The 54,532-nt window shown below is 42.9% G+C and overlaps 1 protein-coding gene across 1 annotated transcript; it reads left to right on the forward strand.

Moving 5' to 3' along the window:
- Positions 1 to 3,809: 3,809 nt before the first annotated feature.
- On the forward strand, positions 3,810 to 54,060 carry FAM13C (family with sequence similarity 13 member C; the record flags this gene model as incomplete). The annotated part of the gene is made up of 16 exons (XM_084265156.1): positions 3,810 to 3,871; positions 7,602 to 7,658; positions 9,420 to 9,618; positions 15,566 to 15,687; positions 23,887 to 23,950; positions 31,370 to 31,520; positions 36,804 to 37,014; positions 38,420 to 38,558; positions 39,714 to 39,795; positions 42,226 to 42,437; positions 46,240 to 46,323; positions 48,916 to 49,011; positions 50,059 to 50,258; positions 51,677 to 51,778; positions 52,560 to 52,654; positions 53,957 to 54,060. The coding sequence occupies 16 exons, from the start codon at positions 3,810 to 3,812 to the stop codon at positions 54,058 to 54,060; spliced, it is 1,980 nt and encodes a 659-aa protein (XP_084121282.1).
- Between the last annotated feature and the right edge of the window lie 472 nt (positions 54,061 to 54,532).

A 54,532-nucleotide genomic window follows, 5' to 3' on the forward strand; every position in this document is an offset into this window, starting at 1 on the left:
GCTGGGCACACAGGGGATCGTTCCTCCGAATGTGTGTGCCGTTTAATGCCAAAATTCCCATATTTATACAGATTAACTATACATATTCATTATAATGTCTAAGAAAAGGCAGGGTTATGCAATTTATTTCCAGGAAGTCATTTACATTCACTGCTCCCAGATAGAACATGCTCAGTGACACTCAAGGGGTCTTCCAGTGGTCTTCGGGGATGAAGGCTGAATGTCTTCCTCTCTCTCAGTGCATGCTCTTTATGGTTTTCTCCATAGTTTCACATTCCTGAGCTCAAAAACACATTCATGCATAAAGTAGTTAAGATCCCCTTTTGGCTGAAAGCAAGAAATACTCTGTCTCTTAATTGGTCGTTGACCTCATTATTTATGACTCCCCTATCTTCACTTTCTCTATCTTCAAGACTGTTCCACTGTTATGGCTAAATTTTAGCCACACTCATGAAACAGCTCAGACGGTTTACAGCCATATTCTACTAAAATCCAAAAACATGAAAATTCTTATATTAAAATATATTAATTGTCTATTAAGCTACATCTACATCAATCTAATCAGCATTATTACCTTCCGTTGAATCAGCCAGCCGTCTGACTGGCCACCTTGCAGAACATCTGCATTGCTGACCAGCCGCCCACCTCACCCGCCGCTTTGCAGCGTGGCCAATTTGCTGACCGTCCACCTTGAAGACTGGTTGTATGCCTGACTGTCTGTCAGCCTCACCCTCTGCCCACCCAACCTGCTGCATTGATGACTGGCCGCCTGCCTGACTGGCTGTCAGCCTCACCCTCCGCCTGCCTCACCCTCTGCCCACCCAACCTGCTGCATTGATGACTGGCCGCCTGCCTGACTGGCTGTCAGCCTCACCCTCCGCCTGCCTCACCCTCTGCCCACCCAACCTGCTGCATTGAAGACTGGCCGCCTGACTGGCCGCCTTGCAGACCCGCTGCCTTTGCTGACCCGACACCGACTTTGATGACCTGATGCCTTGCAGACTGGCTGCCCGCCTGACCTGCTGCCCGCCTGACCCACTGCCTTTGCCAACCGTCCAACTTTCTGAACTGCTGCCTTGGTGACCTTTCCTGACCGGCCGCCTGCCTGACCCACCGCTTTTGATGACCCGCCGCCCTGCCTGACTGGGCTGCCCCACCTGACCAGCCGCCCTCCTGACCTGCCATCTCTGCAGACCAGCCGGCCGCCTTCATGACCTGCCACCTTGCGGACTGGCCGCCTGCTGGACCGGCCACCTTGCAGAGACTCAAACTGAGTGTAGGTGCAGACAGAGTTATCATCATCCAATCCAGGGCAATCCCATAAGACATGAATATGGTGAGTTGGATAAAGCTTTTCACAACTTCACAGGCTTTCAGGGTTATATTTTCTGAAGATATTTCAGTGAGCAATCAAACGACACGTGCTTCCTTACTTCTAAGTCTTCTAATCAGTGGGTCCATGAATCCCATACACATAATACAGCCAAGTTTGCATTGGGGGAGGTAAAAAAAAAGCCCATAGCTCAAAAACCTTTACTTTCATGTATGTATTACCATTATTCTGTTTTACAGGAATTTGGTTTGTACTGAATGATTCCACAACCTTGTGAGAACAGACTATCCCGTAACACTGGTCAAGTACCACCTTTAGAACAAATGGAAGTTTGTGAGTGACCTGACATGAGTGTAACATGCTTGCCTGGAAGAGATCTAGCAGCAGCTATATAGTACTGAAGTTCAAAGAAACAATGGAAAAGTGATGACGTTTGAAACGTTGTCTCAGTCCAAAGTATCCCTGGTTTACAAACTGATCTTCAATCATATTCTTATACTACCAATAGCAACAAAGCCCTGCCGTATGTTTGCAGAGGACCTGAGCTAGCAGACCTTGACTTTGGCAAGTAGAAGTGGAGCGGTTCCGTTTACAAAAGCAATCTCTGTTCACTCCCCTTCTTGTGTTGGTGAGTGTAGGGGAGAGGTAATAAATATCCAGGCAGTCTATAGGCTTTACTCTAACCACGCTGTGGTGCTTATCCATGTAATTTTGTGATAAAAAGTTGTGATTCCTTCAGTATACACTTGAAATTTTTTTCACTGTGAGAGTGATGGAGCACTGGGACAGGCTGCCCAGAGAGATTGTGGAGTCTCCTTCTCTGGAGACATCCAAACCTGTCCGGACATGTTCCTGTGTGATTTAGCCTGAGTGGTCCTGGTCTGGCAGTGGGGTTGCACTCGATGATCTCTGGAGGTCCCTTCCAACCCCTACAATTCTGTGAGCCTGTGAAATGCTTGCTGTAAACCTAGCCTAACCATTAAAAACTTAAGAGCATTATGAAATAAATTTATTAAAAGTATTATCTGATATATATTTTTTAAGGGTTCTCTACTTTTTGAGCATGTAACTCAAGTTTTTGGTTGTCACAACAGCTAGAAGGATACCTTCTGTTCAGGTGCTCTACTGCAAATAGGAAAACAAAAAGGAAATTTGTATTTGTATGGTCAGACCTAAGAAACTGCAAACAGGAGGAGAAAAAAATTGGAATTTTAGGTCTAAAATTCTGTGAATCTGTGACTTTAGGGCAAGGCATAAAAGCTGTTAAGTTGAGCTTTTCTGGTCACTCTTCTTTCACAAAACCTGCTGCTCTGCAGGACAGAAATCCCTGTAGACTGGCTGTGATATTCTGAGCCCCAGGTAATCTGTGCCACCGTATAAACTGACATACGTATACAAATACAGGAAAGGAAAGAGCGGACCAGTGTGTGCAAGCGGCTGGGAAGGCTGGGAAGAGGCAAGGGTAAGGCACTGCAGATGAGAGAAGGGACGTTGTTATGGCTGTGGCTCCAGGCTGCTGCTGAGGAGAACGTGTCACATCACACACAGCTGCTGTTGGGAGGAGGTGGACGTGATGTACTGCTCTGCTTGGTACTGTCGTCTACGAGGTGCCATTGTCACAAACAGGAGTGCTCACAGGATGCTGCTGTCTGTGTCACACACAAACAAACAATCCCAGCTCTGGTATGTAGCAGGGAGATTTTTATTTTTGGTGTGGGTTATTTTTTTTTTTTTAATTTCTGCTGCAATTATATTTCAGGATGACCCTTCAGTGGATTTAGAGGTGTTGTTCCAGAGTGAATTCCACTCCTGCCTCCAAACTGGCAGTGTATGGTATCCTGAGTTGACCCTTACTGAATGCTTACATTAGGTCTGAAACATTTTGTTGCAGGAACGTAGCAGCCTATTCCTTTAATAGGAGTGGTTTCATCTACTGCTTGCTGTTAGTTTAATAGCCTTTCACTACTTGAACTGTCCTTGCTGTCAATTTTTTTTTTTTCCATAGCTTCCCCTGGGGTTTGGCCATGAGCTGAGCTTGTAAGAGAAGGCTAAACAAGAAGAGAAAAAAACCCTCCGGAGACCTTAGCCCAGCAACCCTATTTAAGTAATAAAAACAACTGTCTGTGATGAGCCAAATACATAGATATTTAAAGGACAGGATGCCAAATACTTGTTGGTAAATCTAAGCCTTTCTTAGCAGCACTGTTACAGTTACAAACGACTGTGATCCCTTGCTGAGACTCACAGACTACCTGCATCCCTGCCTTAATTCCGAGTGCTGCTGGCTGGGCTTTGTGAGCGTCGTAGCACTAATCCCTGTGGTTCCTTTGATTATGAGCATGTGCAGAGCAGCTGAAGGTAGAGTCGTGCGCGCAGAGCTGGCGCACGGAGGTTTGCCTGGCAATGCCATGTTTGTGCAGGCTCTCCTACAACTGAGAAGGATGCAGGGAGCCTGCCTGCCTTGCTGAATTGTCTGATGTTCTCTTGTTTCTGTTTCAGCATTCAGGACAATTCCTTCAACACGACAGCTTTAGCAGAGTAAGTGAACACTTTAAAGATGTCCTTATTTGAGTTTAGCTATTATAGAGGATAATTCTAAGTGAGAAGTCCCGAGCTCTCTGCCATGTATTTTGATTCCTTTTCCTGTAATCTGTTCTCGACTGTGTGAGAAGGGCTGCATGCAAACACTGCCTTTAAGTGCTCTGCAACTGTTCAGCAGGGAAAGACCTTTCTGGGAGAATATATGTTTGATGTACACATCACACGTGTTTCAATGCATGATTTTCAGTGTAGGATAAATCTTGCATGGAAATACTGCTTGGTTTTGCTAATGGTGCTGGTGATAAACACAAGTATGAGTTTTCTAAGAACACATGGTCCATGTTTCCCGCAAGCATTATTAGAAAAAAGGAATTATTTGCAAATATTTTGAAGAAAACACCTATGGATTATTTAGACATAACATGTACCAAATAGATAATTTCTCAGCAATCAATTCCATAAACTTCTTAGAGAGCCTTTCATATACATCATGCTCATAGGGGATATATGTGTTGATTTTTTGTTGTTTCACCGAGACAACAGAAAGTTAGAAAGGCAAAAGCTTTAGGAACTGTTACAAATAAAATTACCTTTGCTTTATTTCACTCTAAACCACTTAAATTTTGGTGTTCCCCATGTTGTTCTTCTGCATGCTTTTGATTGTTGCAGAGGCTTTTAAGGAAGATTCTTCAGCAGCAGTGTGCCAAGCAGCTTTTCAGGAAGGAAAAGATTTATAGATTTGGTTTATGTTAGGTGAGCTTTACACTGCTGAAATGCTTGTAACTTTAAAATCCCCAGCTGGACAGTGAGCTGTTTGCCTAAGTGTTGCAGGGGCAGGGTACATTCTGAAAGCAGGCCAGGTTTTAATCACCTGAGACACCCCTGAGTTCTGTCAAAACCACCATAGAAAAAGTAACATTTCATAGGTATCCAAATAATTTGCCTCTCATACATTCCTTCATTTTATTTGCTTGCACTGCCTTGCTTTATTTCATGTTTTAATATAGTCACTCTTTTTGTGTGATCGAGACAGATCTAGAAAGCTTTAAAAGAAGCTAATAAATCATTAATTTTTTAAATTATTATTATTTTGCTGTGTCCCTATTAGTTAAGTAGTGAATTGTGGTCTGTAATATTTGGGGATGTTCCCTCCTCTCAGAAGAATAACCAGATTACTGATAGTATATTTTTCATATTTCTTTCTCCATCCCTTTCCTCTGTCCCTAAGTATATCACTTGCTTCCCACAGAGATTCTCCTGGGGTGACCCCTGTGCCTGACTCATCCCTGAGGTTGCTGGGTCTTAAAAGGATGATGGCCTTTCTCCATGGTCCTTCGTGTGACCATGAAGACAAGGGGCAGGATGTGTAAAATCTGAATTGGGGAGTGCCAGCACTGACCATGGGAGAGGGGTGTGGGCAGTGCTGTGCCTGAAGGGTGACTCTCACTCTTTTAAACAGTTGTTGGTTGTGGGGCTTTAATTTTTAATTTTATCATCCCAAACACAGAAGTTGAAAAATGCTTTTGAAAAAAAAAAAAAGCAAGCAGTGAGATCTGAAAAGCACTGTCCAAATGAACAAGCTGGTTTCCAGAGCCAGTTTCCCTAAACCCAGTTTAGATCCTCTCCCCAAAGCCTGTTTTTGAGAACCGCTGAGGATACATAAATCTTACTGATTTCAGCACTAGTTGTTTGTGCTGGCCATATCTGAAAATAGGTTACTTTTATTTAGCAGAAGAAAGAGAGCGCTTGCCATGCAACTTTAGACATCCCCATGTGATGATTTGTGTCTTTACTTGTAGCGAAGGCAAACGTGGGGCTTCCTGGATGGTATAATGGGTGATATGGTCCTTTCAGGAACATTTCTTCACAGAAGGGAAGTGCCTGAGGCTGCTAAGCTTCCAGCAAGCCATGCGTGCAGCCTGGTTGAGGAGTTGCTCATGTGAAATTCTTAAAGGTCAAGTCAGCAAAAGGGAGCAGTTTTCAAGCCATACTGAAATGGCTCCTCTTGAAAGGTGAGAACAGAAGAAAGTTAAAAGGCTAATCCCATTAAACCAGGGTGCTATAAAGAGTCAGAGCAGCAGTCCACGCATACTGGGATCCCATCCCTGCCTTCACTCTGGCCAGGGCCATAAGTAATGGATGTGCTTGCTTTTAAGAGATGTATCCATCAGTCAGTACTTAGATTAGGTACGGAAGGACAAGGATTCACATCACTGGCTTTGTTAAAAGACGTATTTCCTGCCCAACATAAGCTTCAACTGATACAGGTTTATGACTCGAAGCTGTTCTAGGATATTCTTTGATATTTTAGGAATGAGTGAGACGCTGCTCCAATTTTTTGTTTGGCGGGAACTCTCTCTACTATGTGGCCCCAAGTTTTGCCAAAACTTTCCTCCCTCTACTTGTATATATGTACCTATATATAGCTAAAGCTGGACAACAAAATTTTCAGAGAGGAGCACCTCATGTCTATGTGAGAGATGCAGGCAAGTGGCATGAACCTAAGCTGCATTTCTTAAAGCAGCCAAGGTAAAAACACTCTGTGCTTTAGTGATGAATATTTACATTGTATCATGGATTCATTTTTCTAAAGGTCCTACTACAGTCATAGCCTTAAGTAATGGCTTGTGTGAGTGAACTTTTTTGGTTAATATTTATTCTTAGAAAAATTTCCATTAACAATTTCAGTGTGTTGCTTCTGAACTTTCTTACAATCTTTTTATTACATGATGGACATGGGCTTCCCTGGTTCCTTATTGCTTATCTTTCCTACCTACTGCTTTCCAGTTATTCAAATGCATTTTGCCACGCACACTTCTGTTGTTAATAAGCTCTGTCTTGGGTGCTAGACTAGGATCCCTGTTTCTCGGGATCACCTCACAGCCAATTCAGGGAAAGCAATCCCAGGGCACTTCCCCAGGTTAAGGAGTATGCACACATAGACCGGACTGTGCTCAGTCATCTATTGTCCCTCTAGAGAGTCTTCCCAGTAACCAAGATGGTCTTTCAGGACTGAAGGCTGTGAAGTGTGGTGACTGGTGAGAGAAGGGAGTGAGTGACACCATTAGGAGAGCTGCTTTCTTCCACCTCCTCTTCCTGTATCACAAGCAGGACAGAGGATTTGTCCCTTTAGAGGGTCCTCATGCTTTGTCAACTGTGACCCATGGTGCACAGCAAGCCTGATGGCATCTTAGCCTACTCTCATGGCTGTGCTGGGAGCTCTGTCCATGGCACTGTCTCCTCATGGTGTATTTCCTTGCTATGTTTTTCTCCCCCTGAATTTTTCCATCATGTTTTCTATTCAGGTCCCTGGTTTCTTTTGTACTGGGCTTCCTTCTTCATACACCCCAGTCTGTCCTATCCTCACACCTTGCTGGTGTCAGAGACCAAATTAGTGGTCAAAGGGGAAGGCATGGTTGGCATCCAGAGGCAAAGGCAACTCGATTTCTATAGTGAACTTATCCATTTTGTACATCAACTCCTGTCTTCATTACACCCACCACAGGAATATTGTACGACTGGGGGGATCTGCAGCTCTACTAATCTGTTCCAGTTGTGAGCAGCAAATGCTTTCATCTGTATGCTAATGCATTCAGGAAGTGTCAGCACTCAAGTGTCCCTTTAAATGATTTCTGTGTTTATACTTTGAGCTGCACTGTCATGTTATTAAAAGTTAAATTCATGCATCTGACAGAAAATCAGCAATTATTTGGTATCCATTTTCAAGGTGTGACAGTGATTCAGATTTGGTACATGAAGGGCAAGCAGCCAGTTTCAGCCCCAGGTATTCTACCTCAAATTTTCTCTGAAATTCTTTGGCAGCAGCTAAAGCTGTCAGAGTGCTTCTGTTAAACCATTAGAAATAAACTCTTATTCTCAAGGGAACACAGAATTTTGGGGGTATTACCTGCTAAGGTTATTAGTATTTCTGGGAAGTCCATACTCATTTTGTATACTAATATATAAACAATATTAAGGTTAATTACTGTTGTTACTGCGTAAGTAAATATATTATGGTGTGTGTTCTTAACTTCACAGCATATTACTTTCACTCAGATGCAGCTCTGATGCTAATAGTTTGAATTTTACTGTATGGCAGCTGGTTCAGAGTAGTAGTGAGTGGAGTTCTGCAACTGTGAAAGGATGTGCTCAATCATGAGTGTCTCTGTGAACAAAGAATTGCATCAAAATGTAATTTAACTGAAGTATTCTTGAGGCATGTGTCTCTCCTGGCTATGTTAGTGTGTGTTGGTTGCTGAAGAATGCAACTTAACCTTTCAGAAAGATTTTAAATCAGATGATGCCTTAAAATTAGCAACACTTCTGCACATTCTTGAAGTGTCCATAGGATATAAAGCAGCCTTCCCTGTAACTATAACAACTGCCCTGGTGCACGCTTGTGGAAGGCATGGGCAGCAATGGTGTTTAACTCCATAGGCACCCTGCGAGCATCCATCTGGATGCTGATGGGCCACAGATGGAAAGTGAATTTGGCAGCTTAGAATCCTTAGGAGAAAACATTGAATTAGCAAGTTATGCTTTCTAAAAAAACACCTCTAGAAGGGTAGGGGACTTAATTGAGTAGTCCTTGACTCCCCTGGTCACCAGGAGAGAGGTCATCTCTCCACTAACCGTTAGGATTTTACCAGTTGAAGCTAACATCTGAAATTTCACCTGCAAACTAAGCAGCAGCCAGGGATTTCAGAGCAGTAACACTGATTTGCTCATCCTGCCAACTAAGCAGGCAGCCTTACATTCTGCATTGCAGTAGCTTTCTTAATGGTGTCAGAGAGATGCTCCCAGAGGAAGGAATTAGCCTGGTCTAAGGTTGGATTGATTTGGTGGGGAAAAGACTAGCAAGGCCTTCTTAGGAGAGGTGTCACACTGTGGGCTAGGCAGAGATTGAAAGATTGAAAATATCTGTCACAGATCCAGTGAGCATCTGAGAGCAACAATGTCTGTTTAAAACACCAGAAATGCTGTTGCACAGGAGGACCCTTTCTCCAAGTTGGGAGCTCATGATACTTGGCCCTTCCACTCAAACACATCTCTGGCTGTTCAAACCCTACTTTGTGTGCCTGCCCTCCCTCACTTTGTCCAAAAGCCCTCAAAAACAGAGACTGTCATAAAGAAGTTTTGACTATAGGGAGGAGTTATTGTACATGATGACTTTTTTGTGATATTATAATCTAGCATGACTCGTTGAACAGGGCATGGTCTAGATGAAAAAGGCAGCTTCGGATTTTATTTAGGGAATATGAACCCTTGGGTTGAAGCCAAAGAGTGCCTCTAAAACTAGTCATCTTTTAATGGCTCCACAGTTGAATGTTTAATAATGCTACAGTAATTTAGCTTGTGATTTGACAATAAACAGTAGCCTCATATTCCTTTTACTGTCATATGCAGCATTTGGTGTGTAGACTACTCAACTTGGTAAAATTAAAATGCCCTGAATAACTAAGAACTTGTCACTGTTCTTCCTTCATAATGTTTTGACAGGTGTCTGAAGTCCTGCCTGATGCATTTCAATTTTATTTTCTTACAGAGATGATGATAACAAAGAAAATTATCCGGCCAACATTGCTGTCTTAGAGGAAAGGCAGCTGCCTCTGCAAGATACTCAGCTGCACAAGCAGCAGGTTGTCATTGACTACACTGTAAAGCCTGAAATGGGCAACTTAAAGCTAAGAAAACCTAAGCCCATTGCAAAGCTAGAAACTGGAAAAAGCCACGAAGGAAGTCAGGTAAAGAACTAAACTTACCAAGGGTGGGTTTCTGGCACAGTGTGTGAGCAGCCATACCTTTTGAAATGCAAGGGGGGCAGCCTGGTAAGCCATGATGTGACTAAGACCCCACAATAATCTACCCTGATTTTCAGGGACCTGGAGTCCTGGAACTCTCCTGTAACAAAAGACAATTTCTTTCAGGCAGGGAATTGCAGAGAGGTGTTGCAATTGCTGTCAGAAGTGAGTGGAGAGCACGTGCTGAAGATGTGCATGTATCTCTCCAGATTTCCTGTCACTGCTGGCACCAAATATGAAAATCTTGGTAGATGTAGCTCTTTGTTAGACGTGTCCTGTTTTGTTGATTAGACTGAGGATCTCTTGTACTGGTATATTGGCTGCCAGAGGAGATTTTGTACTTTCCCTTAATCCTACTTCCTGTTTGTTTGGGGTTTTTTTAAACTTTAAGTGACAAATCTATCCCAGTGCAGATTCTAGTACTGGTGCCCTTGCCCACTGGCTTCCCCAGGTTGAGCTGAGGGGAGAAAGTCTTTAATGTTTCTAAAGGCTATACAAGAAGATTAGAAATGAAGAAGCTTCCACCACTGCTGTGGAGGTACTACTATGTGGAGTCTACTGTGTAGACTCCAGAGTTATCACCTCCCAACAGCTGCTTTCTCCTCCCATGATTCCCAAGTCATGTTTCACATGCAGTTTAAAGGTTAGAGCTCTGGTCCAGGTTTGACCCCTCAGCTAGAAATATGGTCATAGCCAAGAGACTTGACAGTAGCTTCTTGGCCTCTAGTAGCCACAAGCTGAGAAAGATGTCTGCATTTACACCTCTTCTTTGTTTTATAATGTATTTGCCTATTTTCAGCTTCTTGTCTCTTTCTGCTTGTGGATAGAAATTTGCAGATCACTTTCTGAAGTGCTGTAAACCCTTCACAGACCAGGAAAGAATTTTTTCTTCATTTTTACAAATTCAGAATGGGAATTCATAATTTTGGATGGTACGTCTTACTTTCTAAGTGATGAATATCCTTTGGAGTCCCAGAAGAAAAGGTAAAAGCAAGTAGCATCCCAACGGTGCCATCATGGTCTCTTTCAGAATATCAATGCCAACTCTTGTCCTAATCTTCTTGCTTGTTTTTCCTGGAGTTCCTCCCTGAGATGAAGTAGTAACTGCTGATTTTTTTGGTAACTATATTGTGTTTCTAGGAAACGTTATTTAGGCTGCAGAGAGATGCGGTGTGCATGTTTATCAGCAGATAAGAAAAATTATGGGTAATTTTGCCCTATGAAGAGCAAGTGGAAGCGTATTAGGAAGATGGGTCATAAAGAAGTCATAAACAGGGCAAGATCTGTCTCATAGATCATCTGTTGCTTTCAGCTACTTCTGAGTTTCCTGTCTGGCTGCTCCCTGTGTAGGTTGTGCCTGTATCTCTCACCTGCTGAAAGCTAACACAGCACAGATGTGCTGCTCTCTGGTATTTATGTGGCCTGAAACAGTTCACTGAAAGTGTTGATATTGTTTCATGGGAAACTTTTCTAGTATATAATTAGACTGCCACAAATTACCAGTGCAACTTAGACATGCAGCCTCTGGAAGGAAGAGCAGTGTCAGGAAGATAATTGTCGCATGACCCCAGTGTTGGAATTAGGAGAGATAGAAGGGCCCCTACATGCTCCCTATTGCTCCCAGCTCTGCCATACTGGAGGAGGTAAGGCACATAGCCACTATTCAATCTTGCTTTGATTTGATGGAAGTACTTGAGGGATGAGAGTTAATTTAGAGCTTTGAGTGTAATGTCAAACATCAACATGAAGCAAGCATCCCTCCATAACAGGAACGCTACTCATTCGTACAGGGAAGCATATCCTAGTACTGTGAAACACTTGTCAGTGGATATCCTGTATCTACACTGAGTTCAGTGATGGCTGCTGTAGAGGAAAGAGTTTATCTCAGAACAGTTTGCAGAAGGAAGCTGTTTTGGAGAAAGCATTTCCCAAGCCCATGATTTTGTATAGCTTTCACTCTCCTTAGTGAGGATGTGCACGCTCCCTGACCCCAAGCGCGTGCTTGCTGCATCTTCAGCTACCTCAAGGACTTTGGTTCTTCAAGAACCAAGCATCTAACTCCTGGCTTTGTTAAAGATGACTCTGAAAAAAACAAGGCTCTGCTTGCAGAAGAGCTCTGTAAAGGTTTGTTTCTGTGTGTGGTTTCTTACTGGGATCCTTGATGACCTCCTAAAACCTACTGCAGCTGTGTTAGACGCTCTGGTCATGAGCTGGTAGCAATCACTTCTCTCTGTTTTGAAGCTGAAAGCAAAGCACTGCTGTGTTGTTTCTAGTAGCTGATGTTCACGTGTTACTATTGGGAAAAACGTGCCAGAGTGATGCTTTGAAACACTGTGCAGCTGCATATACCTTCCTTTTGTGAAATACCTTGCACCAAGCTGCTCTGAGAGAAGTGATGCATTTACAAACAGCTGATGCTGAGCTCACAAATACCAGTATCTGAGCATATGCACAACTTAGACAACTGTCCCTTTAAAATCAGAACAGGCTATTGGGAGATAAAGAAGTTTGCTATGTGTTCTGGGTTAAAGTCTGTTTGCATTTGGAACCAATTTTGTGTGCCTTTCTACTGGTGAGAATCCAGGGGATTTCCATTGTAGAAAGGACACAGAAAGAACAAACCTCTGTGCTCAAGGAGAGGAAAGACGGCCAGCTTGGGGATTTGGGGCTTCACAAGGCTCTATAGTCTGCTGAGGTGTGATTCCTGTGCCTCTGATTATTTTGAAGCAAGTGTGGTACTGTGGTCATGTACCCTAGGTCTTGATGAAGGGTCATTAAATTTACAGTGATGATTAATAGGACCAAGTCTAATAAAAGTGCAGTACCAAGTGACTTAACTTGACTGCTTATTCACTGCTAAAGTGCCACTACAGTAAAGATGTACCTTGGATATTGCATGAGGCTATTTCTTTGGGGGCTGGAACTGTGTATGGGGGGGACCTGGCAACCTTTCTAAAGTATGGGAAGAGAGGCTGGCTGCTGGAACGTGATGCTGCTTGCTGCTGTGCTCTAGCTACCTGATTTCATCTTTCTTACAGTTTCATGAGCTTCTTTAGCAATGTTAATCTATAGAAAATCAAATTAATTAGGATTTATTTGACTTCAAGAGGTGAGGAAGCATATGCTCAGAACATACTCTGGGGAGTCAGTGTGAGAACAGATGTTGAGGAATGGAAAATCTGCTTTCCTTCCCTAATCCTTCCTCCTGTCACTCAACTTTGATGCACAGTCATGAATATGGATTATTAAATGAATCATTCTCAAATTCCTTATTGATACCGAGACATAAACTGACACCAAATGTGGTAGCTAATAGGTAAAACCAGTAAAAGTTCATTTTTAAAGTCATATTATGAAGGTAAATGACTAGAAAAATGTCCCCTAAGACAATGGCCCATCTTTTCTTCTTAACATAGGCTGTTTTGATGGTCTGCTTAAGGGATCTTGTCCTAGGGACTGCTACCTCAGGTATCCTATCAACCATCTCATTAACTGGCTGGTCACCTTCTAGTAGAGCCTCATATCTATTACTCAAGGGACCTTAGGGAGGAAGGACAGGCATGGAAGGCACCCTCCTACTTCCCTTGCCACATACTTGCTTCCATTCATCCCTTTCATTTAGTCTGTCCCGCCTGAGGGAGGGTACAGGGTCACTCTAATCCTCGATAATACCTACTGGGTGCTCACACTTCCATTGCTGGGAGGGCAGAGCCTGGCTCCACCAATCCATCTCCACCTCAGCCTCCCTAATGCTCCTGAGTTTATCTAGTTTGCCTTCGAGCACACCCACCTGGCCTTGCAGGCGTGCTGCTCAGCTGAGGAGATCCCTTACCTGTCCGCACAGCCCTGATCAGAGCTGGTTCCTGCTGCCAGCGTGCTGTGGCATTCCCTGCATAGCTACAGGCTTCTGCGGTTGTCTGTGCTGGGTTCCTACCTCCATGCTGGAAGGTGCTGGGGTCCTGACCCTGCACCGGGCAGACACCACCGCTCCACTCCTTACCGGAGACTGCTGACCCTCACCAGCCAAACTCCCCTGCCAGCCGGCTGAGCTGAGCTCCGCTCCCTCCCTCCCTCCCCCCATCCCTTCCTTCCTTCCTCCCTCCCTCCCTCCCTTCCTCCCTTCCTGCCTCCCTTCCTGCCTCTGCCCGGCTGAGCCACGGTGTGGTCTTCCACTTGCTCTCCAGCGCCGTGTGGGTTGGGCAGTGACCTCTCCTGGACCCCTCTTAAGGCCAGGAGAGGAAAGGAGTGGGGGGGGTGGAGTAGGTTTTTCGCCGGGGGTCGAGGGAGCTGCACGGGACGCCCTGTTCTCGGGACCCTCTCTGTACCGCCCTGGTCTCTCCCTCAGCCCTGAACACACCTCAGTGGTCGCTGTCGCTGCTTCGCTCTCTGTAGCGAGGAAGAAACAAGCACACACTGGAAGGGCGGAGTGTACCGTTGGGTGCCTTTGACACGTCAGGAGCGGGTTTCATTGCTCTGAAGAGACTGAGATCCTGTTTTTCCCTAGGGTTACTCTTTGAAATACTGACCCCATAACTTATCCTGTCCCACCACAAAGAAAAACAACCCAACCAACCGAAAAAAAAACCCTCCAACCCCAAATCAAATGAAAGCACAACCAAATCCCACACAAATCCTCGAACATCCAGCCTGCAAGTGAGAAGTTATTATCAGCACTTTATTACCGATTTCCCAGGCTTACTCTTTAAAATCTTAACATTGCTAATGAAGAACAACAATAGCAAGAAAACCCCACCCCAACCCACAGAAAAACCCCACAAAAAGCCACAACCAAAACCCACCCATATCCTCAAACATCAAGCCTGCAAGTGAGCGCTTATTACCAGCACGTATGCTTGTCCTCAGCTCTCCCTGTCATCTGGCAGAAAGCACGTAGAATCGCCGTGTTCTCTGTGCTGAGACTGGAAAGGTGTATTGCAAAAGAGGCTCCTGCTGAAGCAAGTTTACCATTTTAATGCAGGTTTGGTTTTGCACTGACTTTCTTTGACTGATTAACTTAAATAGTTCAACACCAAGAAGGCTTCAACCATAAGATACACTTGATTAACTAGAAATACATTTGTTTTACTCACATAGCACCCAAAGTTTTCTTTTTAGCTGTATTAACTGCTTTTGCAGTCAACTTCTGAAACTAAGCTCATCTAACTGTACATGTTGAGGTTGTTGCAAGAACGCTATACAAGGCCTTCAACTGGTAAAAACAGTGGCTGTTGCCTCTTTACGTATTTTGTTGTATCCTGAAACTCCTTACCGTCATATGATGGCATAAAAAGCTAGTACTTGAGTCCTGACTAGAAATCTCCCCTAATGATGCTACTACAGTCACAAGGAAGTCATCTTCTGAACCCCAGCGTACCCTCCTTCTCTCTATTTCCCCAGTCTACATCCCTCAGATTTACAAATAATACAAATTTCCAGCTTCCATTCCAGAGGTTTTCCTGACAACTCATTTGTAGTCTTCCTATGTGTTTGTTATTAAGGATCTTTGAGGAAGAATATTTTCCTTATGCTGTAATGACGCAGAAATCTTTCTTCCAGCCTTGCTGTTGCAACTTTAGGTTTTAGAGAATACAGTACCTAGCAAAATTTAACCCAGTCCCTACAAAAGATGCTAAGCACAAATGAAGAAAATGCCTGTTCTACCTGGAGACCATCAAACCACACAAGTTTTCTGGGCAAATAAAATACAATGAACTGGTTCAACCCGCTTCTATCTTGAACTTAATGAAAACTTTTGTGGTGACCTTTTAGTCCCCAAGACTGTATGATAATTTTTTAATAACTAGGGGAAAATAACAGTAAGAGAGTAATGGAAAACTCACATAAGCCCACTTGGTACTGACAAGGCATTCTTTTTCTTTCCTTTGTGCAGGAGCTGGAAAGGGCATCGCCCGGCCTCTCAGAGCGGCAGGGGAAAGCGGGCTCCCCAGCTCATGACTATGCACAGAACGTGGCTTTTGGATGCCAGGAAGCAATTGTGAGATTTCAACCAAGGTAAGCCTTGGGATAAGACAGAGCATTTCACTTCTGATTAACTGTAGGAGAAGCTAATTCATTCGCTGCCTTTTGTATAAAATATTCAGACTCCTGGCGCTCTGTTGGCAGCTGTATTCTGTATTTATATGCCTAGAGCTGTTTGGAGAAAGTGAAAGGGATGAAGATAAGAATGCAAATTTCATCATTCTTTAAACTCCTTACATTTCAAGCAGGAAGAACTTCCTCACTTCAGAAACTTCAGTTCCTCTGTGCCAAGTTTCAAAAATATCTTGGCACTCCTTTTCTTCTCCCTCCCCCTCATGCTGACTTACCTCACTCCTCCTCAGAGCTGTATTGCACTGAGAACAGGGAAGAGGAAGTCAGGCACCTGAGCATGGGCATGCTTTTCTGTACAGTTTAGACCCTGTGTGCTGTGGTAACTGTACTTGTCCAAAATTGTGAAGGCTACAGGGTATTCAGGCCAGGTGTTAGCTGAGGCATGATGGCATGTAACTCATGAAGTAATGCAGCTCTGATAACCCCTGGAAATCACAGCATCTCCTCCCATCCTTCATGGTGGTGCAAAAGGCTGGAAACGAGGTTTTAACTCACCCAGCTGACCCAATCTCTGAGTAAGGTTGTGTCCTAAGATAAGATTTAGCTCTTACTGACAGGCTTGGACTGTCACACTCTTTGCATCTGTCAATTCTCAGGGCAGTGCTTTACAAATTTCCTATGCATGGGTGCCGATTTGACCCTGCTTTGTGGTGCACATCAAGTTTGCAGCAGGTGGGCCAAATCTCTGCTCTTTGTTCTCCACCTCAAGGAGCATGGCGGCCTTGTCGTTCTGTGGAGGGATCAAAGCAACAGCTGTATGTCCCAGGGATGCTCAGTGGGTCAGGGCACAGCCAGCAGGCATACAGAGCTAATCGCCTCCAAGGTCTGTTTTCTACTAGGTCAGTAGGGACAGTTGCCATCCAGTGGTGGTTTGGTCCTTATTGGGAATGAACTGGTTGCCTTCACCACAGCTTTTAGTAGGCAACATTGTAAATGATATTAATTTCTCCTCTCAGAGGAAGCTTTAGCAGAATGACCAAGCATTTAATTAGCTTTCACAAAGAACTGCTTTCACCTTCCAATGCTCATATCTGCAATTGAGACACAGCAAAATCCTGCATCTGAGAAAGTGTTTCTAATTAGCCTCTGCCTAGGAAGCTTGCTTTCTAATTTCCTGTCATTCTTTATGCTAGGAAAATACCATGTGGATTTCTTGTAAAGAGGAACGTGGCAAGTTTGGTGTCACAAACCTGGTGCCCGCTTCAATAGTTTGGCCTTTGTAATTTGCCTGGTATGAAACTGTTGTTCACTATGCTATTTCTTCCTGTTTTGAAATCAAGGTAGCTCCTTAGGTAACACCAAGGTAGCTCCTAACACCTCCTGCTACCCGCAATGCTAAATCTGTTAAGTAAAGGTACCTGGATTTACCATGCTATGAGCTGTGAAAGCGTAGCAATCGCATCTCAACTCGTGGCTGAGTTTGATTGTATTACAGCAAAACAGAGGTGACTTTAGTCTCAAATAAGGAACTTCAAACATGGAGTAAGAAAGCATTAACACGTGGTCCCTGACCTCACACACACACTTAATTGGCTTTAACTGTCTTAACTGTTTGTGGAAGAAACATTCCCACCACCCAGCTGAGGCAGGGGGCTTTGAATTGCGTATGCTGAAGTTATCACTTTCAGTTTGAGGGTCACAGCATCTGGTGACTCCTCTTAAAGGGTCACCAGCAGCTTGCCCCATCCCTCCGTCATCAGACAGCTTTGACAGGGCCAGGGCAATTACCTGCCTGTCTCAGCTCCTGCAGGTCACTGGCTGCTGCATCGGGCTCACAGAACCGGCTGGTGCAACAGGCTGTGAACACATAGCTGCCAGGGTATGACGTCCTGCCGTGTTTTCTGCCTTCTCTGCTCTGGGACATGTCAAAGGTTAAGTATTCAGCCTTGGCAGCAGTCAACAATCATAGCAAGATTTTGACAGAACACATCTGCCAGCCCCAGAAAACTCAAGCGTCGCTATCTGCCGCCCTGGTTTTGCTGGGTTACTGCTAAAATTAACAGTGCTTTAGAGTTCTGCATCTGCAGAGGGTCCTGAACTCGCATACCAAAAGCTTTCTGCTTTTTTGGAGAAGAAGAGACAGCCACTCTGCAGCAGGGGTGCACTGGGCAGGCTCCTCTCTCTATCAGATGTGTGTGTATGCAGGAGAAGGATTTGTTTCTGCCGTGTACTGAGAAGCAAGGTTGATTATTCCTAGTGCAGCTTGTTATTACTTTAGCTTTAATTGAGTTTCTGCAGGCTGCTATCACTCTGCCATCACTCTCATTGGAGTTTAAAGGTCTAGATGTCTCTAAACTGCACGGGTTTTAAGAAAATCTGTTGAAGTGAGCATGGGGCAGATAAAACCAGAGTAATTTTAATTTCTCTAAACATGGATTAAAAACTGCTGAGATATGAACAACTTTGCAGCACAGTCCCTGTTAAGCAGAGCCATCTAAATTCAGGGTAACCTAGCAAGCAATGTTCATCAACAGACACGGAGCAGGGAACAACAGGCAGAATGGAATAAAAAATCTACAGATATATGACTTATTTGTATAGTTTGGGTTTTGGGGAGGTGCTTTCATGTTGTGATAACCACTCAAAAAGTGAAGGAAAAATTTTAGTGGGATTCAGGGGAAATGGAAGTACAGACTTGGTGAAGAAGCTGCAGTCAGAGGAATGAGAAAATGCCATCTTGTTTGTGGCTAAACCATGCCTGGTCTGTGAATCAAGGATTTTAATTTCAAGAGGTATTTATCATGCATGATTTATGAACATCAGCATCAACTTAGAATATGAAATTCCATCTGGATGGAAGGAAATATTTACATTTTATTGCAGGAACATGGAATTCTAATACTATAGCTGGTGATTACATTGAATACTGCTTTAGTCATTGTGTGTAGCTGGGTTTGGACAGGAGTGTAATATAACCTGCACCTTCGGGAGATAAAAGCTATATTCAGGCCCCAGGAACAAATGTTACAATGAAGAGAACTGGCTTTTTAAAAACAGAGAATAGAAAAGCTAGTATGGAACAATACATGTGATTATAAAAAGCTGCTCTTAGTGATTGCCCTCTCAAAGGCAATCAGTAAAGCTGATGTGAATTGCTGAGCTGTGTACGCTGCAACTTGAATAGAGGACAGAGTTTTTTTGGTATGCCTGTTACACAGAGAGGAGGCCGAAACGTGGGACTCCTGGGCAGCTGAAAAATCAGTGTATCAGAGAAGGTTGCATTTCGGGAACTACACCTCAGGTTTAAGAGCTGTTCAGGCAGGGCCTCTCATAGTTTCCACACTGTCTGATGAACAGCTCAAAGATGTGTGCAAAGGAGCAAGGAGCCGCAGGAGGACTGATGTTCCCACGCCATACGGTGGACCTGATGGTGAGGTGCGCAGGCTGGCAGGGAGAAAACTTGACCAGATTGACAGATACACAGAATTGTAGGGGTTGGAAGGGACCTCCAGAGATCATGGAGTCCAGCCCCCCTGCCAAAGCAGGTTCCCTAGGAAGTACCGCCGCAGCCCTGGTGAAAATCCATTGCAATCAGTATGTGTCTGTGAATAGGTCCCTGTCAGCAAATCAGGATTTACTGATGGAATGTTGCTTTGTTGGGCAATGACTGAGTAGTTCCTAAGAACAGTTTCTTCAAGAATCTTGATATTACACTCTTGCTGTTTGTGGTTCCAGTGATACTTATCATAAGGCATGGAAAGTCCCTGAGCAGTGGGGAGAGGACACAGGGGCAAAAAAACCCAAAAATGTGCATCTTACTGTAGCCCAAGTACAGGCAGTGCCTGGTGAGTATGAGACATGCCCATAATAAGAAAAGTAAGTGTGGTTATCCACAGACAGCCTTTACGTAACTGCTGTGATTGATGAGACAGGCACTTGCTACACTGGCTTCTTCCAGCATGTCCTAGGAGTAGCCTACGATATATCCTAACAGCCTGGGGCCCTTAATAGCATTGTTTCTTTCACAGCAAGTGGGCACTTTATGTTCAGCTTGTGGCAGTTCTGAATTGCATTATAAACATTCATACGCGTGCTTGTGAAACGTTCACCTGCAGCCCTGTAATAAGGTCATGACTACAGTGTGCCCAGGTGGCCAAGAAGGCCAACAACATCCTGCCTTGCATCTGGCATAGCGTAGTCAGCAGGACCAGAGAGGTGATCATCCCCTTGTACTCAGCTCTGGTGAGGCTGCCCCTCGAATAATGTGTTCAGTTCTGGGCCCCTCACTACGAGGCCCTGGAGTGTGTCCAGAGAAGGGCAATGAAGCTGGTGAAGGGTCTGGAACATAAGTCTTATGAGGAGCAGCTGAGAGAACTGGGACTGTTTAGTCTGGAGAAGAGGAGGCTCAGGGCAGACCTTATTGCTTTCTACAGCTGCCTGAAAGGAGGTTGTCTTGAGCTGGGGCTCAGCCTCTTCCCACAGATAAGTAGCAATAGGACAAGAGGGAATGGCTGCAAGTTGCGCAGGGGGAGGTTCAGGTTAGAAATTAGGAGAAATTTCTTCTCAGAAAGAGCGGTTGGGCATCAGAACAGGTTGTCAAGGGAGGTGGTGGAGTCATCATCCCTTGGGGTGTTCAAGGAAAGGTTGGATGAGGTGCTTAAGGACATGGTTTAGTTAGTAGTATAGGTGGTAGGGGGACAGTTGGACTTCATGATCTTGAAGGTCTTTTCCAACCTTAATGATTCTGGTTTTGTGACTGTGTTTGCCATTTGGGGAGGCCTCAGCTAGGATCTTTTTGTTGTCCTGGCACTGAGGCATGTTGGCTGTGGGCATCTGCCTCACTGTGAACTCCTGTGATGTACCCTCTGGAAAAGCTGAGCCAGTCTTTTGATGTGGTACTGAGACTACCCTTTCTGAGCTGCTACCCTGGTAGGCCACCCTCACAGCGGGAAGGGTACAGCTGATTGCTATGCTGGAGACAGGGAAGGAATATTGGACCAGGATAGACAGAAAGTGAATCTGGAAAACAGATTTCACCCCACAGCATGGTGTGTGGTTTGTTTGCAAGGGCTTATTCTGGTGTCACTCATTTATTAGTTGGCCCAAGGCACTGAGCACATGTGGCACTGTGGTGGATACACACCTAGGTCTCCTGAGGATGGAGTTACTGTAATCCAGGGTTGGTCTGGATTGAGATTTGCAGATTAAAGGATGCAATGCTTCTTTCTGGGTTTAGTCTGGGAAGTAGGAAGTGCATTTGGTTGGGTTATCTTTAAACATTTTTCCTAGTTTTTAATTTATGCAGTTTTATTTGAATTTTATGTGAGTTTAGAAGTGCTGTAATGCATAATTCAATAATTCACATGTTCTGGTCTGTTTTTTAAACAGCTCACTGCTCATGCAAATTGGTCTTTCCCTCAAAGCTTGGTAGGAGCTCTGTTATGATAATCAGTATTTAGAATGTGTTGTTGTTGTTGTTGTTTTTATGTCCATGTTACTGGGTTGCATCTTTGTCATCTGTGCCAATGCAGAACAGGATAATTCCACCAAAGCCAGAGTTGCCAGTCCCTGTAGGGAGGGTGAGAGATCAGGCCTTCTGCATTTTGTGAAGAATGATATAACATACATCTGAGTAGTAGCCACAGAGAGAATTCCATTTTTGTTATTTTAGATGATGTAAATTATACAAAATAAGGGCTGTCTGCAATTACTCAAAATTTCAAATGAGGCTTAAAATAATTTTAATGTACTCAGCACAGATGGAAAATTAGGTCTTCTTCCTGCTGCTTTTGAAGTTAATGGATATTTTGTGATTGACTTTTAATGAGAGTAGGATCCAACCCATAGTTATGAAATTGTAAGCCCTTTGTTGCCTGGTGACAATCAGATAACCTGCGTTTGCCTAGCAGAGCAGTTAGTCTTGGTGAAAATAAGAAAAAAAAGCACATCCCAAAACTTTCTCTGGAGAGTAAGATCAGCTCAACACACTGACATGACTGCTAGCACATGCATGTTTCTTCAAACACACATATGGTTATTCACCTTGATGATTTCAGTATCTCCAGAATCCAAAGAATGCAAAAATACAGTTGTAAATTATGTAGAACTTTGTATTGTGCCTGTAAGAACTGCTGCTGTATTTAGGTATTTTGTTGGTTTATTTTTTTTAAGGTGAGTTTAAATTTGCTGTGTGTTATGCACTCTGAAAAGAGTCATCCAAATAAATGCCATAAGTGTCCAAATCTAACACAGGTCGTTTTCTTCCTCTCCTTCATGTCTACCTCTAGTTCAGTACAATAAATCCCTCTTTTTTCATTCTTCAGCTGTTTTTAACCTTGCAGGTCCTTCCTTACATATTATATGAACCAAAATGTAAGTTTTTCCCTTTTCTGTGTTAAATTAGTCCTTTTGCTCTCCCCATGCTTTTTCTTAGCTTTCTTTATGTCTCTTCTGCTGCCTCAGACTGTCCCCTCCACTGCCTAAAAGTAAGACATTAGTTGTCAGGCAATTTTTTGCCCCTCTAATTCCTTTCGCCTCTCTAATTCCATTCTCCTTCTGTTCTCTTCACATTAAGGAGACATTTGCTATTCATTGTGAGGTGAGAGGGCAGGAAGAGTCTATATGAGGAGAGCTGCACAAAGATGTAGACAGATACTTGTACGACAGTCAGCCAAGGCAACTTGCTGCTGAAGCATCTCCAGAAATCACTCCTCATCAGTGTATCTTGCAGGAGGTGCAGGATGGTTGGTCTGTGCTAGATGTACCACCACCAAAATGACTCATTTTTGTTCCTTTGCATATTGCAGACCTTGGATCCTGTGTGGGGGCAAGTGGTTGTTCACCCTGGTGTGAATATAATATATATAATATATATAATGTGTCTGTGTTGCTAAGGGAAGTGATGTATCCATCATTTCAGTCTTTCAATGCCTTATAAATCTGTGAAGAGCTACAATAAAGGCCTGCACATCTGTCTGTCCTGTTCTGGAGGTCTCTAGAGACTTGTAAAATGATTTTGTTTTGCTGGGATGACTCTGAGCACAGTATGTTGAAAAAAATGATTTATCTTGTCCAAAGGAATCTTGGGTTTGGTCTAGTTTTGATCATGTCTGTGAGTGAGTCTCACAGGGGGCAGCAAACACTGCCACCTCTTCAGCAATGAGGAATCCCATTCGCTGAGACAGCAATAGTTTTCTTGCTTCAACTGAGTTGAGTCAATCTGCGGTGGACCCGTGTCAGGCCTTGAAGCGGAGTGTGGAAAGCCTGTTTGCTGTGGGGAAGGGCAGAGCTGTGGTATGAGGCAGCTGAGCTTGCCCAGCTGATCTTTAGGAGGGTTTTGTTAGGCTGCAGTTTCGTTCCTCAGAAGAGTGAATTCATAAACTGGCAGGTGTGTGGAGCCCTAGGCCATGACCACGTCTGCCTGGGTGGGGCATGGTTGTCTCATTAGCCGTAGTTAGAAGGAAGAGATTGTTGCCTTGCCAGTGTGGGACCTTCCTTTCTTATTTCCATGTGGAGAAGCACGGGTACACTGAGGGAGAACCAAAGTGTGCACGTCTCTGTTGGCTGCAGAATGACATTCGTGAGAAAAATGTGGAAATCTCTCTTGCTGAAAGCATCCGCAGCTCCTCACAAAGAGTCCCTTGGGCCTTTGTGAGATTTGCAAAACAGAACTGAAGCAGGAAGTTGAAGACTTGGGAGCCTGAAATACCATCAAGTTTAAATATGGAAAGATTTATTCTCTATGGCTCTGATACAGGAAAATTTGTTCTTGGCCCTAAAGCACGTGGAACAAATCATGCTCAGATTTAAGCATGTTTGAGCTTTTTCTTGGCTTTAACCCTATTAGCTCACCAAGACACTGAGAGCTAATCATACTTCCATAGGACTCTTTCTGTGTCACAGAGAGAGTGATTTTAATGTCATAGCTTCTAGGACCTTGTTCACAGTTTAAGCTTATTATTTAGAATTCCAGTAAGATCACTGTTGCTTTGAATGAGGTGAAGAATACAGATGGACATTTGGTAGAAAAGTTATTTTTTAAAAAGAAAACCCCAACTTTATTCCATAATTTGTAATTTATGTACAGACATGAAAAAGTTTGCAATATTTGCAGCACAGATAAGCAACCTATTGAGTGGAAATTCTTGGTTTGCTTTGTAGAACAGATCAGGAGACCTGCATTTCACCAAAAGAACCAACCGAGCAACTTAACAGCTTGAATGAGGTAAGCTTAACCAAAAGTTGAAATGTGATGTTACAGGTTTTCACTTAAATGTTTGGTTTTCATTAAGTCTGTCTTGGAATAATGTAATCGCTTGAGAATCTTAGCTTGGCTTGTTAATGAATCATTCCAGTCAGGTTTTTGAAGAAAAGCTTGGAAGTGTGATACGAGACCTCTGTAACGTTTTAACAGCCAGAAGCAAGAGATTTAAAAATATTTTAATCCAACTTTCTGTTTGTCCTCAGAAGAGAATTAAGCATTCAATATTGACTGAGGGAAATGCCATCATTTAAGAACATTTGATTTTTTCCTCATATTACAGCTCAAATGTGTTCAGCTATCCTGTTTTGTTTAAAAATAAGGAGATCTCAAGGTTGCTACGTGCTGCATAAATACACTCTGAGCAGTACAATGTAGTCTAAAATGTATTCTTCTTGTAAGATGGGAGGAGGGAGGTGTTGGAGTGCAGAGAGGAAGCAAGGAAAGCCAAATTACACCTGCAGCACTTGAAACAAGAGCTGTTTTCACAGGGATCATGGCAGGAGGATGGTGTGAGGGTAGAGCACAAAGAGGTTGTTTGTGGGATCATGCTGAACAATGGAAGATCCTGGGCTAGATTCTCACAATCGGCAACACGCTGGGGGCCCAAACTGAGCTTTGCAATTATCCAGACTTTATAAAGCCTCTCCCACAAGCCAGGATGTCTGCATACTAGCATGGAGCACGCTTACGTACGGCAGGGGCAGTGAACAATACCGGACTTAAACAAAGGGCTGACAGTATTTTTAAGTGTAGAACAAGACAACAGAAGAACAGAAAATGGAAAAAACAGCTTTGTTTCCATAACAAGCCAGAGAACATCTATGTCTATTAATAGATGCCTGACTCTCATTAGGGGGAAAACACAATGTGTCCTTTTAAAGGAATTCAGACTTAATCTTCTCCTTACAGTGAGTTATCTCCTGTGCATTTGTGTCCTCATTGTGCAGCTCACTGTTGAAAATCCCAGTGCTAACTGGTAAGGCACATTCCATGACCAATGTGAGGGAATATACTCAGCCTTTGTCTAGCCAGTTAAGGCCCTGGGAGAAATCATCAGGTTATTGTTTCTTCTGAGAAGCCCCACTGCTAATAATTACCAAAGCTTCCACTTAAAAGCTGCCATGTAAAATTCTTGCAAAGGACTCCTTAAAGGTTAAGATAAAATATTATAATAAATAAAATCAGTGTGAGATGTTAAAACAGATAATTAGATCAGAAATGAAAATAATTTGCAAGCAATTTTGGAGGAGCGAGCAAGGGTTACATTCTGGCACTTTCTTTTGCAAAACCTTAGCTGATGTCTCAGGTCTACTGCAAAGCCACACAGACATATGTGATAAGAAAATGAATTCCCTCCTTGGATTAAGGAAAGTGCTGTCACTCCTCACTGCTCACCCTTGGCATTATACAGATCCAGGGCATATCTTGTTCTATCTTACTGTTGCTTGTTTGTTCCCCATAAAGGAAGTTCTTTATTGAAAACGTCATATGCCTCCAGACACAAATATTGCCATACAGACACCACAGAGATTTATTTATGTTCACATAAAACACACCTATTTTGTTTTAACCTGAAAAAACAAGAGATGTTTCTGTGTGTCACTGTTCTAATGTGACGTATAAAAGCGTTAATTTCCTTAGAGTGAAGAAAGTTGAACAGGTTGATATTTGCTCAGTTTCTCTTCTATATGAATCACTTCAAAGGCCATTAAACACTGAAAACTTGGATTTTTCTCTGCCTCAACCAATTTTATAAACCCAGTAAATCCTTCAATAAACTGGATATAATAAATGGCTGCCTTCCTGTGCTGGAGGAACAGGGGCAGGGTACAGGCATCCTTAATATTCAGCAACACCATTTATTCAGAAAGCACCAAGTCTGGGCTTTGCTTCTCCTCCCTTCTCCCTGTCAGCCTCCAAGGCGGAGACCAGGCAGGGTCCAAGGGTAGGGCAGACCGATTCCCTTTCTCTCTTCCCTCAGTTCTTATATTTGCCCTTAGGTTGCCCACAAGGATGAAACAAGGGATGCTGCTAACAGTCATTTTTTTTTTCAGGGAAAGAACTCATTTCTAACAGCAGAGGCTCTGTTTTTGCCATTGTTAGCTGCCTGCTCTCTGTGTGGATGCACAGTGGCACAGATTGATTAGCAGGTTTGGCAGTACTGTAGCTCTTGGTGCAACAAGGGAGAGTCTGGGGCTGTGAGGGTCCCTTTGGCACCTTGTCTACCCCCTGGACAAGCTGGCCAAGTCACCACATGGTGCTGATCATGCAGGGCCCCATCCAGGGAGCTCCATCTGGAGCGGGAGTTACCAGTGGCACCTCCTGGCAATAAAATTATAAGGTATTTCGAGGGACTACCACTAATTGACACACCATTTTGGTGATAAATTGGGAGTATTTGTTTATTCCATGTCCTGTTCTCCAGAGGAAATTAGCAGTGTAGGTGTGTGGTATTTATCTCTTACATCTAGAGTTTATCTATCATCTCAAATCTTGATTTTCAGAAATCACTGGGTGGAAAGAGGGATGGTCGTCAGGGTACCATCTATAAACTTACTTGTTTGTCAAGATGGTTTCTTTACTACAGGGCGAGCTTCCTCTGCCAATGGCAATCCTCATACACTGTGTTTTCTCTATTGGGCTGAAGTGATGCTTTGATGACTGTGGTTTCTTAAGGCATTAGCAGAATCTATGGATTGGAAAGAAATACCGTGCTGTCTCTCTTCTGTTTTCCTCCAAGTTCCTGTAAATATCTTTATTTTTCCATTTTCTTGGCTCTGGAATAATGTGGGATTCTTTTCTTCTTTCAGTGGAATTGGCACAGCTCAAGTTCTTTGAATTGTTGGTTACTTGAAGAGAACAGAAAAAGAGACGAGCAACCTTTGTCCAAGACAGCTATAACTGCTGCTTTTTCGAATTTGGAAAATAGTATTCTGAAGAGGCAGCAGTATGGTTATTTTCCCAAAGAAGCTTAAGGTTCCAATTTTCATTTTAATGTGACCTTTCATTTGCATTAGCATGGATCAGGAATTACCGCAGCAGAAACACTGGTATTAGGCACCAGAGTAAAGCTGGAATGAATACCAAATCCAAAGCATCTGAACTGAGATTGTTGGCTGATACCATACACCACAGCTTAAATTACTTCAGTGATACCTATTCCCATATAGAGCCTTACTGAAATTTATGCCTGTACCCATCGTGACCTAACATTTCTTTCTCTATGTATTTTAGCTCTTCGTATTTGCTTCTAACATGTTTTGCAACTACTTTTCAATGGCCAAGGGCGGAGATGGCCCTGGGGGCGGGCCTGCACCATGAGGGATTTTTAGGTATCATGTGCACAGGCTGGTTTGTGTCCAGATTAGATTGCTGAGCACGTGCAGCACACCCCACCATGGCAGCAGAGTACCCGCAGTCACATCAGGTCTGTACAGGTACTGGTAATATTGGAGAATTAGGGGGAACGTGGAGGTTTGAGAAGGTAAAAACAGGGCTTAGACTTTACTTTTTTTCTTTTCTTGCCTTCCTTTTGCCAGCAGTTGGTAGCACATGGGCCACCCTCAATGACCCCAAGGACAGAGCACGAATTGCTGGCATACGGCCGTGTCCAACCCTCAGAGCACCTTGCTGCTCTGCTTAGGCTGCAGCTGCAGAAACAGGGGACATCCTGCTCCCACCATGGAGAAGAAGGTCTGAGGCTGGCAGATCAAGCCTGGCTGCTCTGGCATTGCTGGTACTTCCAGCAGTCCTCTGACAGGGGCAGGACAGGACATGTAGCAGGACAGGCAGCAATTCACTACCCTTTACTGGGAGGCTTCTGCTGCCCATGAGTTGCTGACCCTGGGTGGCTCTGTGCTTGGACTTTGCTTAAAGTCTCCTTGCTTGTGTTCCCGTAAATATGTGGTAGTTTTTCATGTATACCATGCTGTGGCAGCACCACAGTACTTGGCTGTGTTTTAGGAGTAAGATGAGGTTGATTGCATACTCCAGATTCATCATCTCCCTGGTAACATCAAAATGATCAAAGCTACTTACTCTTTTCTCCATTTTTACCATTTGATGCCTACATCAAATCCTTGTCAAAGGCACATTATTGAAATCATATAAGGTATTTCTACTATTATTATATGATTTTTTTTTTTAGTATTTGGCAGTGACTGGAAATTTGCCATCCACCCACCTTTCAGAGATGGGTGAAAAATGTAATTTAGAGCAACTGAATACAAACCAGCTGGTGAGTTACAGCATAAGCATTGCTGAAATACAATGTGCAACAAGGTAGCCCAACCTGCCATAAATATTAATGTATCATAAGAAATAGTGATGCAAAGTGAATGTATTTTCATGACATAGGGGTGTTTTTTGGTCAAATCCTTGAAGTAACAGTCTGTGAAGGTTAGGTGTATTTATCATTTAGTTGCCTATGTTCACTTACATGGTGTGCTCTTCTGATATGTTTGTCTGTCTTCCTCACTAGCTAGCCATCAGCAGTTTCTTGGTAAGCTCCAGGCTGGGATCAGGGATCCTCACTGGTTTAGTCATCTTTTGCTAGATCCCCATCTGTTGTGATAATTCCACAGACACTTCTTTTAGGTCTAGCTGGGATGAGAGACAGAGGAAAATGAGGCCTGTCATGTCCTGAAAACTCTTTCCAAAACCGTGACTCAAGTCAGAACCCTTCCCTTGACATGGAAAATTCACTGCCACCTGAAAGCTGTTGAAAGTGAGGTGGTTTCCATAATTCTGTCTCTAATTCAAGAAAATCCTGTAGAGGATTAAAGACGATTTTGAAAGTGCCTCATAGAAGATGCTTAATTGATGGTAAGAAGTCTACTAAATACACCAAAAGCAGGAAGCCAGGTAGGGCATTGCTGGGACTTTCTAGCTGGCTGATATGCCAACTGGGCACTAAGGTAATATTGCAGTGACAAGAGAGGCAGACAGAATTCCTTATATTGGCCCCTCTACTCTGCCCTGGTCAGGCCCCACCTGGAGTACTGTATCCAGTTCTGGGCTCCCCAGTACAGAAAAGACAGAGATCTCCTGGAAAAAGTCCAGCGGAGGCTACAGAGCTAATGAACTGGGGCTGTTCAGCCTTGAGAAAAGAAGACACAGAGTGGATCTGATCCATGTTTAAAAATATCTGAAGTGTGGGAGACAGAGGGAAATGGCCAGCCTCTTCTCAGTGGTCTGTGGGGACAGGACAAGGGGCAATGTCCTCAAGTTAGAGCACAGGAAGTTCCGAACTTTTTCACAGTGAGGGTGATGGAGCCCTGGGACAGGCTGCCCAGGGGGTGTGGAGTCTCCTTCTCTGGAGATATTGCAGACCCGTCTGGATGCCTCGCTGTGTGACCTGTCCTAAGGAACCTGTTTTAGCAGGGGGTTGGACTTGATGATCTCTGGAGGTCCCTTCCAACCCCTACGATTCTGTGGTAAAATGTTGAGGACATCTGCACGCTCAGTATACTCCTTTTAGCGGATAGGTCAAAAGATCAGTTTGAAGCAATAAATACAACTATTGAACCAAACAGTGCAGCAACAGTGTCTTCGGCCTCACGTCTTAGAAACCAGCACTGTATCATGCCATATTGTTAAAGAATAGTATTACATTTAGACATTTCCTGATCAATTAGTGCTCAAACTTCCCGTTGTTGCTTTTCTGGTACTATAGGATGAGATGTCAAAATGTATCTTGACAAGAGATGAGAGGAACTCCAGTCTAAAATAAATGTGTAACACAAGCCATTTCTTTACTCCCATGTCTCTAATATCAAGCTGGGTCTGATTGGAATGGCCAGAGCTCCTGTTCATTGAGGACCAGGAGAAGGAAGGTGTTCCTGGATTTCCTTTGAGACCTAGGCTGAAGCCAAATACCAAGTGCTTGATTCTAACCTAACCTGTTTTGTGGAATGAGAAATGGATTTGAAAGTGGTCCTGACAGCACGTAGAGGGTCGCAGGATCTAGTTGTGGTGGTTTTGTGCTTTTTCAAAACTTCCCTATTTTGAGGTGTTTCCTAGAAAAAGCTAGTTACTTCTTCCTTCTCACTCCCTGAATTCTATAAAAGGAATGAAAGAATTAAGGCTGAAATCTTCCCTGTTGTTCTCAGCCAAATCAGTTTCCTTTTTCTCGTTTTTTATTTTTAACTTCAAACTACTGGCATCCTTGGCTGTATTACAATAAAATTATAAAATGGGCTGTTTTACAATAAAATTAAAGCAAAGATATATTAAACTACTCACTACATAGATGACATGCTGTTACACGAAGGAAAGAATTCCAATAAATCCATTTATTATTTCATTAAACAAATCAATAAATCAGCTTCTAGTCTTTGATAGAGTGATAAAGGAGTTTTTCAGGATATAAACTTGAGGATTTTTTTTTTCTTTTCTGTTGCAACTCAGGTTTGTTTTCAGAAATTGCTCTTCACAAATACCTACTGCTTGAGTGACTTAACATCTTCCCTATAACTCCATCTGCCAGCTGCGTGATTATTGGGACAGCCTTATGTGCTTTTATTTTACGCTGCAAGCTGTGTATTCCCTGGGAGAGGGGAACTGAATACTAGGGTATCAGTAGTGACTCATTTTGCCCAGTCAGATGGTGATTAGGGCTTTCACAGCATTTACATCACAGCAAGATGCTCCTGTCCGATAGTACAGCTGAATATTGCATGCAGCATTAAAGATTAAAATGAGAAGTGGACCAAGCAGAACACAGGAGCTGGAAGTGATGTTAGAGATAACTAGCCTTGTCCTCACTGATTTGTCTGCAGCAAGAAAGAACCATCTGTTAATTTTACCTTTGAAACGGAGTGGAAATGCTCTGGTTGCCCCGCAGAGGTGGCAGCAGCCTGCGTAAGAGCTGTGTCTACATTAAAAAGTCTCTCTAAACCAGCCAATTAAAAAAATTCCAAGAATCCCATGAGGGAGCGTGTTCTCAGTAACTCTTTGTTCACCGCTTCATACCGCACAATAGGCTGGAGAGGGGGATTTGTGTTTTATGAATGGCAAATGGGGAGGGACAGAATGTCATCAGATGGTGATGTCAGCCCAATGAATGAAATACTTGCTTAGTGTATTGCTTCAAGACTGAGAAAAGGGATACCATCTCAGTTTGGCTTCCTAGAATAAACTGTCTTTTGCTGACGAAGTCATCTTTCCCACGTGTCATGAATAATCCATGTGAATTGGGACTTAAATAACCAGGAGTCAAGAAACTGGGGGAATAGTGCACGTTTGGTCTCTCGCGCGTCCGCGCAGAGCTGCTGGTGGAACACCCCTTTGCAGGCGCTGCTCATGGGCTGAGGGGGTTGAAGAGCTCTCGCTGTGTTCCGTTGTTCTCTATCTAGCCCAATGTTCTGCTTTTGTCTGCAGAATTCTTTGTTGAAGCTACAAGCCCTTGAAACCGATCTGTGCTCCGCGTTTCTGCCAACCCAGGAAGAAACTCCTCAGCTGCCGGCACCCAAGGATCCAACCCCTTCATCAGTCCAAACCAGCGTGCAAGCTGATGGGGCTGGTTATGGAGGTAAGCGATCATGTCATGATGTGTTCTCATTTGCAATTATAAAAAAAGCCCTGTGACTTGCAGTTTAATATCAGGTTTGCAGTCCTCTGGGAAGCAGTGCAGAGCTAATGCAAAGCACAATTTCCTCATGCAAGATGCTGTGTAACATAAAAAGGGGTGATACCTGCTAAAAGGACAGGAATTGCTGGCTATAAACTCCTGTTTTTCTGAGAGGGAATCTTGCTTTTCAAGCAGGTTTGAAGAATCCTGATTTTTTTTTTTTTTCATTTCCAGTTTTAATCTGTTTTGGTTTTTTCTTGCATGAATAAATTTACACTCTTTACTTCCTATGTCTGTATTGTGTGAGATCACCTTCCATATCATGTCATTCTATTTTGGTCATTCTTTTTGTCAGAGCAATATCATTTTCTTTCTTCTATTATTGATTTTAATTTAATGCATCAGCAGAGAGATAGCGAAGGTGAGTTTTACAGCATGTGGATTTTAATCATTCATGAACCTGTTTTATTACCCATCTGGGCAAACTGTGGTGTGTTATCTCTCCCTCCTTCCCCAATATGGAAACCAATCCTCACGAATAAAATAGCCCCTAAGGCTCAGTGTTATTTTTTTGTCAATTCATAGCTCATAGTCACAGGGCTGGCAGAGTCGTGATGCTCAGTAGGAGAGGAATCGCTGCTCGTGGAAAAAATAGGTCAAAGGCAATATGACTAATGCACCTCAGACAAGTGACACGAAGACACAAATACATGAATCGTTCACCACATATGGTCCAAATGAAGGCAGATTGGTCAGTACACCTTTGCAGCTGATGGCTCATGTCAGAGTAAAGGCTGGGCTCATAAGAACTGATTTTAGAAGTGTTTTGCTGAGAAATTTGAATGAGAAATAACAGAAAGCTATTTACCTAGGGAAAATTACAATGATGGTGTTCTACTTAAGGAATTTTAAAGTTTGAGATTTGTGCTGCACAATTAAAGCAAATGGTATGCAGAATCCAAGTTGTTATAAAAATGGAGTGTAAAAAAAATACCAAATATCCTGAGTTTCAGTTAAAAAAAAATACAATCAATTTTTTTATCCCAGTCAAGCAAATACCTTAATAGCTCTTGGATACAGGTATGGAATGTGCACTGGTGCTAGTCCCTTGGTGTGGATTGGAGGCAGAGGCAGCTCTCATAGCTGTGCTGCACAGGCAGAGACATTTTGCAGCCCATCCTAAACCTGCACTGACTCCCTTCCTTTGTGGCAGGGTGGGTTTTCCCCTCCTTTTCCAACAGTTTACTGAATGACATTGTTCTGGTAGTTTCATAAATCACCCTTAGGATGGTTCAGAATTGTTTTCTTTGCTTATTTTTGCTGTTTCAATTTGATTTTGGTTTAATTCCTACTGTCAGTGACCCCCTACCCCTCTCTAGCTCTTGGTCGCCTGTCTCCAGCTACGCAGGCAAATGCTGGATGATGTAGCATTTCTTGCCCGCAGTTCAGAGCATGCTCTGTCGCTCGAGGAATTCACACTTGAGCTTTAATCACAGCTTTACCTATTCAGAGATTTGAATGGACGCTCGTTCCTCCCAGGATCCACTTTGCAGTTTGTGGGGTTTTTTTAATAACGTGCCATTTTGCATAGATATAGATAGTCCTAATTTTGCCTCTTAAATTGCTACTGAAACCTTCTACAGGTACAGTTTTCCCATGAGACTATTGGCTTGGCTGTTTCAGCTCCAACTCGGATGGAACTCCAGAGATTTGTAGCAGGCTAGGAACAGAGTTTTTAGAGGATGTGCCATATATAGTACTAGCCTTTGCTCTGTGACTTGAGCAATAAAAATTATAACATTAACAATGTATTTTTAAGAATATATATGAGGTGTAGTCTATTTGGTTTCTTTTGTTTCAGATCCCAGTCCAAAAGAGAAATTAGGATAAAACTCCATTATATTTATGGTGAATGAAACAAGAACAGTCTGGTGAAATGACAGGGTACTTCAGGGTGCAAGTTCTAAAGTGAACAGTAATTCGTATCTTCAAGCAAATCCAGCAACCTCCAGGTTACTTTTGAATAGGAAGAAACTTGAATTAGAGCTGGCAAGATGAGACCATGAAGAATTCTAATGTCTTAAGGAACCTGCTTTGGCAGGGCACTTGGACTCGATGATCTGTTGAGGGCCTTTCTGACCCCTACAATCCTGTGACTCTATGATAATTGTAAGGGTGTACTGAGATAGGTTTTAAGGGAAACAAAGAAAAGCAGTGTGAGTTGTTTTCATAGCTTTGGGATGTGTGTATACATCAAATATGTGATTTGAGCAGTGAGCAGCTGAACTTAACTGTAAGATGTTCTAAATGTCTTTTAATTTAAAAATCATGAAACTGGCAATCATGGATATGTTTTGAGGGATGAAGATATTACTTCTGCATATTTTTAAATACACAAGAGATTTCAGTGTATTATTGTTTTACTTAAAGGCTGTCACATGCAGGAATGCAGACTTGTACCAGACTTGTCACATCACTGAAGTCCACGTTATGAAGCATACTGCATATTATAAGATGCTAGATCTTGGCTGTATTTCCTGCCACAAGTTCTTGTCAGTGCTGGACTGGGTGGATGAAGAAATGCAGCTAAGGGGCAGCTTACCAGTGTGGCCAGAGTTTAGTTTCCAGTTTTTGCAAAAATAGAAGCTAAAATTAGATCAGGCATGTGCACAGTTAGATGTTTGATCAGGTTGTGGGCTGGTCTCAGGGTAATGCTTAGTGTCTTGTTCAGGATCTACACAGAGCTGGAATCAGGATGGTGGCCCTAAGTTGCAATTAAAAATGGGATTGGTTATGACTTGTCATCATCCTGACACGTGCTGATATTTTAGTACGTGGGCCATGTAAGCAGATCAGTTTGAATGACTTGCTGGCCACTTCTGGATAGGAAGTAGTGAGGTAAAGCTTCTGTCATAGGGTTAGGATTAAGACCTTTCCTGGAGCCCTAACACACTTGCAGCAGTTTGTGAGCTTTAGCGGAGCAACACTGCCAGGAAGCACTGGTGCCAAGGAAATGGAAGAGCCCTGGCCTTTGGGGAATACTCCCAAATTCACCCAGCACACAGCTTGCCTCCATTTCATTTCCTATCTGAGTAAAAAGCCTCCTTGAACTCTCACATCTCTATGTTTGCTTCTAGACTGGAGCTGCTCCAGTCACGACCTGTCCTTTGCATTTGTCCTCCAGGCAGGTCTAGTCTTGCATGTCTATTTGTCTTCCATTTCTGAGTCTGGGTTGGGCCTGGTGGTAAATGTGAAAAGGAGGAAATGCCTGTGACCGTGCAGCCTGTCAGCAGTAGGGGCTGCCTCCTGAAGAGCAGCACCTCCAGGCCCAAGGAAGATCCAAGTTCAGAGGTTGGAAACTTTTTTCCTGCACCTATCATACAGACCAAATGGCGTGACATCGTTTACATTTTGCGGCGAAGAGACTGCTACTTAATGTCCCTATAAAAATAACAATCCCTTTAATAACAGAGCGTGAGAAAGAGTGAAGCTATTCTTAACCTACGTCAGAGTGGGTATATGTGTCTGGAAGTTCAGAGGTGGTGAAATGAAAGGAAGAAAGCTAGCTTCTCTTTGACAATAGTGTTTTTCAGAAGTTAAAAAAAAAACCAAACAAACCCACAAAACAAAACCCAACCAGAACTGGTAATTATTTCTTTTTAAGTCTTATTAAGGGTAAGGACAGAGCGCTTGCAGAAAAAGACACTTTTGTTTGTAAAGCAACATATATTTCAGCATCTATCACGGTATGTTGTCAGCATACATCATTTCCCATGACTGGTACAATGCTCTATCCTTGCCTCTCCCAGATGCCTGTCTGGATGTCTCTGTGGGAGGATCTGAATCTCATACCTGATTTAGAAATTTTGGGTGTTGCTTTGGTATCTCAGAGAGTTGAATTTGACCTACAGAGTATGAAGTACTTAGTGGAAAGATGCTAGGTTAGAATTAATAATCAACTACATTGTCTCATTGGGAAAATGCTTAACCTAGTTGTAATTGATGGTGCTGATGAATTTATGGATACAAAAGCCAAGTGTAACTTTTGTGGGACAGACTAAACTGTGATTATACAACATACAGGTGAATTTTCTGTTGTCTGTAAAGCAAAACCAGGTGGCTAGTACCTGATAAAATGATATTTTAGGGCATTGTAACTGTTACTTTTTAAATCAATAGTTGCTTTCTATGAAGGGTGCCATTCAGAACTGGTTTGTCCCCACTACCCAAGTACAGCAGTTGGGATTTGTAGCTTCAGTATCTGTTGGGCTGAGGTCACATAAGCTGCATTACAAATGTTCTGCTAAAATCCTGAAGGAAATACCCACTCACCTTGGGAATCACAGAATCACAATCACAAGGTTCGAAAAGACCATCAAGTCCAACCGTACCTGTCCTATGCTAAACCATATCCCTCAGTAACTCATCTACCCTTTTTTTAAATACATCCAGGGATGGTGACTCAATCACCTCCCTGGGCAGCCTGTTCCAGGCCCCAACAACTCTTTCAGAACTTTTTAAGCCTGCCTGCCCTTCCGCGAGTAAATCCACGTGCAGTTGTTTTTCAGGTATTGCCTTTGGAGGCACCTGAGGTGAGGTTTCCATTTATAGTCAAAGGCAGTATTGACTCAGCATCATAAACATGACTCCTCCAGGTAGCAGTCACTGCACATCACCTTGAGTAACTACCCTGAACGTTACCGGTGGCTCCCGTTACCTTCAGATCTCATTTTCTTTAGATCCATGTGTATGTAACTTCAGACCGTAAGGAAATTCCTCAGGATACTGCAAGCACCACTGGAAGTTCTTTGCATAAGGACATATTATATTGTGATCTGCTGCTCTCTTGACCAAAGGACTAAACGCTCATTTGCAAAAGTAAACTTGTTTTGTACGTTCGTTGTCTCCTTCAGGAATGTGGCTTTCCAAAGCAGACAGACCTATGGAAATATAATGAATACTACCATTCTGGGAAACTCTGTCTTTCTATTATACCTTATAGCTTACAAACATACCTGCTCACCAGTTCACCTGTGGAACTCAAAAATGCTTTATGTGAAGCCAGTAACTGTCCTTTCTATTTTCTCATCCTCAGTATTATGTTCATCCTGCATGTGATACTTTGCTGTGTACTTTGAATCCTTATGCTTTGAATCCTTCTGTAAACACAGCTCTGTTTTATCTCAGTAGCTCAGTACCTTGTGAGTGACCCTCAGTCTATTTTGGTTTGTGCTTTCTTTCTAGAGCCTGTGCCAGCCCACAGAGACGGGCAGAATGACACGGACAGCAGCCCACAAGAACATCACTCCCTAGGGACCAGTCGGCTGCTGTATCACTTTATGGATGGAGACAATCCTCTTCTGTCACCGCGCTGCTCTATCTTTAGCCAAAGCCAGAGATTTAATCTAGACACAGAGTCCGCTCCTTCTCCACCAAGTGCTCAACCTTTCATGATGTAAGAAGTAGTATTTTAATTCTTAGATACTGTAAATAATTTTAGTATATCCATGACCTTTGACTCTTCATGATTTTCAGTTACTGTTACATCATAAACAAGAACTTTTCGTACTGCAGCCTATTTCAGCATGGTTAATTTGCAATACCAGAAATAGGACCTAGCATTTTTTCAGTAATTACACCCTACAATATTGCTTGAAGTCTTTGTTAATTATAGTTGGCAAGGACAGTTTTAGATGTTTAGTTAGTAATTAGTCTGATGAATGATCATAAGATAAAAAGGCCTATCAAAGTATTAAAATTTCAGCTGCCAAACTTCCTTAAAATCTTCTATACCATAGCTGTCAGCTGCATATGAATAATGATCCGATCTACTGATTTGCAGTTGTAAAAAAATCAGAAACTAATCTGCCTTCAAAGTGATAATGTTTATTCCTGATAATAAAAAACTCCCTGATTTTACTTTTACAAATAGCACCATTACAGTCTCCCATTACAGCTGGAAGATTTTTCAAGCAGTATGTTGGTGTTAAGAGTAAATACTGGATCAGGCTGTGACCTACCAGATTAAACTTTTGAGAAACACTCAGCAGTTCCACAATTAAAAGAAAGAAAAAAAGGAAAAAAGAGAGAGAGTGAAAGGCAGATGGTGTGCTCAGTCATTAGTATACCCCAGGGGTATGTTGAAGCAAAAGCAATTATTTTATGCTTAATTTGTAAAACCAAACTATGTCTATCCTGTGGAAGAACCTAGCTGTAGGTTCTGAAGTGCTAGGAAAGTGCTCAGTGTGCCTGAAACAAGGCATGGTCCATACTCCTCACCTGGAGTACTGTATTCCTCATTTGGAGTACTTTATCCAGTTCTGGGCTCCACGGTATGAAAAAGACAGGGATCTCTTAGAAAGAGTCCAGAAAAGGGCTATGAAGATGATTAAGGGCCTGGAGCATCTCCCCTATGAGGAAAGGCTGAGTGACCTGGGGCTGTTCAGCTTTGAGAAAAGAAGACTGAGAGGGGATCTGATCCATGTTTATAAATATCTGAAGTGTGGGAGACAGAGGGAAATGGCCAGCCTCTTCTCAGTGGTCTGTGGGGACAGGACAAGGGGCAATGTCCTCAAGTTGGAGCACAGGAAGTTCTGCACCAATATGCGGAAGAACTTCTTCACAGTGAGGGTGACAGGGCACTGGGACAGGCTGCCCAGGGGGGTTGTGGGGTCTCCATCTCTGGAGATATTCAAGACCTGACTGGACAACGACCTCTGCAACCTGTCCTAGGGAACCTGCTTTGGCAGGGGGGTTGGCCCTGATGATCTCAGGAGGTCCCTTCCAACACCCACAATCCTGTGAATCTGTGAATCTATAGCCAGTTCCTTGATCCAGCTCCTATGACCTCACCTTTGCAGGCCAAGAAGTTCTTCTAGATGTAACTGTGAGGAGTGCAAAGAACCACAAACAGTAGCACAACTTACCAAGCATCTTCAGAGTCTGAAGAGAAAAATTAGGAAGTATGAAGAAAAGTTTGAGCAAGAAAGAAAGTACCTGGTAAGATAAAAATTGAAAAGATAAAGGGAAATACTACAAGAGGCAAACGAGAATCCCAGTGTATCTAAACTTAAACAAACCAACAGGAAAAAGGGCATTTTCCTTAAAGTGAAATAGGAAAATCATCCATAAGGGAGTATCTTCTTACCATCTTTCAGTGTATGCAGTAGTTATGAGACTCTAATTGCATTTTCTTTGAGTTACCATTGTTGCACAATATGTGTGAGCCGTGTGGGTCAGTGAAATAACGGCTTGTGAACCCACATGATTCAGAAACCTCCAAAGCTTTAGTGCTCAGTAGAAGCTGATGGCAGAAACGAGATATCAAAATTGTGGTGCATTGCTGGTGGGGGCTGGTTTGAGGCCAGCAGTGTGCTCTGTGCAGTGTATACCAGAGCCTCCCTCCTATCGAGCCAGTTTGCATAACGAGTAGTGCAGTACAAACGTATCACGGTGTCTGTGGTGCTAAGGATGTGTACAACAGGGAGGTTTGTGGCATTTTATGACTACATTAAAATGAAAACTGTACATTCATCAATGACTGCAAACTGACAGTGCACATCCATGAACTGCACTGCGCTACCCTCATCATACACACCTAGCAGTAAAATTTTGTACTTAAGCAGTCATCACACTGTGGCCAAAAAGGAATTTATTTCAGAGGTTTAATTTTGCAAGGAAAGAACTGATAAACTGTTGTTTGTTGCTTTTGAACCACTCTGTTGCACAAGATTTTTTCATTTGATCAGTTAAACAGCTCAGTTGAAATGCTCAAAGTGCCATTTCCCCAGAGAATCCCCCTCTTAAAGCAGTAAGGGCTTCTCCCTGCAAGGGACAGAGCACTTCAGTTGCCATCCTGGAAATCCCTTAGGAACTTGACTAACATTGGGTATTTGATCAGTCCTTTGGAAACCACTGAGACCGACCCAATTAGTCAAGGACTTAAATGTTTGTTTTCAGGATCAGAAGCCAAACTACTCAGATCCCCAGTGTGGCACGCTTACCATGACAGAGCCAAATGCCCTGCTAGCGTACTATCGTGCAGCTGGAACTACATTTTTTTAGCCACTGTGCATGGATACGGTTTTACCTGTTCGATTGTACAACCATCAGTTCCTTTTTTTTTTTTAATTCTTCCATTTTCTTTCCATTCAGCCTTCACATGGTGACAAGACTTCCAATCCTGAAGTCCTGAAATGGATGAATGATTTGGCCAAAGGTCGTAAGCAGCTGAAAGGTATGTAATGTGTATGTCACCTTCCCTGGATGTGCTCAAAGAAAGGGTTGAGGAGATACTTAGGGATATGGTTTAGCTTAGGATGGGAATGGTTGGACTTGATGATCTTCAGAGGCCTTTTCCAACCTTGTGATTATGTGATTCTGTAATAGCATGTCATTTCACCTGATTGCTGAAACTTTTGGAAGTATGAGTGTACCTGGAATATTTTAAGGGTTAGTTTTCAAACCTCTGCACTAGTACGTGGCAGTAAGTCTCCTGATGATGATGAAGACGTTGGGTGATAGGCCTTGCCTTGATTCCTAAAAGCAGGGATTAGAGTAAGCCAGTTAACCCTTGTAACAAGGCTCAGATGGGGTAAGGTGAAAAAGACATCACCTCTCCCTCGTAACTGCAAACATTCATGCAAAAGGCAACGTTAGTCTGAATTATTTTATATATATCTGAAACACAGACCTACAAAGTTAGAAGTATCCTTGTATTAGTACAAATGTAGGTGCAAAATATTTCTTTAGGACTGAGGTTACACACCTCTAAAGCTTTCTGTCTTTGATCTTAAAGTCAGATATTAGCTTTGGTTTTGAGGGTCAGGTTTCGCCTTTGACTATGTGCACACCACTCCATAAATGTCTGGGTGTGTATCCCATGCTTACCTTCAGGCAGAATGCAGCCAGCACTGATTGTTTGGGTTTGCTTTGGTTCTTAATGTTATAGTTTTATCTAGTTTTTTTCCCCCATTATAAATGGATTCTCACTAGCAATGAAATTGCAGTATTATGTTTCATCTCTTGTTTTGGTTATAGTTAGGAATGTAGATATGTGTGATTGTGGTAAATAAAGAATTAGAAACTCAGCTTTCAGTAAATTTCTTCTAGAAAATTTTCCTTTAAATACTCAGCTGCATAATTACTAGATTTATGCTTTTTCCCTTGAACTTTGTGTAACAAATCTAGGAAAAAGGAGAGGAAATGTCCACACTAGATAGCTAACTGTCTGAAAATTACCTCTCTGACTCAACCATTGCTTCAGCTAGCTAGGTCAGCCTCACCTTCACACCCAAAATGCCTGGATCCTGTGAACACCCATGATTTTACTGTCCTGAATAATGAATCTGCATTTACATGAAACAAGATTCATGAGACAGGGGCAGTTGAAATGGAAAAGCATTCAACTGCTTGTCCATCCTTCCTAACTCAATATAAATTGCTATTTTTCCCTCCAAACCAGGCCTGCATCACCAGGATGTCACAACTAAAAATTATGTTACTGTTTCTGCTCTGATTTCAATAAATTTAGCACATTTGGAGTCATCAATCTCCTGCCTTGCCAAGGTCCTTCGCCAGCCAGCCATAGTCTAGGAACAAAGCCTGCTTTTACGGGAGCTAATTCAGGCCATAATTCAATTTCCTTGTTGCTCTGTGCAGGTCCCTAGAGCTGCAGGGTCTTTGGCTTGGTGTCAAGCTCATATACTTATGCGGGTTATTGGTGCAGGCAGGTTGCTGACTGGGAAGCCAGGACACCCTGTAACCTGTATGTCTTCTGCCGGGTTGCTGGGGTGCTCTTCTGCCAAGGGAAGTCATTTAAGGAAAGGGGCTGATTGTCCTTGTGAGGACCAGCTCAGTGGCCTGGTTGGGATGGCAATGCAGCCTCTGTAGGGGAGGGTCACGGTTAAAATCATACTAGAGGGAGGCGTTGGTTATGCAGACCTGGAGCACATGGCTCCAGCACCTGGCATGTGGGCTCTGTAGCACAGTTTAGCCTTCCCTGCCCTTCTTAGGGGAGGGCCCTTGCTCTCCTCCTCACTCGTGCAGCAGTGCAGGAGGGCGAGTGAGGGGGTGAGAGTGGGGCAGGTGGCTGCAGAGACACTGCCTCTTGTCCAGGAAGGCATCTGTGAAGGACTGCATCCTTAGACACATCCCTTCAGCAGGCTTGGATGTGTTCTTACTCAGGCATCAGATCAGTTGAGAGTGCATGAACTTCATGAGAAGAAGGGAGAGAGCAAGAGAGAGAGCTCTGCTTCCATATGCCACCCACACCAAACCTCCCACAAATACTCTCCAGCACTGTTTGTCCTTTTAAGTCCCTTACCTTACTCCCACTGAAATTCTGCACCGATTCCTACACAGACCCCACACTAACCCAGTGCCTCTTCAGTTCTCACCTGTGGTGACACCTCTTAGGTCAAAGCTGGGCTTAGAGGACAAACAGAAATGCACGTTTCATTGGCCTGGACACATCTCATCCCTTGACCTCTGTATTTCACTTTAACCAGGTAAAAGATGTTACACGTTGAAGCGGAGCAGAGTTGCTTTCCTACACAACTGCAGTACGAAAATAACTATGCCAGAAGAAGGGGTGGGCTCTTTTCTTGTGGTGTCAGGGGAAATTTGTTTGCAAATCTATTTACTTGCCAAGTAATTTGCCTTCCAGAGCTGAAACTCAGAATGTCGGAAGAGCAAAACTGTACCTCCAGAGCACCCCACAGAAGCGATTGCTGCGGAAGCACTGGGACACCTAAAGAGGCTGGGATGCCGGAGTCCACCGGCACGGAACCGGCTCGCTCAGTAGAAGAAACCATGGATAGTGTACTGAGACGATTAAAGGAGAAAAGACAACACTTTAACCTTCCTGAGACTATTAAGGTATTTCACAAGAGTGGCTGTTTCCTTCAGAACTTTATCTGGCAGACATAATGGGTGTGTAGCTGTCTTGGTGTATGCTGGAAGCTCTGCGCCCTGTTTCTCTTGGCACTGGCAGCACATTTTCTCTCTAGCAAGATGGGAGCTCTAGTTCAGCTTTCTGAAGTGCCTCTTCTGTGAAGGAGTGCACAGAAAAAGAGGTGCAGCCTGCCTACTTGAGGTTGGTGTGCAGGGGAGTGCATGTTCTGGTGCTCTGAAGGTGGTGGCAGCCAAAGCAACCCTATCTTCAGTCCACAGAAATGGTGGGACTAAAAATGTTCCTGATGTTATTTCGACAGTGAAGGTCCCCTCTCACTTGAGAACTGCTGAAAGCACTGTGCTAAGAGCACATGGATAGCACAAGCTCCTGACCTTGTTCATTTCCTTGTGCTGATGCTGCCTCTGCTCTTCCACATTCTCAATTACTCTTCTAAATTTAGGAGCAATACCCCATGAACCATGCTTGCTTGGATGGGCAATTTATTTTTGCTTTTAAACTAGTACCTATTATACAGTTCTGCTGTACCTTCACACTAAGGTGTGTCACCCTACCACAGGCTCTGTCTGAAACTGTTCTGCAGTGCATACTGTCCATAAAAATACTTCTTTAGGGGCTATTTTTGCTGTTAAATGATGTTGCTATTCCTGATGCTAGGCAGCCAAGCAAGGCAATACATTCTGTTCTCAAAGGTACCTAAAATCTCAATGTTGACAGTAACATTTAGATGATGAGCATTGGCTGATGAATGAAAAAAGATGAGAGGGTGATGGGGGCAAGGAGGATTGAAGAACTGCTAAATTCTAAATTGTGCAAGAATTAAGAAATGTTCTGGGTGGAATTCAGTATCAGAAAGTACCCAGCTGAGATAAATTTTATTTTTTGTGTGGTTTTGGTTTCTATTCTTGGTTCTTAAACAGCTGGTTACTGTGTAAAAATGTCTGTAACGATGCCATGCTGCTACGACCTGCTGGGCAGCAGAGCTCATAGGCCGCAGGAACCCAGACTCATGGCATGCCTAGAAGCAGAGCACTGCCTCTGAGGGCTGCAGGGCTCAGCCCAGTCTGCTCCTCGCCATCATACCATCTGTCCACAGAGTTTGTGGTTTCTCTCTGGAGGAATAACAGTGAGCTTACAAGGCATAAGCATTAGGGGAACTTACTAGTGAGGAAGAGAAGTGTATGCAATATTTTACATGCCTTTGGCCCAAGTTAGCTTTACATGCTATGTCCTTCTTCTTCCTTTATGTGCAACAGCCAACTTTTGCCTTATATTCAGGGAGAAGAATTGCAGTCTGTCTGCAAAGCCCCAAGGCTTTTCTCAGACTGGTTACCTTTATCTACCTGTCCTCTCCTTATTGACCTGCTTCAGTTCATCATTTCCGTGGCTATGAAGCGGTGTTTCTATTTAATTAGCACTGAATTTCATGTTGCTCAATGCAGCCTACAGCTCTGAGATGTCTCAGATGATTCTGCAGTCTGTGATTCCACCTGTCATCTCTGGTTTTGAAATTATCAGTCTTTTCAAACTCAGCTGAATGTGAACCTGTCTTGAGATCACTAATAAAACGAGCTAATGAAATAGGCCCAAATGCTAAACCCTCTTGAGGTTGTTTCTCGTGTGTAAAATCAATATTAATGATCACTCCCTGTTTCCTCCTTAACCATTCAGCTGCTCCAGGCTTAATAGTTTTTGAAAGAATTAACCTTGTATTAATTGCAGAACTAGCAATAAGTAAACCAATTAACTGCTTTATAATACTCCTACATTCTAGTTAGCAGCTCTTCCTGTAATGTGAGTGACAGATAATTTTGGGAGTGATTAATTCATGGGCACCTTTAAGGTAAGATGTGATTAGTGGTTCCGCACTGCTGTTGCATTTGGGCGCTAAACAAAACAGGTTTTGCTCCTGCTGAAGCTAATAGCAAGGCACTCCTTTGATACTAGAAGAGTGTTACTTCTTCGGGGCTTGGTATTTTCTCAGAAAGTACAGACTAATTATTAAAAATATTTCTCCAAATGGTAAACAAAGAAAGTCATCAACTTTCTGCAGAAAGGCACCTTGCTTCCCCAACTCCACCATTCTTCACAGTACTTCATTGTGGCGGGTGAGCTCTTCTCTGCACCTCCCAACACTTGGCCCTAATTCGCACAGATCTTCCCTGATCTGGGGAGAGCATGGAAAAGTAACTTCATGTGCTCTTTGAGCAGTGAAAACACACAGGTGTCAGCAGCAGATCTTCTTGGAAAGAGGGGGAAAGGGAGAGGAGAGAAATCCCAGGCAAATAGCATGCTCCCTGCAGCAGACTCCTACAGATGTAATGGTGTATCACCAACACTGACAAATTGCATTTCTGAAAAATCAACATCTTTCTGGTTCCACTCATCCCTTCTGTGATGTTTGAACAGAAATGAACTGCTAGTGTTAGGTGTTCAGCTGCGCTTTCTGCAGCTTCCCACAGCGGTTCCACAGAAGCACACTGCCCAGCTGCCATCTCCTCCCAGCTGAGCAGATTAGCCTTCCATTTCGTTTTAGCACCTTTTTCTGGTATGCTCAGCATGTAAGGGGTGTTAGCCCTGGTATCTGTCCCAATGATTGGATATTTAGAGATTTCCACTTTGTAAATGTGTTGTGGTTTCACAGCTGAAGCTGCCTGTTCTTCATCCCCTACCAGTCAAGGCAAATTTGTTTTTCTTGATGAATAATTAAAAAGTTGAGGAATGCCCTCTCTGCATTTCTGCAAGTTCCTGAGTGTTCTCTCCAGCATGGTTGTCCTCGTTTGACACCACTACATCATGTTTAATGCATAATGGGGAATACTGCCTACATAGATGTTAATAACATACAGATCTCATTAACCAATTTCTCCCTAGATTGGGTGAGTAAAGTATTTTTCATTTTTCAGTTACAACAACTACTCATAAGTGTTACCTAAACACAGGAAAACATTCTAGGGAAGTGCTGTGCTGGTGCCTGTGGGACCTCAAAGCCAACATCCTCTATTCGGCTGCTACAGTCGCCTTCTGTGAGCCTGCCTTCCCAAACCCCCACCCCATGACCGTGCAATTCAGCTGTGTCGTTCAAGCAGAAGCCTCTGTTTGTTTAGACTTTCTTCCAACCACTATTCCCAGAAAAACGTTTCAGGAGGAGGCTCTGATTGGGCAACACACAAAGGTTCTTGCCTTACTGACTGAGACAATAGCTTGTACCCTTGGAAACCCTCCTGATAAGGATGCGGCACTCCGTCAGTAGCTTAATACTTTGAGCTTTTTCATGATGTTGCTTTTGTAGAACAGAAATGTTGACAGAAATGGTGAACAAGTAGTACATCTTTGTATAATGGCATTAAGAAAAATGAGATTCCAGGCTTTTAATACAGTTTCATTCAATGCATTTAATTTGTTTATCTTTCTTCAGAAGAAAGAGTGCGCGTTCAGGCCACAAAGGCTCCACTTTGGCCAAAAAAAGTAAATGCCATGTATTTTCTGCTGGTAGATAACACCTCCCTGACCAGCAGGAGTATCTCCTCGCTTTCCCATTAGGCCTTGAGAGGGAAACTTACACTTGGATTCATTTAAAACTTCAGACATGTAAATTTGGACTCTGTTCTTGCTAAGTCAATGCCAAGTCCTCACCGACCTCAGCGTGGGCAGAAACAGAATTCATTATTGATGTTTATCTAGGGAGAACAGATGATTAAATAGATACCTGCCTGTATCCTTGTCATTAAATCCTGACTCAATCTTATAAATAACTTTTTTAAATAGGATATGACAAAAAAGCAAATGGCTTTGGAAAAAATCAGTCTTCAGAAATGTCTGCTATATTTTGAGAGTGTTCATGGACGACCTGTAAGTATACCATGGAAAGATAGGTAAATTAAAAGTTATCTAACCTCTCTAACAAATAATTTTGGACTCCTATATTGAATATATTTGGTTGAATTTTACATGATTAATGTAATTGTAGCTATTTCAAACTCTAATCTTCAGGTATAAACGTTATTGCCTGGTAAGGATAAATCTGGTTTAAATTTTTAAAAGTGAAGGAAAGTGGCCCCGCAGCTCTCATGATTGGAAGTTGCAGGTTTTGGTGATAAAGATGAAGGTTTATATATCCAAAGCAGACTTGGCTCATACCTACTGTAGCTGTGCTGTGTTGTAAGGTTAGAAACCTTAGCAGCTGAGAATGGGCACACAGAATACAGCAGGGACATCACTTGTCATCTGTGCTTTCCTTTATTTCTCAGCAGCACTTAAAACTACCAATTCAAACCCTTTCTAGGGACATCATTGCTAAATAGAGGCAAAAACCAAAGAATTGCCACCTTTGGCAAGGAGATGATTTGAAAATTTGTCTATAGACAACTGAGGAATTCCTATTTGATGTCTATTGCAACCATTCTTACGGTTGTCTCTGTTTCTGGATAGTAATTGTTGTGGTGCTGGTGAAGGGGAGTGGCACTAGCACATGTCCAAAAATATGCCAGCTTTTAAAAGTATTATGATCTGAATCTGATCTCTCTGTGTTTTGGATAAGATAACTTTTGTCCATCTCTTTTGGGCTCGGAATGAGATCTGTGGGATGGAGAGAATATATAGGAAGGGTATGAAGAAACTCTATTTCCTAAGAAAAACAACAAAAAAAGAAATCGAGTTGTTAGTGGAGGTAAAAAAGACGTGAAGATTCAAAAATAGAAAATAATAGGGCCTGCTTTTGTAGCACGGGGTTCCAAGAGGGTGTTCCCTCTCAAAGCTGAAGCAGCTAACTGCGTAAGGAAAGCAGTGATCTAAGCAGCCTCGGGGGAATCCTGGGTCTGTGAAGAGCTCAGGCTTCAGGTCAGGGACAGTCAAGAATTTAAAGTGGGGAAATGGAAGTTAGACGAGATATTTTACATCACCTTTTTTTGTTGTTGAAAATAAACAAGCAACCTGCAGAAGTTTCATGCAGTCACAGTTGCATAAATAACCACGTATGTTAAAGAAGCAGATTTTAATCTTTGTATCACTATTACTGAATTTTCCTGAAGGAAAGGGGTGAGGAGTCTACATGTGTCCTGTGTACCAAGAACAGCTGGAGAGCAAGGCCAGCAAGGGCCAGTCTCAGTGGCAAGCATGGGCCTTGTGCCCAGTTCACAGCTGGAGCAGACGGGGAAAGGGAGCCCTGGAGAAGCTTGGACAGTTTGTAAATCCAGGAGGCGATGCCTGTGAGAGCACGAACCAGGGACTGCCCAGGCAGAGCCACTCTGGTGATATTAGCCAACAAAACAGGTGCCTATCTGCTAGCAATTCTGGAACAGAATTGTACCTTCACAGTACTTGAACATTGATTGCTGAAGCCTCAAGGTTCCTGCTCTAGATGTCTGAACTACCAACCCATTGGATGGAGCCTTGGGCAACCTTGTGTAGATCCAGGCCTGGAGGTTGGTGGCCCTGCCTGTGGCAGGGAGATGGAACTCTGTGATCCTTGGGGTCCCTTCCAACCCAGACCATTCTATGAGTCTATGATTCTATGACATGTTTTGTCATCTAATATGTATCACACCATTGCATTATCAAAAGGTTACTTTGAGCTGGGATTCCATAAACATACTGTATTTGAGCCTACTATGCAGTAACTTTGGTTGATTGCTGTGGAAGTTTGTTTGGGAGGGTTTTTTTTGGGGGGGGTGGGGTGGGGTGGCGGTGTTGGTTTTTGTTTCTTTTTAAGCAGATAGAGCAATTCAGTCCTAGACAATATCACAGTTATTGTAGAAACCTCCTTTGGGAGTACGAAGAGAGAACCTGTCAGGAAAATACCATCAAGTAGCTGCATATTCACAGCATTATGAAATATTTTCAGCTGGATCAGGCTCTTAATATCTGACCAAAAATAATCTTCTCCCTCAAAATCAGTGCTCCTTGTGCTCGTAAAAGAGCAAAAGCAAACTAAATGAACAGATGGTCAATCCTGAGTGAGGGATGCACAGAGCAGCTCTGCGTGGGGCCAGCTGCGTTCTCAGGGCCGCGGAGGATGTTGGCCCAGGCAGGCTGTCATGTTGCTGTAGCTATCCTGTTGCCCTTGCTGTGGTTAAGTGAGAGCAATACTGATGCCAGGCACACCAGAAGCGTTCTGTAGCTCTCACAGCTCAGTGTCCACAGAAGGAGAGAGCGAGTGGTTTGCCCTCTGTCTGGGCGGTGCAGCTCAGGGAAGTGAGGAATCTGCACTGGGTACTTCCCATGAGCAGACAGATTGCCGCATTCCTTTTCAAGGAATTCCTTTTTAATTCCTTTTTAAATTGTCTGGATTAAACTACAGTTCCCATGGAATATCTGTGGAAGTAGCATACACATCGGGCCACGTCCTTCTAGTACATTTCTCAAATGTGCAGCAGCCAATGAGAAGTTTGTTAACTTATTCTTTTCAATTTCGGAGGAGTAGATTTCCTTATGCTTTCTCCTTAGGTAACTAAGCAAGAGAAGAGCCTCATGAAACCTCTTTACGACAGGTACAGAATTATCAAGAAACTTCTCGCAACTCCATCTTTGATCACAACTATTGTAAGTTGGAAAGAATTCCTGTCTCTTGTCAGGAAAACATGCTGAATGCTTTGTTTGAGCTGAGCCTGCATGTCAGCTTGGCAGCAAAGAGTGCTACTGTTATCTGAAGAGCCCCGCAACACCAAAGGAGACCTCTCTCTCTCCATGAATGAAGCACTGCACTGTTCCTATCGCTGTCTCCTTATAGCTTCCTGCCAGTGCGTTTATCAATCCCACAGCATATCATCTGTAGGACTTTAATGATATATCAACGTCATGTAACATTTCTGGTCCAGCTGTGAGTAGAGGTAGTGGAATCTGACTATTCAGAAGTTAATTAGCTTGTCTCTGTCAAAAAAACCTAATCATATTAATTGGGGCTGGGTTGATTTTAGAAATTACAAATCATTGTCGTGTTAGGTAACAGCAGAGCTTCAGATTTCATTGAAAAATCCCAGTGTAAATCTTTGTACACATGCAAAGGGGCATTTTATTTAAAACATTTCCTTCTGCTACATCTTAGGAGCTTTGCTCCATGGAGTTTCTATGTTTAAGGCTTAGTTTCAAACGTTTAACTTTTCATCTGAGAGTGAAGGAACATGAGGAAGACAGAGACATCACCCTATTTGGCAGTTAACATTTGCAGCTATAAAACTGTGGAATCTCTACCTCCAACTCTTGTTACAGTCAAGAGTTTCTGGACATGACACGAACAGTAGATGGTATATAAGAGGAGTACAAGTTCCCACAAGACTTCACTGCTTACATAATACAGAGTGTTCTTTAAATCTCTGCAAGTTTTTAAAGGCTTTTGAGAAAACAGAAATAAATTGTTGGCTGGAGATGCTCAGAAACAGGTCCAACTTCTGTCCTGTTTGGTCATGGAGGACAGTATCCAGTAACTCAGCAGGTTCCACAATCTTGGTTAGACCTGGGTAAAGCTTTCAATACATGTAATCTATTTCAGTGAATACATCCAGGAAGTTAGAGCCTAATTCTTTCCGTTGTCATTAATTGTTAGTATGGTAACGTAAACAACTAATTTAATAATGCTTCACATATTACAAGCAGGAGGAGGAAGACTCAGATGAAGACCATCCTCAAAGCAACCACGAGTTACCATCTGGCCCAATGTCTTGCCTCCCTGTGGATGAGCACCTGTGTTACTCTCAGGAGGAGAGTGAGCCGGCCTATGTTTCCCCTCTGGATGAGAAGAAAGTCTTCCGGCAAACAGCCTTGTCTATGTCCAATTTGCACGAGGCAACGATGTAAGTTCTGTCTTTCGTTTCTCCCTTGTAAATGAACCCTGATCCATACCTATAGCATGGGAGTGTTCTACACCAAAGAAACGATTCCATGTTTTCTTACGAGAGAAAAGAGGCAGCGGATAGTTGTTGTTTGAGCAGCATACCTGTGGTTTGAGCTATTTATTCAAACAGCTTTGTGCCAAGCCCATGAAGAGAAAGGTGAAGGAATGTAAGCAGATAGGATAACTACATATACAGAGGGGCAGAGACGACTTCATGGCACAGTAAAGACATGCAGACCTGCCTATAATTGATGCAAAATTTTTAGGCATCAAGCTACTTCTGTTCTTAGAAACCAGCCATAAAACAAAGCACAGTTTGGTCAAGGAGATAGTCGGCTCCTCTGTACATGTATGTGAACTGGGACAGGCTGTGTGATGATGTAAAAATGCCAGGCATGAGGCAGACAGACAGCAACAGGAGAGCTGAGTGAAGGATCACACAACGGGAATGTGCGCAGAACCAACTTCTTGTGTAAAAATAGTTATTAGTGTCTAGATACCCAGAAAATATAATGCATTCAATCCACTCTAAACCAAAATAAAGCCCTTCTGATTTGTAGTTAAGAATTTCAGGCTGCATGAAACAACAGATCTCAAGGTACACATGGGTTGTTGTCACCCATCCCTGCAACTTGTTGGAGAATATGTAAATACGCCTCCCAGGAACCTTCTCAGGCTTTATGGAATGGTATCTTTTTCCTGTGCTTTCACTGGGAGCTCTTGGATGCATAGATTAAGTTGACCAAAATTGACAGTAAATGAAGATGTCTTGGTTTTCTATGTAACTGAGCTATGTATGCAGTAGTGTGCTCACATTTGTGTGAAGATATTTCTGTGCATTTTGCTATTATGGAAAAAAAAACCCCACAACAGCTGCCTATTTCATAGCAGCATTCTTTCTCTGCTTAAAATCCTTATTCCCCAAATAAGGCTAAATAGCCCCAAAATAGCTAAATCATGCCTTCTAAAAATGTTGATTCTTGGTGCCACTAGCATTTCCACTGCATCACAGCAGAGCGGAGGTGGGATGTTGACTTAGTTAATTCAGTGACAGAGATGCAAAATGTTTGCTGTGAGCTGCTGAGCCCCATCAGAACCATTAATTCCACAGGGACTTAAGACCAATACAAGACTCAATCCTTTTCCTCCCACACTGGACACAGAGTCTCTGCCTTTGCTTTAGCAGAAGGGTGACAATACCTGTAAAAGGTGTTTATCGCGTGTGGCGGTGCAGCCAGTTCTATCCATAGCTGGAGGGCTGTGGCAGAATGTCTCGAGGCAGAGACCAGGGCCCGCTGCAGCCTGTAGCAGCCACAGGTTTCACGCCACTTCCAAGCTCATGGGAGTTTCAGCTTCTTTTTTTGTTCTCTTTTACAGGCCCGTTCTGCTTGAACATCTCAGAGAAACAAGGGCAGATAAGAAAAGGCTTCGCAAAGCTCTGAGGGAGTTTGAGGAGCAATTCTATCGGCAGACAGGAAGGTAAAGGACGGGCTCAAGGAGACCCTCACCTCCTCCCCGGGGCTCCTGCGCGGGCGTCTTCTTTCTGCTAGGGTGGGGGCTTTTTGGTGAGCAGGCTGCAGGAGCTGCAGCTAGGGACTGGGGGGGGGTCTGGTCTCTGTGGAGGTGTCCATCTCCCTGCTTAGTGGGCGTCCCTAAGGAAATTCTGGAGCTGGGGGATCTTCCAGGCCACGCCTGCAAGGACTATAAACCCCAGCTCTGCACAGGCTCCTTCCTGAGCTGAAGGGAGGCTGCTAAAGAGTCTTTCTGTGGATGCCAACTCACAGGGATCACACTTGGCAGTCGGGCCACTTTAAAAAGTCTGGGTTTAAAACCAGAAGCCACTGTTTCTTTCACACGTAAATCAATAGCAGCGACTAGTCCCTTGTCTATCCTCCTGCCTTTGTTTAGAAAACTTGTTTGCTGAGAACTGTAGAGGACATTGGGCACACAGCATTCTGGTAACGCTTTTCAAAGCACCACATCGTAACTTCTCCACGTTTCAGACTGACTATTTATGCTTGCAGAGCCGACAAGAAAGATGGTGACCATGCAGATGAAAATTCAGTGTTTTAAATAACTATTATTTCATTTCTGTCTATCAGAGCTTTTTGGTCCTGACAAATTATCTTTAGCCACCCACACTTACAGAAAGGGAAAAAAAAATCCAACCCAATCCTCATTAGTTGTTACCGAATTAATTTTAAACGCTTCTTCTCCTCTCACTCCTTAAAGTGACGGCACATTTATTTGTTTTTCACAGGAGTCCTCAAAAAGAAGATCGGGTGCCAATGGCTGAGGAGTACTCTGAATACAAGCACACAAAAGCCAAAATCAGGCTCTTGGAGGTTCTCATCAGTAAGCATGACATTTCCAAAACAATATGAAGTGAATACAATGCTGTGATATTGTTCTCTAGCATAAAAAAACCCAAGCAAGTGATGAAAAAGGGAGTCATTTTACAGGTCTTGGTCTGCTGCACAATTATTTGAGACACTGAGGTTTTTGATGCACTTTACCAATTATACTAGCTGGGATGAGAGAGGACAGCAATATGCAAGAATATTAAAAGCATGAGTGAGTGGACTATAGTATATATTTTTTTCCTTTTGAAAAAGCCTTGAAGTGCACTGTGAGAATGTTAGAAATTCAAAGGACACTGAAGTATTGTAGATCCTCAGTTTGACCTGCTCTTGGTTTTAGAAAGTGTGAGGAAATGCTCTCCAGGGTTGAAGTACATGTTAGTACATGAGAAGGTACCACACACACTTCTTTCCACAATTAACATGCACTGATAATTACCTATTAACATTGAGTCCCAATGTTCTAGATTCACTAGAGTAAAAGAAAGATGAGCTTAAAACAACTGAAGGAAGGAGAAAACCCACAGCCTCATGAACGTACTCAGCCTTTCAAGACAGAGTTGCCATTCAAGTTCAGCAGTTTCAAAGACAGGCACATGCCTAGAGAGACAGTGCCAGGACTGGGTCTCACATGCTGGGATTAGAGCAAAGCGCTGCTGTCTGTGCAAAAAGAGAGGGACAGACCAGACCAGAGCCAAAGGGGCTACTGGTTTTTTAGAAGGAATAGAAGCGTTTGGCAAAATGGAATAGAGTTTGCTGGGAAGAGATAAAGCAAATGTAATTGCTGCTCTCCTTTTCACTGTAGTTCACAGGACCTGCCTCACGGTACCTAAAATTCAGTAAATAGATCAACTACGTGGTAATTTATATTTCTGTATTAGATTTTGCACTTTATTTTGCCTGACGCTCTACCATTTGCTTTTCTAACTACCAAAGCTCGTCTAGACGCATGCACTTTGTAAAAATGTCAAAGTATTTCTTGTGTTATAAATTGCCACACACACACACACATATATATATATTAAAACAAGACTAGAGTATTGCATTATGCTAAGAAAGATATTTTGGATAGATAAAGTACACGGTATATATAATAGAGTGTCACAGTTACCTGATGAGGAACGCTAGACTTCTTGTTTACCAAAAATAAGAATATAAGAAAGATATTTTTCCATTAGAATCGCACATCTTTCTTAAGTTTCAGAGCACCATACTTTGTACTACTGAGATTTCCCCTCCCTCCCCACCCCCCCAGATATGATAGACGTCATATGATAGACATCACTAGATGTGATAGACTATTTGTGTGAAAAAAAGTGGACTATTACCAGTGGATTTTGTACTAGATATGAAAAGCAGGGGGTCTGGGAAATAGCCCAGACACAAAGGAAGGAGGAATAAAATAAAATTTTAAAAAGGGACTTGGATAAGTAAGTTGACTCATGTTTAGTGTTTTGCTTTAACTGTCATTTTTGTATTGACCATGTGGAATAAGCAACCTGTTTTCTACCTTGGTAAGATGTTCTTTTTCTAAAGCCTATTATGTACCAACCATGTTTGTATTTGTATTGTATGTAACAGCTCCGCATGATTTTGGAGACGTACCCATTTTAAGTAGTTTGGAGGAAAAAGTATGAACACTAAAAAAGGAATTATTTTTTATTTCTCAGAGGTTTGTTGTTTCAGTGTACTGACTTAATGATCTTTTTTAACTTAACTTTTATGAATCAGAAATGGTCTCCTTCGTAAATCTGTTTTAATTAAAGTCATCTAGAGCAACAGGAACAGATACAGAGCTATTTGAAGTTTACAAACTACATCTTTGATAAGGGAAAAATGATTTCATGACATATGTATACAATTGATATTAAAA

Source organism: Gallinula chloropus (genome assembly GCF_964237585.1).
Source record: "Gallinula chloropus genome assembly, chromosome: 5".
In the NCBI taxonomy this organism is placed as follows: Eukaryota; Metazoa; Chordata; class Aves; order Gruiformes; family Rallidae; genus Gallinula; species Gallinula chloropus.